The 72,089-nt window shown below is 43.3% G+C and overlaps 1 protein-coding gene across 1 annotated transcript; it reads left to right on the top strand.

The window, feature by feature from the left end:
• Positions 1 to 34,789: 34,789 nt before the first annotated feature.
• On the top strand, positions 34,790 to 61,731 carry LOC127417553 (uncharacterized). Its single transcript, XM_051657548.1, has 3 exons — positions 34,790 to 34,958; positions 51,678 to 51,799; positions 61,000 to 61,731. Exons 1-3 carry the CDS (start codon positions 34,790 to 34,792, stop codon positions 61,330 to 61,332), a joined length of 624 nt encoding a protein of 207 aa, XP_051513508.1. The 3' UTR covers positions 61,333 to 61,731.
• The last annotated feature ends 10,358 nt before the right edge of the window (positions 61,732 to 72,089 follow it).

The raw sequence follows: 72,089 nt of genomic DNA, 5'->3' as shown, positions 1-72,089 counted from the left end.
CTGAAATATGGCCATATAATACATACTAAACATTTGTTCACAAGACTTTTGAGAACTGGATCTTGCAGCCTAGAGTTTTTGCTACAAAAATGATGTGAAAATCATTCTGATCACTCATTCATAAAAAAAACAATATAGTCATTTAACTTTTGTAAGACACTTTTAGTGTTAGAAAGGCCATATGCGAGGAGGCGTGAATGATCATGAATATTGATGTGATTCACACCTGAGACAAAGACCCCTCCCCTGAGAGAGAATGAATGTGAGGAGACTTAATGATTGAATGTGTTGTTTGTCGCTTATTCACAAAATCAAGTTTAAGTTAAAAGAAGTACTCATAATAAATTTTCTTTACATAAAGACTTTACTTAAAAACTTTAGACCTACAATACCATTTAAAAGTTTTAGATCTGTAAGATTTTTTAATGTTTTTAAAAGAAGTCTCTTCTGCTCACCAAGGCTGCATTTATTTCATCCAAAATACAGCAAAAACCGTGATATTGTGAAATATTTTTACAATTTAAAAGAACATTTATATTTGAATATATTGTCAAATGCAATTTATTCCTGTGATCAAAGCTGAATTTTCAGCATCATTACTGCAGTCTTCAGTGTCACATGATCCCTCAGAAATCATTTTAATATGCTGATTTTCTAATATGGGCATATTTACAGCACATTTTACACATTTACATCCGAACAGATATTTGCAAGCACAAGCTTCGTTGATGATAATGAGGCAGCATAAACACTAGTTAAAATATAATCTAAACATTCATATTATTTTTATATCATATTACATATCATATGTATATCATACAGCATACAATTTAAATACCTGCTTTAGCTGAAACAACATTTAAATATAACTAAAACTTGCCTATTGGGACATATTTCAAATGTCAGTACTCTGAATCCTGACTGGCAAGTCTGGAAATAGTCCAACTAGTAAAATATGTACATGTTTATATAAAATAGCATGTCAACTAATGTAAGTAAAACTAAATGACATACTCATCCAAAATTGTATCCTCGGCTGGATCAAATCGCTCTTCAAAATGTAAACGTTCATCGTCGGATTCCCGCTCTTCTTCTGAGGAAAATGTGAACTCTTCGTCACTATCCAGGAACATCTGTAGAGCTTCCTCACCTGTGTAGCTTGCCATCTTCCAAACCTGCAGAAAAGTGAATGAACTTGATGTTTTTTAAGGCACTGTTGTGGGGGCGTTTACCATTTGCATAGATCGTCTCAGCACATTACCGTATGAATAGCGCGCTCTGCTGGTGGGTGTGATCACATTAGCGATAATGAGCTGTGCCAGGAGAAACTGTACATCGCTTTGTTTCATACAGATTACATTGCAGGAGAATATTTGTTTTAAATTTGAATTGTTTTATTTAAAAGTAGACATTTTAAGCTTTCTGTAGACATATGTTTCATGTTTGTCTGATAAGTATTCATGGAGTTTCAGTTCATTTTTGTGACGTGTTTCAGAAAGATGCTCACGGAGACGGCTGAAAGCGCACCCTGTTTATTTTCTTTATTTTACAAAAGCACAAGGTTTTGTTGTTATTGTGAGTGTACACAAATAAAAGTAGACCCTTTATAGTCTCTAATGATGTCTTACACTTATCTGTATGCCCAAAAATGTGTATTTTAAGTTGTTTCCGCTGTTATGAGGAAAAAATCCAGCAGGACGCGCCGACACATCCGTCGACCCCAGAGGGTTAAAGTCTGTTGTTTATCAAATGTACAGAATTAAATATTTTACTTGCATAATTAGTTCTTAATAGGCATACATGACACAAGTAATCTAAAGGGGATAGTAAGGGGGAAAGGTGGTTTTACAAGGGGGGAGGTTTTTGGTATTTCTTTCAAAAAGGAGGATGGCATCCCCTCGCATCCCCCCTCAACTCGAGCGCTGATTGCAGTACACTTGGAATATCTTGTCTCTCTCCTCAAATCTCCACTCACTCTCGTCTCTCTCCTATTTTCTAATCATTATGTGGCTTGTGTGACACTTACGTGAAACAGACTTTACTCGAATGTTTTGGATGAAAAGGATTTTAGCTGTTACAAAGAACAAACAATTCACGTTTGGTAGCCCCCGAAAGCAAAGCCTGATTGTCAAATTCTCTAAAGTAAGTAATGTTTTTCATTTTGCATGAGTAACTCACAGTGGTGAAGCATTGAACTACAAGGTGTAAATGCAATCCAACTAAAGAATATCCAGACAATCTCTAGATATGAAACACGTTAATGCAAGGTGTAAATGGGGCCTATGTCTCCATGGCGCAATCACTGCTCTGTTTGTTTGAGATCTCCGAACAGCCAGACGCAGCAACACTGGCTCAGCAAAAGGCAAGAGTTTGGAGCGGAACTATCTGTTTGTCTACCAATGGGGAACTGTTTAAAAACCGTCATTATTTTTGCAATTCCATTTGGTAACACTAGTGGCCAAAAAATGACACACTTCACCTTTAACCAGTAAAAAAAAAAGGTTTGCACAATTAAAAAGAACAATTTAAAGCCTTCTTTCCAGATAACTCTATTTTATAATTTTTCAATAATTTAACCCTCAAATGAATTTTCACCTTCACTATTGTGTTTCACAGCTTGACCTGAACCATTAAATTCACATAATATATCCATCAGACACAGAGTTTGTTCCACTTTAAGCCATTACAGCAATCAAGACTCGTTCCCATTAGAAAGGCTTTAGTATTTCCTCTTACGCTTAGTTTCCTTCAGTGACATTGGGCAGGTTGCTCCAGGTGTGCTAGTCAGTGGACCATACCAGGGCACTAGGGTATTCCGACCAGGAATGCTGCAGCCAGGTCACCCATTTGGAACTTATTAAAACTGTGAGGCGGGGCAAGCCCAGGTTCTGCAGGCCCCCCCAGGGCCCAACACTGTCTGAGCTCATTTGCAGAGTGTCCTTTCCCACAGACAGCCTTCTAATTCGCATTTGAATTTAGGTCACATTGATCTGGGCATGCGTCCAAAACTTGCACTCCCAACATAACCTCCTCACACAGGCAGGACTTTTATCTCCTCTCCTGCCCAGAAAGAGAGAGAGATAGAGAGAGAGAGAGAGAGAGAGAGAGAGAGAGAGAGAGAGCTGAGAAACTGCCTGCTGCGTTACGAGTGTGAGATCTATTGGTGAGTGTTCTTTCTCAAAATCAAGCAGAGAGGAAGCAAGGGTAAAGAAAATAGATGTCTAGATGGTTGGATGGCTATATAGAGATAGGGGGAAGAGTGTTCAAGAGGGCAGTAATGATGTGTGTTAAAGCAGCAGCAAACTGTAGAGGGCTTATAAAGAGAGAGAGGGAGGTCTCAATGAAGAGGTGCTCTCTGCACTAGTCCAGATGTTTAGCAGGTCCTTGGCTGAAAGCGTTATATATGGAGACATGTGTTATGCTATAAATCTGACTTTATACATAAAAATATAGCTAGCAACTTGTCATCTTTTGTTTCGAAACAAAAGGCAATATTAGTATAATTGCAGAATCTGACTTCTAGAAGCGGAATGCAATGTGTGTTTTTTTAAATTGTTTTAAGGGGCAATGGGGTCCTTATAGGTATGGTAAAACCTTGAAAAACCTACTTGGTCTTCACTTTTTTTTTTTTTTTTTTAAATCCCTAACTCAAAGTATTAAAATCTGGCAAGTAACATGCCCCGCACGGTTTGTGAAACAGACATGAATGATTGTTGAGCAGAGGTGTGCTACTAACTGGCAATGCAATTGGACTTACAATTTTAACCTGGTGCACTATAAAATGGGCAAAAAATAATCCAACATAGACCTACATTGAAGGAGAGACCAGAGCCATATGTGGGGACAAGAATATTATAGGGACTTTTGGCATTTTGGCGATGAGTTTCATGGAGATAAAGCTAAGAGCTCTTTAATTTACAATTATTTAAGAATTAAAATAATTTTTATTTTGATAAAACACATCACAGAAGTTTAAAGAAAAAAAATACTAAGTGTTACTTCTTAATAAATCCTACTGCTTCACATGCTCATGCAAACTATGGGGCCACAGTATTTACACTTAGTCACTTCATGTGTTTTTACTAGGGCTGTATATCTATTAAAATTTTAATCGAATTAATAGCATGAATAATTGTGCAGATTAATTAAATTAATCACAATTAATTGCATTTATCAATATTTGAGGAGATAGTCCATCAAATAGTTTTATTTATATGTAGCCAGTGGGCTGAAAATTGCCACACAGGACACAAAACTATTTTTGAGGGGTTTTATCTGATGGCTGTATAATTAATGATAAAAAAATAAATAAATAAATACAAATTTAAAACAAAAACAGCGGCCGATCGTATTGTGTTTAAAAAAAAAATACAATAAAGAGAATTCAAAAACTGAAATACGGTAGAGCCTAATGTCAAATGAAAATACAACAGGGCATTAGCCTACCCATATGCTTCAACACATACTGTACTTAACACATACTTAAACATGCTTAAGCACACAGTATTTTATGCATTTACGTTACTTAAATTAAAGTATGGAGTGCCGCAGAGATCAGTTTTAGGGCCTCTGCTTTTCTCTCTCTATATGCTCTCCCTGGGAGACATTATCAGAAACCATGGAATTAGTTTTCACTGTTATGCCGACGATACTAAACTTTCACCAATTAACAGAGTGTATAAATATCAAAAACTGGATGGCTAGAAATTTCCTTCCACTCAATTCCAAAAAAACAGAAGTACTAATCAGGGATGTGCTCTAAGCCGAATACTTTATTCGGAAAGGCACGAATAATGACTTCAAAATGAATTACAGATTTATCTGAAAAATATAAAAAATATTTGGATGACTGATTATCCAAAAAGCACAAGGATAAAGCGACACTTTAAATAAACATATTCAAAATTACAATGAATTTATGAATCTGTGCAGTCAATATTTCTAAAGTGTAATGAATGAAAATGCGCACATTGTGATTTCCGATCAGATGGGCGCAGTGTTAACTCTGTTTGCGGTCTCTGTTAATTGTGCGTGACTGGAGATTGTCAAGTGTAACATTAACTAAGATAGGACATCATATACACTTCCCACTTCTTGAAGTGTCTGTGTTAATGTATCACATGATTCACATGTGATTCTCATGTATTTACGTATAGCCTAAACCTGAGCGCAATGTTAAATTTCTGACCTGAAGTGATGATTTCACGTCAGAGCTCATCTTTCCACCTCTTAAAGTTGACTACATTTATATTCACATCAGCAATTAAGAAAATTAACTGGTTTAGACTTTATTCTGAAAAAAAGTTAAAATGCTCCAGAGCATTAATAATAGTGTCCTATCGTAAAAATTCCTGATGGACTTACATGACTTTCACCTGTTTGTATGCTATATTAATTTTATTGTCAGTTCTTTTGGTGTTTGAAGTTGTATTTATTATTCACTGCAAAATGCGTGCTTGACATTTCACATTTTGCTTGACACCTCTTGCCTCTTTTATGCATATATATTTATATATACATCAAGATGGGTTTGTTCCGCTGTGTGCGTCTGGCTGCCGCTCCACACTGGGATGATTATTTGTGTTACTTGTTTTCTGTTTCTTTTGTTATTTTTCACTTTGTTTTATTCTGCTATCAACTGGCTGCTGTTCTACGACAGCTATTGTGTTTTATGCTACTCCTCTGGTTTCTCGGATGCCACACTGCAACTTGGATCTACCTCCTCTGTTTCAGCTTGCCGTGATTTCTGTTGCCGCTGTGAACTCTCGGTTGCTGGCTTACTGCAACCTCTCTCCCTCCTCGATCCTCCATCTATCAGACTGACTGTGGGGTGAGCTAACACTCTCCTTATCAATCACTCTATTTGCTAGCTGTCAAGTCGGGTTGCTTTCCTCTCTGTAAGCTATTTATAGATGTTGTGATGGTTGAGGTTTTGGCTAACGTGGTTTTGCTAATGGCTGGCTTTCTCACGGTTATCGCTAGTACATCAAAAGCTTTAGCACACATCCTGCCTCTGGTTTCCCTCATTTTTGGATTAATATCCAACATGGAAACTGTGTATTTGTCATCTGATTTAAAGGATTTAAACGGGCATCTGTGTGTCGACCCTGCGACGAACGAGCACTGCCATTTGCTTGGTATCATCAGGCGGCCGCGGTATGTACATCGTATACCCCGATGGATTTTCAACATTCAACAGTCAGCACCTACTGAGATTCTGTGCATTTGGTCAATTAATAGAGCATTGAGTAAACCAAAGCTTTTACAAAGGGATCGCTGGACACCGCGATCACTTGTCAACATAAATAAGACAAACTTGACTTATACCTCTACAGGTAACCTTGGTGTATTGCAAAAACACTTTGCTCTCCTGAACTGTCGCTCCATCTCATCCCCTTATAATTATCTTAATTTATAGGCCACCTAAGCAGCAAATTGAATGTTTCTCTGAACTCAGTGAACTATTAACTTTAACTTGTGCTGTGTCATCTCAGGTCCTTTTGCTTGGTGACTTTAACATCCATGTTGATACTGCATGCTCTAACAGTACTCACTTAAAGTACTCAATTTTGATCTTCTTCAGAATGTCAATTTCCCAACACATGCTCATGGTCATACGCTTGATTTGGTCTGTACATCTGGTTTGAATAATGTTTCCATCTGTGGTCTGGCTATTCCTATCTCTGACCATAAACGTATTACTTTTGATTTTACATTATCCTGTCCAACAAAATGTATTGATACCACAACCATATAATATCATAACATCAATGCTGTCAATCCCAACTCTTTTTCTGACTCAATTACTTCCTCTGCTATTTCTGATGTCTTCAATTTCACCTGTCCATCTATGATATTGGATGAGTACCATTCTCTTATTGCTAATGCCTTAGATGAGTACACTCCTATTAGGACCAGATCTGTTCCCTCTTCCCACACCTCTCCTTGGTTTAATGCAGAGCTTCGTGCTCTAAAACCAAAAGGCTGACAACTTGAATGACTTTTTAGGAAGTCGGGCCTAACTGTACATTTTTTAGCATTCTCAGAACATGTTAGACATTATAAAACTGCCCTGAATGCAGCCCGCTCTACTTATTTCTCCAACATCATTAATAAAGCTAATAATAGGCCTAAAGTACTGTTTAACATGGTAAACAAACTAGTGCAAGCACCCAGCCACAGTATTTGCCAATCTGATGACACTTGCTGTTCCTTTTTGCACCACTTTCAGGGAAAGCTGGATGCTTTTTGTGAGACCTTTGGTGACAAACTGACAATTTCTACTTGTGAGCATGATCAGTCTATCCAACCCTTGACTAACTTTAACCCCTCCCTCATTAGTGATATAATACAGAAATCGTCATGGTTACTGGTGTAACCTCCGTTCCCTGATGGAGGGAACGAGACGTTGGTGTCGATGTAGTGACACTAGGGGTCACTCTTGGGAGCCCGAGACACCTCTGGTCTTTGATAAAAGGCCAATGAAAATTGGCGAGTGGTATTTGCATGCCACTCCCCCGAACATACGGGTATAAAAGGAGCTGGTATGCAACCACTCATTCAGGTTTTACGCTGAGGAGCCGATATAAGGTCCGGCTATTTCAGCGGGTAGTTCAGCGTTGTGGCAGGAGGGACCAACGTCTCGTTCCCTCCATCAGGGAACGGAGGTTACACCAGTAACCATGACGTTCCATATCTGTCACTCACTCGATGTTGGTGTCGATGTAGTGACACTAGGGGTCCCTATACAAAACGCCACAAGGCTGAACTGTGTTACGTGAACTGGCGGTGTGAGGTGGGCAGACTTGCTGTGTGCCTCATAGCCAGCGCACCAGGTCGACACGTAACCTCCCCCAACACAGTTATGAGTGTCGAACGGCCCTTTTTGGGGACAAGTCGATTACCCAGAGATAGAGACAGGCTTAACGCAGTCGTGGCCTCTTTCCCCTTCTCTTTCTCCACTCCCTAAAAAAGAAGGGGGATTATCTGACTGGGCCGCCAGGTCTAGTCAGGGGGTGTCCCTCCCAAGGGGAGGACACCGCGGAGACCACACCTCGCCCCAAGAGAGGGGGGAATATTTAAGTGGAAGAATACATCACATGGTCTTTCCAACCATGTGGAGAGCCTTCAAGGTAGATCCTGCCCAATGGGGGAGGAGTTACTACAACATGGAGACTGGGGCAGAGGGGCTCTGCCCAAGGAAGATGCAGTTTGCCAGTAGGGAAACGAACTAGCGGAAGATATAGATCGCATGGGGTTAGCCTTATAGGGAACCGCCACATGCGGAGCACCTACCCCAGAACAGGACTCTTAGTTAGCGCGTGTACTGGGCCGGCAGCGAGTCTCTCCGAAAACTCGACTGCCACAGGGCTCGGAGGAAGTCAACCAGGGAACAACTTTTGTGAACACTACTGGGAATTAACAGCGCACATCTTCAGCTCAAAAGGAGGTGGAAGGCGCTATGTGCAAGCGATACACCCGGCCAGCTATCCCGGGCTTATCCGCTTGTGTTGCGTGCCACTACCTGGGACGAAACCGCTTCCACCCGGAGGTTGTAGAACCTTGCAAAGGTGTTGGGTGTTGCCCAGCCCGCTGCTCTGCAAATGTCTGTTAGAGAGGCACCTCTGGCCAGGGCCCAAGAAGCCGCTACACCACGGGTAGAATGGGCTCGTAGCCCTATCGGGGGCGGCATGTTTTGGGCGAGATATGCCATAGTTATGGCGTCAAAGAGCCAGTGGGCGATCCTCTGCTTGGAGACAGCGCTTCCTTTCTGCTGTGCACCAAAGCAGACAAAGAGCTGCTCAGAGATTCTAAAGCTCTGCGTGCGATCCAAATAGATGCATAAAGCGTGCACCGGACACAGCAACGACAGGGCTGGGTCTGCCTCCTCCTGGGGCAGTGCTTGCAGGTTCACCACCTGGTCCCTAAAAGGAGTGGTGGGAACCTTGGGCACATAGCCCGGTCGGGGGTCTCAGGATCACGTGAGAATAGCCCGGACCGAACTCCAGGCATGTTGCGCTGACAGAGAACGCTTGCAGGTCACCTACCCTCTTGATGGAAGTGAGCGCAGTCAGGAGGGCAGTCTTCAAGGAGAGTGCCTTAAGCTCGGCTGACTGCAAGCTCAAAGGGGGCTCTCTGTAGACCCTGAAAAACGACAGAGGTCCGATGAGGGAACGAGGCACGGCCTGGAGGGATTCAGCCTCCTGGCACCTCTTAGGAACCTGATGATCAGATCATGCTTCCCTAAGGACTTACCGTCGACTGCGTCGTGGTGTGCTGCTATGGCAGCAACGTACACCTTCAAGGTGGAAGGGGACAGCCTCCCTTCCAACCTCTCTTGCAGGAAGGAAAGCACTGATCTGACTGCGCATCTCTGGGGTCTTCCCGAGGGGAAGAACACCACTAAGCGAACAGACGCCACTTAAAAGGCATACAGGCGCCTCATAGGGGGAGCCCTAGCCTGAGTGAACGCATCTACCATCGCAGGTGGGAGACAGCTTAGGTCTTCTGCGTCCCGTCCAGGGGCCAGACATGGAGATTCCAGAGGTCTGGGCGTGGGTGCCAGATGGTGCCCCTTCCCTGAGAAAGAAGGTTCTTCCTCAGGGGAATTTGCCCGGGGGGAGCTGTCACGAGGAGCGTGAGGTCCGAGCACCACGTCTGGGCGGGCCAGTAGGGTGCTTACCAGGACGACCTTCTCCTCATCCTCCTTGACCTTGCACAGGGTCTGTGCGAGCAGGCTCATTGGGGGAAAACGCATATTTGTGAATGCCAGGGGACCAGCTGTGTGCCAGCACGTCTATGCTGAGGAAGGCCTCGGTGAGGGCGTTCCAGAGCGGGCAGTGGGAGGATTCTTGGGAGGCGAACAGGTGCACCTGTGCCTGACCGAATCGACTCCAAATCAGCTGGACCACCTGATGTTGGAGTCTCCACTCTCCCTTGAGGGTAACCTGTTGTTACGGCGTGTCCGCCGAAGTGTTGAGGTTGCCCGGGATGTGAGTGGCTTGCAGCGACTTGGTGCTGCTAACTCCGTTGGAGGAGACGGCGGGCGAGTTGTGACATACAGCGGGAGCGCAGACCGCCTTGGCGGTTGACATATGCTACCGCTGCCGTGCTGTCTGTCCAAACTAGCACGTGCTTGCCCTGGATCAACGGCCAGAACCTCCGCAGGGCGAGCAGAATTGCCAGTAACTCGAGGCAGTTGATGTGCCAATGCAGCCGCGGACCCGTCCAGAGGCCGGCGGCTGCGTGCCCGTTGCCAACAGCACCCCAGCCCATTTTGGAGGCGTCTGTCGTGACCACGACGCGCCTGGAGACCAGTTCTAGGGGAACACCTGCTCGTAAAAACGAGAGGTCAGTCCAAGGGCTGAAAAGATGGTGACAGACCGACGTAATGGCCACACGGTGTGTCCCGTGGCGCCATGCCCATCTCGGGACTTGAGTCTGGAGCCAGTGCTGAAGCGGCCTCATATGCATCAACCCGAGCGGGGTGGCCACCGCCGAGGATGCCATATGCCCCAGGAGCCTCTGAAAAAGTTTCAGTGGAACCTCTGTTTTCTGTTTGAACGCCTTCAAACAAGCCAGCACCGACTGGGTGCGCTCGTTCGTAAGGTGCGCCGTCAAGGAGACTGAGTCCAACTCCAAACCGAGAAAAGAGATGCTCTGAACCGGGAGGAGCTTGCTCTTTTCTCAGCTGACCCGAAGCCCTAGTCGGCTGAGGTGTGAGAGCACCAGGTCCTTGTGTGCGCATAACACGTCTCGAGAGTGAGCTAAGATTAGCCAGTCGTCGAGATAGTTGAGAATGTGAATGCCCACCTCCCTTAACGGGGCAAGGGCAGCCTCTGCGATCTTCGTAAAGACGTGAGGAGACAGGGACAGGCCGAAAGGGAGGACTTTGTACTGATACGCCTGACCCTCGAACGCGAACTGCAGGAAGGGTCTGTGTCGAGGAAGGATACCGCCGCGAACCAATCTTGATGCCGGACGCTCACTAGAATGCGTCTTTGCGTCAGCATCTTGAACGGGAGTCTGTGTAAAGCCCGGTTCAGTACTCGCATGTCCAAGATTGGCCGCAACCCACCGCCTTTTTTCGGTACAATGAAGTAGGGGCTGTAAAACTCCTTCTTCATCTCGGCTGGAGGGACAGGTTCTATCGCGTCCTTCCGTAGGAGGGTAGCGATCTCCGCGCAAGGTAGCAGCGTTTCCGTCTTTCACCAAGGTGAAGTGGACACCGCTGGACCTGGGCGGATGCCCGGCAAAGTGAATCGCGCAGCCGAGTCAGACGGTCCGGACCAGCCCTCGTGACGGACTGGAAAGCGCAAGCCATGCATCCAAGTTCCGCGCAAGGGGGACCAAAGGGACAACGTCATCGGATGTACAGGCAGGTGGGGCCACGCAGCGGGGTGGAGCTTGAGGTGCCACACCACATCGTGGCCGTGCTGAGTCCGAGGACATCGAAGCACTTACCTGGCTCCTTGTGACCACCCCCGGAACAGCCTGGGACGGGGGAGGAAGAGGCCTGTCCTCGTGACCCGTGGATACTGTCACATCAGGGGCGGATTTGTGCCACAGCTGGGAGCTCAGAGCGGGAGACCGCCACTGGAGCGCCAACCTGCCAAATGGAGTGGTGGACAGTGGTCGTGATGCCAGCAGTACACACCGGATATGTGACACAGGGAACAAGGAAACCACTCTTGCTGAGCTCTTGAGTTCTGCAGCCACTTGGGCATGCAGCGCAATTAAATGCAAAAGGTAACAAAAAGATGAAGATCTGCTTACCAGCTCCAGAGCAGCGGGTTTCGTTGTCCCTGGGTCGCCCGTCTCAAGGGCGCTTTGAAGCCTTTCACGGGTTCTGGGCGGCCGCGAGACGGGTGGCGTCTGCTTCCTGCGGTGGGCTCCACGCCGGGGCCAGGCCGAAGGGGCAGGCTGCGGCGGAGCTGGTGCAGTCACCGCAGGGGGACGCCCTCGGTGATGAGTAGATGGGGTGTGGGATCTTGAGCCGCGCCGGGGCAGGATAAGCCGGCTAGCATCCATCTACTGCTCTACCATTGAGAACTGCTGGGAAAAGTCCTCGACGGTGTCGCCGAATAGGCCCGCCTGGGAAATGGGGGCAGCAAGGAATCGTGTCCTGTCGGCCTCACCCATCTCGACCAGGTTGAGCCAAAGGTGGCGCTCCTGGACCACTAGTGTGGCCATCGTCCGCCCGAGAGACCGCGCCGTGACCTCCGTCGCTCGCAGAGCGAGGTCAGTCGCCGAGTGCAGTTCCTGCATCAATCCCGGGGCGGAACTACCCTCGTGCAGTTCCTTTAGTGCCTTAGCGGACTTGCAGGAGAGCCATGGCATGCAGGGCGGAGGCGGCTTGTCCAGCGGCACCGTAGGCTTTGACCGTCAGAGACGACGTAAACCTACAGGCCTTGGACGGGGGCTTTGGGCACCCGTGCCAGGTGGCGGCGCTCTGCGGGCATAGGTGCACCGCGAGCGCCTTTATCCACCGGGGGATTGCCGAATAACCCTTGGCCGCCCCACCATCGAGCGTAGTGAGAGCGGGGAAGCTGAAAAGATCGGGACCGGGCAGTAAAAAGTGCCTCCCGCGACCTTGTCAGCTATTCATGCACTTCCGGGAAGAAAGCAACGGGGCGGGGCGTGGCTTTGAGCGGCGCTACGAGCCCAGGAACCAGTCACCGAGCCGCGAGGGTTCAGGGAAGAGTGGTGAAATCCACTCTAACCGACGCTCGCGGCTGCCCGGGAAAGCATGTCGTCATCTCCGCGTCAGCCTGTGAATGGGCGATCGACCCCGAAGGGAGGAGCCCAGCTGAGGCTTCCGACTGGACGAGCCCGCTCTCCGATGCTGCGCTCGAGAGCTCAGCATGATTTCAGATTTACTCAAGTTTAATTTGAGAAGGTTGGAGTTAAACCAGCCCTTCAATTCATTGACACAAGAGGATAACGAGGCAGTCTAGTGAATAGAATCTGGCTGGCAAGCTGTATATATTTGTATATCATATCAAATCTGAAATCAGACGCGTCTTTAAAAAGATGTTCCGTGTGAGCGCTCTTTTAGAGAAATATATACTCTTTTAGAGGGGAAAAATGCTCTTTCAGAAAATATACTCTCTAGTTTTTCTGCCGAAGTGCCCAGGGGCGTTCTCTGCAGTGCACCAGTGCAGAGGAGGGAGAAGCCGCTGAAATGCGCCGTCAGATCCAGCAGGTGAATGAACAGTAGTATTCAGCTCAGCGAGCATGACCGTTCGGCTCCGAAGAGAAAATCTGAATGAGTGGTTGCATACCAGCTCCTTTTATACCCGTATGTTCGGGGGAGTGGCATGCAAATACCGCTCGCCAATTTTCATTGGCCTTTTATCAAAGACCAGAGGTGTATCGACACCAACGTTGAGTGAGTGACAGATAGGGAACCAATTCCTCTTTGTGCCGGCTAGATCCTGCACCCACATCTCTTTTAAAACACTGTACGTCTGTTATTTCTGTTCCTATCTCACACCTTGTGAACATGTCTCTTATATCTGCCACTGTCCCAATATCACTTAAGACTGCTGCTGATACTCCTATTCTCAAAAAATCAAATCTGGATCCAGCAGACTTTTCAAATTATCATCCAATTTCTAATTTGCCATTTGTCTCTAAAATCATGGAAAAGGTTGTCGCCATTCAGCTGCAATCATTTCTAGCTCACAACAATCTGTTTGGTATATTTCAGTCTGGTTTCTGCTTACATCACAGTACTGAAACTGCTCTAGTAAAGGTTGTCAATGACCTTTTACTCTCTGGTGACTCGGGCAATCTCTCCATTCTCTTACTACTTGACCTCAGCTCAGCTTTTGACACTGTCTGTCAAAAACTACTACTTTCTCGCCTTTCAGAGATTGGTATCTCAGTGTTTGCTTTATCCTGGTTCTCTTCATATCTCATGGATAGGCAATACTATATCTCTATGCACAATTACAAATCCCCCACTCTCCCACTCAAACAAGGTGTTCCTCAGGGCTCAGTTCTTAGTCCTTTACTATTCATTATCTACACTATGCCTCTTGGACAAATTATTCGACGTCATGGTTTTAACTATCAATGCTACGCCGATGATATACAAATATATACAGCTTGCCAGCCAGATTCTATTCACTAGACTGCCTCGTTATCCTCTTGTGTCAATGAATTGAAGGGCTGGTTTAACTCCAACCTTCTCAAATTAAACTTGAGTAAATCTGAAATCATAATTATTGGACCATCAACACTAACAAAAAATCGAATTAATGTCCCTAGCTTTGACATTGATGGTACTCTAATTTTCCCATCTGCCACAGTCAAAAACTTAGGTATCATTCTTGACCCTTCATTGACCCTAGATGATTATATTTACAAACTCTCTAAAGCAGCATTTTTCCAACTACGTCGTATTGGCCAAATTCGTTCCTACGTTAGCCCAAAAGATGCTGAATTATTAGTCCATGCATTTATTACATCTCACCTTGACTACTGTAACACCCTTTTTCTGGACTACCGGCACACTCTATCTCCCGCTTGCAATATATTCAAAATTCTGCTGTGAGAGTGCTAACTTACACTAAACAATCTGCACATATTACTCCCATCCTATTTAACCTTCACTGGTTACCTGTCGCATCCCGTATTGCATACAAAATTCTACTGCTTACATTTAAGTCACTCCATGGTCTAGCTCCTTCTTACCTTTCTGATTTACTTTCTCCCTATACTCCTATTCGCTCACTCTGATTTTCTGTGTGCGATCTTCTTCTTGTTCCTAGATTCCTTCTTTTGTCAATGGGTGGCAGGTCTTTTTCTGTTGTGGCACCTAAGATATGGAACTCAATTCCCCTGGCATTCCGAACTACTACCTCCATCTCTGAATTCAAAAATCAGCTCAAAACCTATTTGTTCTCTCAATATTATCAGTTATAATGTGTATATGCATCATGTACTGCTCATTGCATTTGTATGCTTACTTGTACTGGATTGAAATGTCTAATTGTTTGTATGATCTGTTATCTGCTATATGCAACTGCATTTGCTTTCTGTTCCGGACTGGGCAACTTTCCACTGTCCATATGATTGTATATATGTTTGTTATGTTACTGTTCTTTATTGTGAAGCATCCTTGAGCTCTGGAAAGGTGCTATATAAATTAAACATATTATTATTATTATTATTATTATTATTATTATTATCAATGATTTTTACACAATTAGGTCAGGGACATGATTAATTTTGTGTGTCTTTTTGAAACACTTTATGTTTCATATAATTAATCACACAAAATTAACCTAGATTTAACCGATCATTTAGCAATCCAAACATTAAAAAGACCCAGTGTAAATTTCCTGAAAGACACATTTGAGGAGTACAGCAATCCAATCACTGAGACATACAAAAGAAACAACTCAGCCAAATGTACATACATCTGTTTGTTCAGGCCACATTCATAAACTTTACTTCCCCCAAATGGAACTTTGTCAGAATACAGAAGTTTGGGATCCCCACAATCCACAAATGAGTGAGCAATTATACAATGTATTCTCTATTGTCAGCTTTTATACACCCATTGTGGAGAGCATTCTGACTTCATCCATCTGTGTGTGGTATTGCAACGCTGACTCCCTAAACAAGAAAAAGCTGGAACGTACTGTCACCAAAGCATCAAAGATCGCCAGTACTGATCTCCCATCAGTGGAATCGCTGTACATTCAATGCACCAACACGCATGCTAATAAGATCATGAGGACCCATCTCATCCAGCACATATCTGGTTTCAACTGCTCCCTTCAGGCAGATGCCTGAGATCACTGACAACCAAAACACCCAGACTAAAGAACAGCTTCTTTCCAATGGCTGTCAGGCTGCTTAACAACCACTTTTGAGTACCAGAACACTCTTTACAAATTGTATGTTTCACATACATCCACATACTTCAGCACATCATGCATTTTCTAATCTATCAGATTTGACTGAATCCTCCCATGTTCCCCACCTATAATCTGTCTACACTGTATCACAGTTTGTTTATATTGTATTGTAAATTGTACTGTGTGTTTTTTTATTTTATTTTTTATACTATATTGTATGGTGTATATCGTGGGGTATATTGTACTGTTTAATGTATACACTGGTTCTTATATGTTGCATTTTACCTACAGCAATTTACACTGACCCAGCTGTGTAGCAATATAAGTTTCTAATCTAATCTAATCTTGTTGACATTACTGGAAAAATCAAATTGTCTTAGGTAAAAATTACTTGAAATATCAAGTTTTGGACTCATAATTCAAATATCTATGTTCCTTGAACATATTTATTTTTAAAAAATATATAAATTTAAGATTTTAAGTGTCAATAACTCAAATTATTAAGTACAAAATTGAGGCTATGGGGAATACCTATTATAAAATGTTTAATATATTGCTCAGAATCAGAATCAGCTTTATTGCCAAGTATGCTTACACATACAAGGAATTTGTCTTGGTGACAGGAGCTTCCAGAGTACAACAATACAAAAACAGCAACAAGACATAGATAATAATAATAATAATAAAAAAATTTGAATAGAAAATAGAGTATATATATATATACAGGTGCATCTCAATAAATTAGAATGTCGTGGAAAAGTTCATTTATTTCAGTAATACAACTCAAATTGTGAAACTCGTGTATTAAATAAATTCAGTGCACACAGATTGAAGTAGTTTAAGTCTTTTGTTCTTTTAATTGTGATGATTTTGGCTCACATTTAACAAAAACCCACCAATTCACTATCTCAAAAAATTAGAATACATCAGAAGACCAATAAAAAAAAAAACATTTTTAGTGAATTGTTGGCCTTCTGGAAAGTATGTTCATTTACTGTATATGTACTCAATACTTGGTAGGGGCTCCTTTTGCTTTAATTACTGCCTCAATTCGGCGTGGCATGGAGGTGATCAGTTTGTGGCACTGCTGAGGTGGTATGGAAGCCCAGGTTTCTTTGACAGTGGCCTTCAGCTCATCTGCATTTTTTGGTCTCTTGTTTCTCATTTTCCTCTTGACAATACCCCATAGATTCTCTATGGGGTTCAGGTCTGGTGAGTTTGCTGGCCAGTCAAGTACACCAACACCATGGTCATTTAACCAACTTTTGGTTCTTTCGGCAGTGTGGGCAGGTGCCAAATCCTGCTGGAAAATGAAATCAGCATCTTTAAAAAGCTGGTCAGCAGAAGGAAGCATGAAGTGCTCCAAAATTTCTTGGTAAACGGGTGCAGTGACTTTGGTTTTCAAAAAACACAATGGACCAACACCAGCAGATGACATTGCACCCCAAATCATCACAGACTGTGGAAACTTAACACTGGACTTCAAGCAACTTGAGCTATGAGCTTCTCCACCCTTCCTCCAGACTCTAGGACCTTGGTTTCCAAATGAAATACAAAACTTGCTCTCATCTGAAAAGAGGACTTTGGACCACTGGGCAACAGTCCAGTTCTTCTTCTCCTTAGCCCAGGTAAGACGCCTCTGACATTGTCTGTGGTTCAGAAGTGGCTTAACAAGAGGAATACGACAACTGTAGCCAAATTCCTTGACATGTCTGTGTGTGGTGGCTCTTGATGCCTTGACCCCAGCCTCAGTCCATTCCTTGTGAAGTTCACCCAAATTCTTGAATCGATTTTGCTTGACAATCATAAGGCTGCGGTTCTCTTGGTTGGTTGTGCATCTTTTTCTTCCACACTTTTTCCTTCCTCTCAACTTTCTGTTAACATGCTTGGATACAGCACTCTGTGAACAGCCAGCTTCTTTGGCAATGAATGTTTGTGGCTTACCCTCCTTGTGAAGGGTGTCAATGATTGTCTTCTGGACAACTGTCAGATCAGCAGTCTTCCCCATGATTGTGTAGCCTAGTGAACCAAACTGAGAGACCATTTTGAAGGCTCAGGAAACCTTTGCAGGTGTTTTGAGTTGATTAGCTGATTGGCATGTCACCATATTCTAATTTTTTGAGACAGTGAATTGGTGGGTTTTTGTTAAATGTGAGCCAAAATCATCACAATTAAAAGAACCAAAGACTTAAACTACTTCAGTCTCTGTGCATTGAATTTATTTAATACACGAGTTTCACAATTTGAGTTGAATTACTGAAATAAATGAACTTTTCCACGACATTCTAATTTATTGAGATGCACCTGTATATATATATATATATATATATACACACACACAAAGTTTTGAAACACGACTGAAATGTTTCTTATGATCTTAAAAATCTTTTGATCTGAAGGCGTATGTTTAAATGTTTGAAATTAGTTTTGTAGACAAAAATATAATTGTGCCAACATATTAATTTATTTCATTACAAAACTAAAATTTAATTAAATTTTTTTTTTTTTTTTAAATTGATGACTTGGACCAAATAATAAAGAAAAGCAGCCAATAAGTGCCCAACATAGATGGGAACTCCTTCAATACCGTTTAAAAATCATTCCAGGGTGATACCTTAAGAAGTTGGTTGAGAAAATGTCAAGAGTACATGTCTGCAAATTCTTGGCAAAGGGCGACTACTTTGAAGATGCTAAAATATAACACAGTTTTGATTTATTTTGGATTTTGTTTAGTCACAACATAATTCCCATAGTTCCATTTATGTTATTCCATAGTTTTGATGACTTCACTATTATTCTAAAATGTAAAAAAAAAAAATATATATATATGTGTGTGTGTGTGTGTGTATATATATATATATATATATATATATATAATAATAAAGAATAAGTGTTTCAAAACTTTTGACTGGTAGTGTGTGTATATATATATATATATATATATATATATATATATATATATATATATATATATATATCAGGGTTGGGAGATTACAAAATACATACTGTAAAATGTAATTTGTAATGTATTCCATTAGATTACTCAAGGTCAGTAACGTATTCTATATATTGGTAGATTTTTTCACTTGTTTTGACTATAAAATCTCTGCCAGTACAGTAAGACAAAATACACATGTTAAAAATACATTCTCTGAAAAACCTATGAATGTAACACATCATAAGAAAGTGTTTCACCACTGTTCAAACACTATTTGGATCGCATCATTTATATGTCCAAATGTTTTCCATCTGAAAGGACTAAATATTAAATGAAAAAAATGACAACAAAATGCAAAGTAATCTCTTCAATAATCAAAATACTTTTTGAATGTAACTGTATTCTAATTACCAATGATTTAAATTGTAACTGTAGTGGAATACAGTTACTTATATTTTGTATTTTAAATACGTAATCCTGTTACATGTATTCCGTTACTCCCCAACACTGCACATATATACATACACATACACACACACACACACACACACACAGACACACACATACATACATACACACATACACATACATAGTGCAAATATAAATACAAATCTGTTATATACAGTGCAACGGAATGTAATGGCAGAAGAGGTTGGATGTGTTGGATAAGTATAAAAAGACTAAACTGTGAATTGCACATAGTTATTGCTCAATGGGGCAATTTTAACTGTTCATGAGATGGCTAGCCTGAGGGAAAAAACTGTTCCTGTGCCTGATGGTTCTGGTGCTCAGAGCACTGAAGCGTCTGCCAGAAGGCAACAGTTCAAAAAGGTAGTGGGCAGGGTGAGTGGGGTCCAGAGTGATTTTTCCAGCCTTTTTCCTCACTCTGGAAGTGTGCAGTCCTTGAAGTGAGGGCAGGGGGAAACCAATAATCCTCTCAGCAGTCCGGACTGTCCTTTGTAGTCTTCTGATGTCTGATTTTGTAGCTGAAGCAAACCAGACAAACACTGAAGTGCAGAGGACAGACTCAATGACTGCTGAGTAGAACTGTATCAGCAGTGCCTGTGGCAGATTGAACTTCCTCAGCTGGCGAAGGAAGTACAACCTCTGCTGGGCTTTTTTCACAATGGAGTCAATGTGGGTCTCCCACTTCAGGTCCTGTGAGATGGTAGTGCCCAGGAACCTGAATGACTCCACTGCTGGCACAGTGCTATTTAGAATGGTGAGGGGGGTCAATGTTGAGGTGTTCCTCCTAAAATCCACAATTATCTCCACCGTTTTGAGCTTGTTCAGCTCCAGGTTGTTTTGACTGCACCAGACAGCCAGCTGTTTAATCTCCCTTCTGTATGCAGACTCATCGTCATCTCTGATGAGGCCGATGACAGTGGTGTCGTCTGCAAACTTCAGGAGATTGACAGAAGTGTCCTTGGCAATGCAGTCATTGGTGAAGAGGGAGAATAGTAGTGGGGAGAGCACACATCCCTGGGGGGCACCAGTGCTGATTGTACAGGTACTGGAAGTGAATTTCCCCTGTCTCACAAGCTGCTGCCTGTCCATCAGAAAGCTGGTAATCCACTGACAGATAGACATGGGAACAGAGAGTTAGTGTAATTGGTGTAAATTATGTTTCATTGGTCAAAGGGAGCTTTTGGTGGAATTTAAATAGTTGGTATTAAGATTTCATATATACTTAAGCTCTTTTGTTGTATTATTAAGTTGTTTTGTTGCAAATATTTGTGTGTGTAATGTCATCATTTGGGTGATCTGTGTCCCTTTTGGTCAAGGTTCTCTTTGTGCATGTGCAACTGAAGTACAGGCACATATGTATTACAGTGAAAAAATATTTGTTTATTTAATAATTGACCTAAAATCAGATATAATCTTCTTTATTTGAGCTGTGTTATTGTATAATCTAAATTTGAGTCAATTCAGCTAAAATTATTAAGGTGAAACAACATTTAAATAGCATATCTGAGTTGTCTACTTGCATCTAGTTACCTTAGCTTAAAGAGTACAGTTCATTCTATATGTTCCAAGTTAAGTGAACTTAATTGCACTACTTTTGAAGATGCTATTACTCAATTCAATTCAATTAAGGAAACAAGTTGAATCAATCAGTTGAGTAAAACCAACTTATTAGAGTTTTCAGTGTAGATGACACATAGATAGAGCAACCAAAAAACTTGAACACTAATTGACACATGAGCCAAAGAGATTGTTCAACAGAAACTCTCTTAAACTTCTAGAAACAAATGATCAATGAAATCACAGCAAAATCTAACTGGCCAGCATTAGCATTATTATAGGAGTGAACTCTGTTATAGCATACAGTGTGGGAATAGTAATTTAGAGTTGGTAAATATCCATTTTCAGAGACACATTTATGTGGCCTAGCGCAAATAAAATGTGCAAACCCAAACAAATAGCACAGATATCACACCACTTCCTGATGTATAAATTATTCACAGTGCAAAGGTGCCTATCCCCTTCAGAATGAAGGTGACAGTCTCAGGTATGGCTGCAGAGAAATTTGTGAATCTGGTTCTCCACTCCTTTCAGCAGAGCTCCCCCTGGATAAATCACTTCATAGACTGCTTGAAAGATTTGCTCCTTAGTATTATTATATTTCTTTTTTCTTTTTTTTTTTTTTTTTTTTTTTTGTTTGTTGCTTTTCACGTGAAATTTGTGGATACGGAGGAGGTTCTGACCTCAGCAGCGTGGATGTCTCGCATTCCTCAAGAACTCAATTAATCACAGCATTTAAAATAAATAAAATTAAGGGCATGGTGTAGCAGCGAAGAAGCAGCTGCATCCTTACAAGTGCTCCTGAGAGACCAAATTAAGTCACAGAAATGTATATCTAATACACCGGCCCACTAATGATGCCCGTTAAAGACTGGGTATGTAGGCACAGCTTAAAAATTACATGAGTCATTATGGCAAATTGAAACCAAGATTTATCTGCTGCCAGAGTAGCACATAATTTGTTTTACTTGGTATCACAGAAGCAATACAATTAAACATGAAAACAAAAAACACGAGAGCTGTGGATTGAGACACTAAGAAAAGATACAGTAGGACAGGCTGCCATATTCAGAGGAATCTGGGTGGCAGCAAGTCATTTAGAATGGACCGAGTGTTATGCAAGGTGTGTCAAACAATTACTGGAGTAGTACCTGGAAGGAGAAGAGGCAAAGTTGTTAATATTTGGAGAATTATTTAGTAATTTTATTGTCCCACAGATGTAGGACTGAAAACCAAATATACAAATGATGAACAGAGCAAATGTTTCCAGACCATTTATGGAAACTAAGCTGCAAAAACAGGTAATTGAGAAAAATGTATGGTTGTGATGATATTTACCCATAAACATCATACAACCATATCTATTGAGCAACTTAGCCAACCCAATCATGGTGAAGTAATGAGCCTAAAGTATGATATATATATATATCCATGTGATTATCTAATCAGCCAATCGTGTAGCAGCAGTGCAGTGCATAAAATCAAGCAGATACGGGTCAGGAGCTTCAGTTAATGTTCACATCAACCATCAGAATGGGGAAAAAATGTGATCTCAGTGATTTAGACCGTGGCATGATTGTTGGTGCCAGATAGGCTGGTTTGAGTATTTCTGTAACTGCTGATCTCCTGGGATTTTCATGCACAGTCTATAGAATTTACTCAGAATGGTGCCAAAAACATCCAGTGAGTGGCAGTTCTGTGGATGGAAATGCCTTGCTGATGAGAGAGGTCAACAGAGAATGGTCAGACTGGTTCGAACTGACAAAGTCTACGATAACTCAGATAATCGCTCTGTACAATTTTGGTGAGAAGAATATAATCTCAGAATGCTATTCTGAGATGTGGGTAGGTGCTGTTTTGGTGGCATGAGGGTGACCTAAAAAAAATTTTAGGCAGGTGTCACAAAGGAGAGAGAGAGAGAGAGAGAGTTACAGTGTTAGAACCCAAGTGCAGAGTTTAATGAAGACACAAATTGATTAACAAGTAACAATGTCAACAACGAAGATGAAGGTAATCTAAACACAGGCATGGAAAGCTAAGGGACTGGCTACTTTGAACTAAGACTAGTCAAAGGATACATACAGGGGTGATGACTAAACAGAACACCTGGGAACAAAGATGGGGAACAGATGGATGTGATGAGGGCAGTGCATCATGGGAATAGTATGGGGGCAAACTACAACAGAAGACAATAACAGTGTCAACATAAGTCCTTATGAACAGGGGGTGATGAAGGTGAAGTGGCAGGAGTGAAGACAATGACGACGTGACAGAACACCCCCCCCTCCCAAAAGGCAACTCCTGCTGCCCAAAGATGGATGAGGAGGGCAGGATGAAGCAGATGAAGAGGAAGGATCCAGGGGATGATTATGAGGCCACGGAGGAATTGGTGGACGATCAGGAAGTCATGGAGGAGCCTGCGGAAGATCAGGAGGCCATGGGAGGTTTGGGAGGTGGCTGCAGGAAGGAAATAGGATCCGGCGGTTTGGCTGCAGGAGGTGGAGACTTAGGGGGCAGAGCCATAGGTGGATCTGGAGGCGGAGCAGCAGGAGTAGGGATTTGAGATCCCGATGGCAGAGCTGGAGATGGATCCAGTGGTGGAAACAGGGGTGACTCTGGAAATGGATCCGGAGTGGGTGGAGCCATTGGAGGAGTCGTCTCAGGATGAAGAGCGGGCGGAGCTGCAGGAGTTTGAGAGTCAGGAGGTGGAGCTGCTGGAGGATCAAAGACTGGACACTCAGGAGGAGGAACCGGAATGGAATCGGGTGGAGCCTCAGGAGGATCGGGGATTTGAGACTCAGGAGGTGGAAACAGTGGCGGAGCGGGCTGAGCCATAGGAGGTGGAGTTTCAGGAGAGGATGGAGTCTCAGGAGGAGAAGCGTATGAAACCGCTGGAGGTGGAGTTTCTGGGGGTGAGGGCGGAGCCGTGGAAGACTCTGAGAGCGGAGCCGAGGGAGGCTCATGGGGCAAAGACATGGAAGGCTCGAAGAGAGCTGGAAGTGACTGGGAAGTGGCCTCCATGGCCAAGAGCACAGGCAATGACTGGGGAACGGCCTCCGTGGTCGTGAGTGCTAGCATCGACTGGGGAGCAGGAGTCCTCCTCCTCCTCCTCCAGACAGCTGGGAGCACTGTTGCGGGAACGGCCTCCATGGCCAAGGACGCTGGCACTGGGACGGTCGAGACTACTGCCGTTGGCACTGGGTCGTTAACCGTGGCAGGCATGGGCTCGTTAACCGTGACAGGCATGGGCCGTGACGGGGAAGTGACCTCCATGGTCATCGCCACTGACCGCTGAGGGGAAAATCGACCACCGGAGCTTGGAGAGGGTTAGCCCCCCCCATCCAAAATTTATTTAGGGAAAATGTTGGGAGAGGAGTCACCTTGTGGGACGTGGTGATGGGAATGACCTCCTCTGTCCAACGTGTTGGTAATGGATCGCAGCATGGCTCGCACATATTCCACGAAAGAAAGGTTCCCCACCTCTGGAAGAGCTGTACTCTGGTGGAAGTTTAGTCCCATACCGTAAATGGATTTGAGGTAGGAGTCAGCTATTGTGGTTGTAGCAGCAAGTTGATAAAACTGTTGAATATTCCAGAAGAGGAAGATCTTGCCTGAACAGCTCCATGTCTTAGTAGGTTCTTCTGCTGGGTTCAAATCAGAGAACTAGTCTTCTGTCGCGCAGTCACAAAAGAGAGAGAGTGTGTTACGGTGTTAGAACCCAAGTGCAGAGTTTAATGAAGACACAAAATGATAAACAAGTAACAATGTCAACTACGAAGATGAAGACAGTACTCTAAACACAGGCATGGAAAGCTAAGTGACTGGTTACTTCGAACTAAGACTAGTCAAAGGAGGGTAGGACATGAGGGCTTAAATACATACAGGGATGATGACTAAACAGAGAACACCTGGGAACAAAGATGGGGAACAGATGGATGTGCTGAGGGCAGTGCATCATGGGAATTGTAGTATGGGGGCAAACTACAACAGAAGACAATAACAGTGTCAACATAAAAGTCCTTATGAACAGAGGGGTGATGATGAAGGCGAAGTGGCAGGAGTGAAGACAATGACGATGTGACAGCAGGTGGTTTTAATGTTGTGGCTGATTGGTGTATATCTATCTATCTATCTATCTATATATATATATATACACGCACACTAGTGGCCAAAAGTTTGGAATAATGTAAATATTTTGCTCTTATGGAAAGAAATTGGTACTTTTATTCACCAAAGTGGCATTCAACTGATCACAATATATAGTCAGGACATTAATAATGTGAAAAATTACTACTACAATTTGAATGTTTTTTGTTTTTTTTTCAGAACTTTTTAAACTACTTCAAAGTGTTCTAATCAAAAAATCCTCCACGTGCAGCAATAACAGCTTTGCAGATCCTTGGCATTTTAGCTGTCAGTTTGTCCAGATACTCAGGTGACATTTCACCTCACGCTTCCTGTAGCACTTGCCACAGATGTGACTGTCTTGTCGGGCACTTCTCACACACCTTACAGTCTACCTGATCCTACAAATGCTCAGTGGGGTTAAGATCCATAACACTCTTTTCCAATTATCTGTTGTCCAGTGTTTGTGATTCTTTGCCCACTCTAAACTTTTCTTTTTGTTTTTTGTTTTTGTTTCAAAAGTGGCTTTTTCTTTGCAATTCTTCCCATAAGGCCTGCACCCCTGAGTCTTCTCTTTACTGTTGTACATGAAACTGGCGTTGAGCATGTAGAATTCAATGAAGCTGTCAGCTGAGGAAATATGAGGCATCTATTTCTCAAACTAGAGACTCTGATGTACTTATCCTTTTGTTTAGTTGTTCATCTAGCCTTCCACATATCTTTCTGTCCTTGTAAGAGCCAGTTGTCCTTTGTCTTTGAAGACTGTAGTGTATACCTTTGTATGAAATCTTCAGTTTTTTGGCAATTTCAAGCATTGTATAACCTTCATTCCTCAAAACAATGATTGACTGATGAGTTTCTAGAGAAAGCTGTTTCTTTTTTTGCTATTTTTGACCTAATATTGACCTTAAGACATGCCAGTCTGTTGCATGCTGTGGCAACTCAAAAACAAACACATGGACAATGTTAAGCTTCATTTAACAAACCAAATAGCTTTCAACTGTGTTTGATATAATGGCAAGTGATTTTCTAATACCAAATTAGTAATTTAGCATGATTACTCAAGGATAAGGTGTTGGAGTGATGGCTGCTGGAAATGGTGCCTGTCTAGATTTGATCAAAAATGACTTTCTTCAAATAGCGATGGTGCTGTTTTTTTTTTTTTTCTTTTCTTTTACATCAGTAATGTCCTGACTATACTTTGTGATCAGTTGAATGCCACTTTGGTGAATTAAAGTACCAATTTCCTTCCGAAAAAGCAAAATCTGTACATTATTCCAAACTTTTGGCTGCCAGTGTATATGCATCTATGTTTATATATAGAAATGTCCACAGAGTGGCACCAAAAGCAAGTTGTATTTTCAGTGGTAAATGATGTAATGCAGTTTATAGGAATGCAGATTTTATTAACTCTACCCCCTACCCTAAACCTCAACCCTGAACCTAACTGTCAGTGGAGTAAAAATGTCATTTTTGAGCGAAAATGCAACTTACGAATCATACTCCATTGTTTTTGTGAATTACGTCCCGATTTCCATGGGACTAGAATCTGTGTACCATAAGCGCTGGAGGGAAACGTGTTCACATATGAATTGATGCAAATGTCTCATTGTGGATGGTGCTTGTCAGTAACTCAACAGAATGGGGTTGAATTCAGGGTACATGAACTTTCAGAAGCATCATATTTTTTGCGGACACTGCTGGCAGGGCAATGTTTCTTTGAAGAATGTTTAGAAGCACATTTTAAAAATAAAACAAACTAGATAGATTTCTACACAGTGAAACTGCTATTACAGTTGATCCATTGTATTTGTATAGAAAGATAATTTATATACAGTATTTTTAAGTAATTGCCTGCTACATTTTGTACATTGAAAACAGATGTCCAAACAATGCAATGAAAATAAACTTAGAATCAAACCCATGTTCTTTTGCACATGCTGTCTGCAGTGGTTCATGCCAAAGCAAATGTGTCAAACATAAACATGTCAGGATCTGGTTCACAAATGAGAGGACCCAAACAGGTACATAAATGTAAATCAGGTCAGTTTATTGACAAACAGTGAAAGGACTGGTGATCAGGGAACCAGAACAGGCTGGATGGCAAGTCGAGCAGATCGCCCGGTGGGTCTGGGTAGGGTGAGGGGCAGAGGGTAAGCAGCAAGGCCCAGGGGAGAGGCAGGTGACTCCACAGCAGAGAGCAGATGGCCAGAAAACCAGAGGAGAGGAACAATGACTTCGGAGGTGAAGATCTGGGAGCTGTCTGGAAGCAATCAGAGGATACATTTTCTGTGAACAGACTGACAACTAAGGCTGACAAGGCAGAGAAAAAACAGCCTTAATCTGAAGGATGTTCAGATGGCTGGAAAGCTTGTAGGAGAACACAAGATGATCTGGCACAGGACTGAAAACACAAGGAGAATATATAGAAGAACAAACAAGGAGGGTAACGAGGGAGACAGGTGGAAATACTGAACTGAAAACAAGGCAAACAAGGGGGCGGGGTAAGAAATGAGACAGGGAACTGTTGGGAGAGCACATGGAACCTGAAAACTAACACAGGCACATGAGGGAACATAAATAGAAGACAAAAGAATGATCTCACCGGCAGATTAACCCAGAAAGGGGTGGGGCCGAGCTGTGAGTGTGCATGGCCGGCCCCCAATCGGGCTAATCAGCCGAGGAGAGGGATAAGGCCGAGCTGGATGCGGCAGTTCGGGAGAGAGAGAGCCACACGTAGCTGCCGTGTGTGTGTGTGTGTGTGTGTGTGTGTGTGTGTGTGTGTGTGTGTGTGTGTGTGTGTGTGTGTGTGTGTGTGTGTGTGTTTGTGTGTTTGTGTTTGTTTTCATTAAAATATTACTTTAATGCTTCGTCCGGTTCCCGCCTCTTCCTTGCCCATTTTACCTAGTTACACCGACAAAACAAGGAAAATACACAATTGCGTGCATCACAGTTGTTGTTAATTTGTAAAGTTAATTAAAGTGCTTTCATTTTAGGAATGTCAAAACTGCAATCTCTATTGGAGGATTAATCTCTTAAATTTGGCAGAGACATATCCCTAGAGTTAGTGCTTGAAGTGGGCAGATACTCAACGTTACGCAGTACCTGCACTTCCATAATTTGGTCTAGAGTACCAGCAGTTTTTCTTGCATACCACCACTTTTCAGAGTCTCCGGAATGATGTAATGTTTTATTTAATATATGTTAGTTGGTGATTTGACGTGACCCGCCAATCACTTTTATCTGGCCCTCAGCGATGAGTTTAACAACACTCAGCGGTGCGTGCAACAGCATCTGTGGTCGTCAGAAACAATCCGTGGTCTAGGTCCGGAGTGGCGCGAGCATGTTTAAGCTGGTCTGGGCATATTTCAGTTACACCAAAACATGAACCAATCATTTTTAAGTGAGCACATTTTATCATGTTTTATTCAATCAATAGTTTTTATGCAAATTGCTTAGCTGTTTGGTGCAGTCAGCGCATATACACAACCTTTTTAAACAAAAGATAAATCACTGACGAAAACTGAACATTCAAAGAAAATACACAGAAAAGTTTGCTTTTATTCTCAATTCTTCAAGTGTTAAACACGCGTGTCATCAGTTCAGGGTCTGTAGTGATCATTAAAAGTGAAAATGTGAAGTGTACACATGCATATATCCTGATGTGTTTCATTCTATATACAGATGTGTGTCAGCGTTCTCAATCCCGAACGTCATCAAATCAGTTTGTTCTCTGTTTACGAATGATTATTTGCACAAGTATCTGGCTTCTGCACAAATTCACAGTATGTGCAGTACAAGGAAAGGCTAATTTCCCCCTCACTGAATGGAAGGAAAAAAAAAAAAAATGTAGAACAGACATTGCTCTTTTTTAAGTTTACATTTATTTTATGTAGAAAGACAGTTCTACTTGAGATTGCCATTGTTTTCTTGTGTGGTTTGATATTGTCAAAGATACAGACTTAGGGGCTGTTTACACAACAACGTTTTCAACTAAAAACGGAAAACTTTTTATGCGTTTTGGCTGTTCGTTTACACGACAACGGCGTTTTGGGGCCTGAAAACACAAACTTTTGCAAACGGGTTTCAAAGTGCAAGTTTTCGCGTATTACGTGTAATATAAAAAATGATGGATTGATAGGCATCAATTTGAGATGTATAATTATCAATATGAATACTGGTGTCTGTGCAAATAACAATAATCAGCAATTTATTAATTTGGAGTGTTTTGTATGAAGTGTGAACATTTTACAGTAGGCAGAACCTGCAATTTGAAAATCTTGAAATTAATGTATGGATTCAGATGGGAAAAATGTATTTGTATTTTAAATGTTATTTATTTATTTACTTAATTTTATTTGATGTACCTTTACCCTGCAATTCATTCACCCACCGCTTATGTATATAGCCTATAGACAGAGATGTGATGCTATGTACAGTATTCAATGATATGCTTAGAATATGAAAACATGAGGCAGTGAAAATGCATGTTAGATCCAGTGTACACAAGACCTCACTCACCGTCAGAAGATATCCAAATATCAGAGTTCTGTCTGATATCCAAAACCAGTCAACATCAACAGTTGTTATGTTAACTTACTCGCCTACCAGCCCAAGAGTCAGCAGGGGGAATATAGAAGAAGGCAGGAGACGAAGTGATGGTAAAAATGAGAAAAGAGTTTATTGAATAATCTTGAGAGTTCAGTCTATAGGCACGCGTGCAAGTACTTCAAAACAATGCGTGAAACATTCAAAACTACCATGGCGGACTACAGGACTGTGTTTGTGCTGCTCAAGATTTTGAGTTTATTGATGCTTCTCCAGCAAAGTAATTGTAGTAATAAAGCAACCTCATCGTCCGTCCAGACAAAATTGCTCGATGCTTTCGCCATCTTCATTGTTTGTATTCACCGCTCTGTGGAAGAATGCTTATGTGTGCAGGCGCATAGTGTTTCTTTACAAAGTGACATCGCCAACTACTGGCCTGGCATGCACAATACAGCGTTTTTAGTCGTTTTCGCGGATCCGTGAGAACAGAGATAATTTTGACAACGTTGTCGTCTGTATGCGTCTTTTCAAAAACACAAAGGAAAAACGTTTCTGTTTTTAGTACATCGTTGTCGTGTATACGTACCCTTAAACAGATCTAAATGTACTTCTTCAGGTTTCATAAACAATAACCGTACATTGTTAAAAACTTAACATTGTTTTCAATTTGGAAGTAAATTTAATCAAAACCTATTTGTTATTTGAGGGTGTAAGATTATATTTGTTCTTCAGCCAGATTTTGAGAAAGAATTTATGACCAGATCTTAAAAAATAAAATAAATGTTACAGTAAAATCCCTTGACTATTTTAATGTAAATGAATATTGTCAACAGTGTTTTTTTCTTCATATTAATATTTTAGTTACAATAACAAAGAAATTAGTTGAAGAGCCCTGCCTGCTGTACAAATGTATTTATTTATTTTTAAATAAGCATACAGTATGTTGTGAACAAAAGCAAAGTCACAGAGTATCATTTACTTACTAAAATATCGAGTTTAATTAACTTTTTTACTTTCACTTCAAGCACTGCCTACCGGCCATACCCACTTCTATACTCGTTATATTGAGAATATCAGAGATGAGTAGTTACGATAATCAGAATGATCGAGAGGCTTATCCGTATGTAAGAGTCTGATTATCTCTGTCGCATTCACAGAACTCATGCCTACAGAGTCACAAATAGCAAGGAAGTCACTTTTTTTTTTCACCAATGTCTTTCAACATCATTAACTTTACAGGTGCATCTCAATAAATTAGAATGTCGTGGAAAAGTTCATTTATTTCAGTAATTCAACTCAAATTGTGAAACTCGTGTATTAAATAAATTCAATGCACACAGACTGAAGTAGTTTAAGTCTTTGGTTCTTTTAATTGTGATGATTTTGGCTCACATTTAACAAAAACCCACCAATTCACTATCTCAAAAAATTAGAATACATCATAAGACCAATAAAAAAAACATTTTTAGTGAATTGTTGGCCTTCTGGAAAGTATGTTCATTTACTGTATATGTACTCAATACTTGGTAGGGGCTCCTATTGCTTTAATTACTGCCTCAATTTGGCATGGCATGGAGGTGATCAGTTTGTGGCACTGCTGAGGTGGTATGGAAGCCCAGGTTTCTTTGACAGTGGCCTTCAGCTCATCTGCATTTTTTGGTCTCTTGTTTCTCATTTTCCTCTTGACAATACCCCATAGATTCTCTATGGGGTTCAGGTCTGGTGAGTTTGCTGGCCAGTCAAGCACACCAACACCATGGTCATTTAACCAACTTTTGGTGCTTTTGGCAGTGTGGGCAGGTGCCAAATCCTGCTGGAAAATGAAATCAGCATCTTTAAAAAGCTGGTCAGCAGAAGGAAGCATGAAGTGCTCCAAAATTTCTTGGTAAAGGGGTGCAGTGACTTTGGTTTTCAAAGAACACAATGGACCAACACCAGCAGATGACATTGCACCCCAAATCATCACAGACTGTGGAAACTTAACACTGGACTTCAAGCAACTTGGGCTATGAGCTTCTCCACCCTTCCTCCAGACTCTAGGACCTTGGTTTCCAAATGACATACAAAACTTGCTCTCATCTGAGAAGAGGACTTTGGAACACTGGGCAACAGTCCAGTTCTTCTTCTCCTTAGCCCAGGTAAGACGCCTCTGACATTGTCTGTGGTTCAGGAGTGGCTTAACAAGAGGAATATGACAACTGTAGCCAAATTCCTTGACATGTCTGTGTGTGGTGGCTCTTGATGCCTTGACCCCAGCCTCAATCCATTCCTTGTGAAGTTCACCCAAATTCTTGAATCGATTTTGCTTGACAATCATACGGCTGCGGTTCTCTCGGTTGGTTGTGCATCTTTTTCTTCCACACTTTTTCCTTCCACTCAACTTTCTGTTAACATGCTTGGATACAGCACTCTGTGAACAGCCAGCTTCTTTGGCAATGAATGTTTGTGGCTTACCCTCCTTGTGAAGGGTGTCAATGATTGTCTTCTGGACAACTGTCAGATCAGCAGTCTTCCCCATGATTGTGTAGCCTAGTGAACCAAACTGAGAGACCATTTTGAAGGCTCAGGAAACCTTTGCAGGTGTTTTGAGTTGATTAGCTGATTGGCATGTCACCATATTCTAATTTTTTGAGATAGTGAATTGGTGGGTTTTTGTTAAATGTGAGCCAAAATCATCACAATTAAAAGGACCAAAGACTTAAACTACTTCAGTCTGTGTGCATTGAATTTATTAAATACACGAGTTTCACAATTTGAGTTGAATTACTGAAATAAATGAACTTTTCCACGACATTCTAATTTATTGAGATGCACCTGTATTATGCCGGACACTCCTGTTGCAAAAACAATTCAGCATAATCATTTGTGGTGCATCTCCCCTGTGAAGGCATATACCCTCCTCCCCCTCTTCCTCCTCTTCTTTCTGCCTGGCAATTACTGCTGAGCCACAGATGCATATCTCAGTCTGCACAAACTAGATGCAGCAGATAATGTGATTACTCAGTCATTACATATTGGAGTGCATTCATTATGGGCAAAGACCAAAAATCTGGGCATTGTTAACAATGCCTGGGCAATGCACAAGATGTACTAGGTTGTGGAAAACATAATGTCCATTATTTCATGTCAGCAGTTCAAGACGATCGGCTTGAACCGTAGAGGAAATTTAAATGCATGCAATTAATTCATTATGCAAACTGAATTCTGATGGGCATCGTTAAAAACAGGAGAGAGATGTTTATTTTTTTAGATTAAATGGTAATGTGTGAATGCAAACATGAAGACAATGACAGCAAGTCCCATTGGTGGAGATGGGAGGATTGTGGGTAAACAGGTTACAATCACAGTAAATGGCTTTGGCAGCCACCTGCAGAATGTTCATTAAAGCGATTGAGGCTCTCTGAATCGTTTTAGGCTTAACATTAATATTGAAAAGTTGTTAACAGAGTCATGATAATAATCTAGGACATTATAATCCTATAATGGGGCTTAAAAGTGAAGAACACACTACAGCCAAATCACTCTACAGAGAATCCTGGCTCCCCAAGTCTGTCATAAAAAAAGCAGTTGATGAAACCTTGCCAAATTGTCTCATTTACATGAGATAAAAAAGTTGGTCAATCTATAAATCATTAAAGTAGAGTGTTATTTACGCACAAACTTCAAGCCTCTGTTTTTGGACAGAAATTATTTATTGTACAGTAATTATTGAGTGCGTAGTGCTGTATTTGTATATGCTGAAAGCGGGGCAGTGCTCTACAGAGTAAAGGAGAGCAGATGCTGATTATTTAAGCCCAACTGATACGATCTCCACATATTCAAATTGGAACGCCCGACTGTAAGGAGCAATTTCATTCAGCAATTTACTGGAATATGTTAATGTGCAAAGAAAGGGGGATTAATTCCTTAATGTATTTAGTCAAATGAAATGAAATAACATATATTTGAAAGTGTAATTTTTTAATGCACCTTATTATTTTCAATCTTGGTAATTGAAACTGCAATTCCGGCAACTTGTATTAAATTAATTTGTGGCAAAAGGCACCTTTCGTTTGCCAAGCCTGACTGAGTTCCTGCATGAAATTAATTTAATTATTCCTGTGGCCCAATATATTATTAATCATCTATATTGATTTCTGAACTCCCAAGCTTCTTGTGGATATGCAAATCCAGCCGTGGCAATATTGGGATGGGATCATTTGCATGGAAGCCCATTATTATTTTAGAAGCCAGTTTTAATGTGGACTCAAAACTCAGTGAGAGGAACAGTTCAGTAGGCCTAAGGTATGGGCTCCTTGCATACAGGCGCAGGACTGGGATGTATCAATTAGTAAAGATCAAACTCTCATCTGGGGAGAGAGGGGTGCTGCAATCTAATCAGACTGGCAGCTGTTTTAGTGATTTTCTCTGCAGAGCAGGCCTAGGTTGCAAAGCAATGAAATAGTAAGATCTGGTCATTTGGACTAACTCAAATAAGTCTTTGAAGTAAACTATAATTGAGATGTGATTAAATGTTATTGCACATTTAATTTATTGATCAGAAGAATCGTTGAGATGAAGGTTGCAATGTTATTTGCAAACCGCTCTGTGCCTCAAATTAGAAAAGGCCAAAAAAAAGAAGAAAAAAAAAGAAGTAAGGAACTCTTGCTGAAGCTCTCATTAGCCATGCCGTGTCACTCTACAGTGAGGCTTATCACTGAAATAAGCAACCGAAGATTCAGGGTGCACCTTGGCAAGGCTGTCAGTACCCCTTGAAGATTGAATAACGGACTACCCCAGGGATCCATACTTGTACCAGCACTGTTCAATATCTACACAAGTAATATTTCAACTACCACATCCTGAAAATGTATATATACATATGATATCGCCCTTGCATGATATTGCAAGGCCTCCAAATACTTGAAGCCTACTTCAGGTCATGAAGACTAAAGCCCAATGCCTCCAAAACCTCATTGTCGGCCTTCGACCTAAGCAACATCCAGGTAAGGAAGACCCTAAAATTTAACTTCGGTGGCATGCTGCTAACTCATGACCAGAATCTGCAGTATTTAGGGGTGACACTCGACCACACAATTAATTGTCACAAGCACCTTAAAGAAACTAAAAAGAAATTGAAAGCCAGGGTCAATGTCATCCAGAAGCTTGCTGGAACATCTTAGGGGTGTGATGCTTACAGACTCTGAGCATCAATGCTAGCCCTAGTCCTCTCTACAGCAGAATATTGTGCAATAATCCCCATACAAACCTCTTTGACACCAAGATCAATGCTGCGTGCCATATGGTACGCATCCATATCCACCATGAATCTGCCACCACCCGAGAATACATCAAGATCTTGGCAAACCCTGATCTGCCGATCCACCAGGATCTTGCAACAGCACTACACCCCCGACTGAAATCCAGAAAACCATTCTGGATCCAAGCCGTGACCTTAATAGCCGAAGAAAGTGAGATGCTAATGGCCGGTGGCTTGAAACATGGTCCTATGCCAGTTTCCATAATAAGAATCTGATCCTGGATTCAATGGAAGAAATACTTGGTTTTCCCTACCACGGCGATGATGGACCACAATAAACCGGCCCGACCATGCCATGGAAAATGTGCTTACCTCTTCCATAAAGTGGAAAATCAAGTATTCACCAAACAGTGACTGTGGTGAGGTGCAAACCATAAGCCACATCACAGATGACTGCCTTCTTCTGGACTTAATTCAAAATAGTGTAGCCGGTGGGTTATTGAGGATCAACACAGGATACAAAAATATATTTGGGGGTTTTTATTCTGACTGCTGTCTCAGAAATAGGACAGTGATTGATGGGGCCGTATTGTATATAAAAAATAAAAAATAAAAAAAAACAGAATAAAGAAAATACAGAAACTGATATATAGTACGAGATTAAAAAAATGAAAACGGATATGAAATACTGTAGAGGCTAATGTCAAGAAAATACAAACAGGGCATTAGCCTACCCATATGCTACAGCATACATCACCTTAATACATGCTTATTACATTCACAGCATTTTATGCATTTAACACATGCTTAAATCACTCAAAGCATTTTATGCATTTCTAACCAGGCTTTAAGGACATGTAAAACAGTCTCAACAACACCATTTATATTTTCACATATAACACGTATTACACTTATTCACTAAACTGGAAAACACTCTGGGCTTTAAATCATGAAATAAGATATGATTAATACTAAATTTACATACCCAGTTCTCACATATGCACAAAACGTGGTCAAACTCAACACATGCAACCCATATGCATCCCCCAAAAATGATCCACAATAAACACTCAACTCCAACATACATTTCCTCCAAACACACATCCAAGGAAATTCACATTTTGCATCTTGTGCAAAATTTGACATTTACCCAAAGAATTCTCAAATGATGAACAAAACATGGAGCTCTCTTGCACAATGTATGTTCTCACGTCTCTAACACAAGAGCTGTAGAGGGTGTGGTAAGGGACCGTCTGAAAAGTCCACACATTGTGCTAAAACCTGCTATTACTTTAGATGGTGTAATTACTATAGTAATTAATACTCAGACACTAATTTGGGCAAAGAGCACTAATGACTTGCTTAAGACTTGACGGTTAAAGTTGAGGACTTGGGACTTGACTTTGACTTGCCTGTCTTGACTTGGGACTTGACTTGGGACTTGCCTGTCTTGACTTAGGACTTTACTTGAGACTTCTATGCAAAGATTTGAGACTTACTTGTGACTTGCAAAACAATGACTTGGTCCCACCTCTGTCGATTACACTTCCTGTAGTGCCAAGCACTAGGAAGTTTAACTGAGCTTGAAATCATGATCATGCCTAGAGACTAGGAGTTATTTTTTTGGTCTGTTCTTACCCCAAAACAACTGGATCGCTTCAGAAGACATTGATTAAACCACTAGATTCGTATGGATTACTTTTATGCTGACTTTATGTGCATTTTGGAGCTTCAAAGTTCTGGCCACCATTCACTTGCATTGTTTGGACCTACAGAGCTGAGATATTTTTCAGAAAATCTTCATTAGCATTCAGCCGAAGAAAGAAAGTCGTACACATCTGGGATGGCATGTGGGTGAGTAAATGATGAGAGAATTTTACATTTTGGGAGGAACTATTCCTTTAACAAGTATACTAAGTTTAAAAAAAAAAAAAAAACTGGGGGCAAAATTTTTTGGTGTGGTGAAAATGTGGCCACAACAGTGGGACAATCATAACTTTTGAAAAATTAATAGAAATAATTTTCACACAAAAAACATTTAAATGTTTATTTCACTCTTTGTTTTTGTAGCCGGTGGGTTGTGAATAAACCACACGGGACACAACAATATATTTTTAGGGTTTTATTCTGATGACTGTTTTATCAACAATAAAAAACAAAAAAAACATGCTTGATTGGGCCATATTGTATTAAAAAATGAATAAGGGAAATACAAAAATTTAAATACAAAAATGGAATATGGAAATACAATACTGAAAAATGTAATATGGTACAATGAATTATGGTCCGATGAAAAACGGTAGAGAGTAATGTTAAATGAAAACACAAATAGGGCATTAGCCCACCCACATGCCTTAAAGTGCACCTATTATGGTTTTTAAATGTGCCTAATTTTGTTTTAAAGGTCTCATACAATATATTTACATGCATCCAAGGTAAAAAACACTTTAATTTGCTCATAATTTAGCACATTTTCTTTTTTTTTTCCAGTCCCAAAAACGACTCATTCAATGATCCGTTCTAAAGGATTCATTCTAAACTCCTCCTTTCAGAGAGCCTACTCTGCTCTGATTGGTCAGATGTCCCAGTCTGTTGTGATTGGTCTACCGCTTACAGCGCGTGTCGGAAAGGAAACGCCCACTACCATATCCGAGTTTCAGCTCCGTCTGCAAAAATGTCTGTTTTACCTTACAAATTTCAGCCCGAGTCCGTTAGTGATACATCGGAAGATCAACCTGATCCACCATCGCAAGCATGACAAAAACAAGATATTTCTCAGTGGTAAGTTTATATGTAGTTTGACAATAATGTGAGTTAGCCGGTTAGCAGAGGCTAACAGCTAACAGGCTAACAGCGTGCACTGGCTGTACATGTAAACAGACCAGAGGCAGGTTTTTTGTTACCAAATTATGTAGGTTAGTACAGGAAATAAGTCTGGATTTACCAACGACTCGTTTCAGGTGTTCAGAATCGGTTCTTTCTTTTGGGTGTCAATGACTCCATATTCCATGCACTTTGATTTTTGAAATTTTTACATTCACAAACAGCTATATAACACACTACATGAAAGGTAATATTTGAAAAACCATAACAGGTGCTCTTTAACACATACTTAATACATCCTTATATCATTCACAGCATTTAATGCATTTAACACATGCTTTAAATCACTCTGTGGCAAGGAGGAGGGCGGGGCTGGGCGGTGATGATGCACACCCGGCCCCTAATCAGGCTAATCAAGCCGACGAGAGGGATAAAGTTGGCCGGAGGTGACAGTTCGGGAGAGAGAGAGTTACGGGCAGCTGCCCTGCATGTGTGTATATGTCTTTTGTCTTTATGGTTTAATTTATCATTAAATTATTATTTATTGTCAAGCTGGTTCTCGCCTCCTCCTTTCCCTTTTACCCCGTGTTACACACTCAAAGCATTTTTTGCATTTAACACATGCTTAAATCACTCAAAACATTTTATGCATTTTTAACCACGCTTTAAGGACATGAAAAACAGCTTAAAACAGTAAAATTCTCACCACACATATAACACATATTAAGCCCTTTCACCAAACTGGAAAACACCTTGGGCTTCAAATCACAAAATTAGATATGACCAACTCCAAATCTACATACCCAATCCTCACATGCGTAAAACGAGGTCAAATTTCACACATGCAATCCACATGCATCCTCCAAATATGATCCACAACAAACTCCCAACCCCAACATACAACTCTTGTAAAACACACTTCCAATGCAATTCGTAAGCATTCCATGCAAAGTACAATACCCACCCAAGTACCCTAAACTGACAAACAAAACTGGGAGCTCCCCCGCACAATGCACGCTCCCATGCCTCCAACAAGTGAGAGAAAGCAGGCGCTGCTAGTCTCTGGTGTCACAAAACTCCAGTTCTTAAATGGGCCATGTCCAACTGACTAGAGTTATGTGGGTTATGACTAGAGTTAAACCCCATAATGACAAATCAAAAAACTGATTTTTGATAACTGTGCAAATTTATTAAAAAGAAAATCTGAATCAGCTTTATTGCCAGGTATGCTTACACATAAATTGAATTTGTCTTGGTGACAGGAGCTTACAGTGCACAACAATAAAATACAGCAACAAGAGTAAGATAATAATAAGAAATAAAAAAAAGAAAATAAAAAACATTTAATAGAAATAGAATAAGAATAATAATTGGATAGAAAATAAAGTATATATAGAACACACAATAAGACAATATATATATATATATACACACACACACACCCACACACACACACACATACATAGTGCAAATACAAATCTGTTATATACAGTGCAAGGGATGGCAGAAGATGTAGGATGTCTAAACTGTGACATAATTATTGTTCAATGGGGCAGTATTAACTGTTCATATGATGGATAGCCTAAGGGAAAAAAATTGTTCTTGTGCCTGACAGTTCTGGTGCTGAAAGCTCTGCAGTGTCAGCCAGATGGCAACAGTTCAAAAAGGTAGTGGGCAGGGTGAGTGGGGTCCAGAGTGGTTTTTCCAACCTTTTTCCTCACTCTGGAAGTGTACAGTTCTTGAAGGGAGGGCAGGGGGCACCCAATAATCCTCTCAGCAGTCTGAACTGTCCTTTGTAGTCTTCTGATATCTGATTTCATAGCTGCACCAAACCAGAGAGTTACTGAAGTGCAGAGGACAGACTCAATGACTGCTGAGTACAACTGTATCAGCAGTGCCTGTGGCAGGTTGAACTTCCTCAACTGGCGAAGGAAGTACAACCTCTGCTGGGCCTTTTTCACAATGGAGTCAATATGGGTCTCCAACTTCAGCTCCTGTGAGATGGTAGTGCCCAGGAACCTGAATGACTCCACTGCTGCCACAGTGCTGTTTAGAATGGTGAGGGGGGTCAGTATTGGGGTGTTCCTCCTAAAGTCCACAATCATCTCCACCGTTTTGAGCGTGTTCTTCTCCAGGTTGTTTTGACTGCATCAGACAGCCAGCTGTTCAACCTCCCTTCTGTATACAGACTCATTGTCATCTTGGAAGAGGCCGATGACAGTGGTGTCATCTGCAAACTTCAGGAGCTTGACAGAGGGGTCCTTGGTGATGCAGTCATTTGTTTACAGGGAGAAGAGTAGCAGGAAGAGCACACATCCCTGGGGGGCACCTGTGCTGATTGTACAGGTGCTGGAAGTGAATTTCCCTTGTCTCACTAGCTGCTGCCTGTCCATCAGAAAGCTGGTAATCCACTGACAGTTAGACGTGGGAACAGAGAGTTGGTGTAATTTAGTCTGGAGAATAGCTGGGATGATGGTGTTGAAAGCTGAACTGAAGTCCACAAAAAGGATCCTTGCATATGTCCTTGGTCTGTCCAGATGTTGCAGGATATGATGCAATCCCATGTTGACTGTATCCTCCACAGACCTGTTTGCTCAATAAGCAAACTGAAGGGGATCTAGAAAGGGTCCAGTGATATCCTTTAGGTGGGCCAACACCAGTCTCTCAAATGATTTCATGACCACAGACATCAGGGTGATGGGTCTGTAGTCATTAATCCTGTGATTTTGGGTTTCTTTGGGACAGGAATGATGATTGAGCGTTTGAAGCAGCATTGGACTTCACACTGCTCCAGTGATCTAATGAAGATCAGTGTGAAGAAGGGGGCCAGCTGGTTAGCACAGGATCTAAGACAAGCGGGTGAAATGCCATCTGGGCCTTAATTGACATAAGTATTCAGACCCTTAACTCAGTACTTAGTTGAAGCACCTTTGGAAGCAATTACAGCCTCAAGTCTTTTTGGGTATGATGCGACAAGCTTTGCACACCTGGATTTGGGGATTTTCTGCCATTCTTCTCTGCAGGTCCTCTCAACCTCTGTCAGGCTGGATGGGGACCATCAGCGGACAGCCATTTTCAGGTCTCTCCAGAGATGTTTGATTGGGTTCATGTCCGGGCTCTGGCTGGGCCACTCAAGGACATTCACAGAGTTGTCCCTAAGCTGCTCTTGCATTGTCTTGGCTGTGTGCTTAGTGTAATTGTCCTGTTGGAAGGTGAACCTTCGGCCCATTCTGAGGTCCTGAGCACTCTGGACCAGGTTTTCATTAAGGATATCTCTGTATTTTGCTGCATTCAACTTTCCTACAACCCTGACCAGTCCCTTGCGCTAAAAAAACACCCCCACAGCATGATGCTACCACCACCATGCTTCACCATTGGGATGGTATTGTGCAGGTGATGAGTGGTGCCTGGTTTCCTTCAGACATGACACTTGGAATTAAGGCCAAACAGTTCAATCTTCGTTTCATTAGACCAGAGAATCTAGTTTCTCCCAGTCTGGGAGTCCTTTAGGCGCTTTTTTGCAAATTCCATGTGGGCTTTCATGTGTCTTGCACTGAGGAGAGGCTTCCATCTGGCCACTTTGCCATAAAGCCCAGATCATTGGAGTGTTGTAGTAATGGTTGTTCTTCTGCAAGTTTCTCCCATCTCCACACATGACCTCTGGAGCTCAACCAGAGTGACCATCGGGTTCTTGGTCACCTCTGTTACCAAGGCCCTTCTCCCGCGATTGCTCAGTTTGGCTGAGCTGCCAGCTCTAGGAAGAGTTCTGGTTGTTCCAAACTTCTTCCTTTAAAGAATTATGGAGGCCAATATGATCTTGGGAACCTTCAATGCAGCCTAAATGTTTTTGTAGCCTTCCCCAGATCTGTGCCTTGACACAATCCTTTCTCCGAGCTCTGCAGGCAGTTCCTTTGACCTCTTTGTTTGGTTTTTGCTCGGATATGCATTTTCAGCTGTGAGACCTTATATAGACAGGTGTGTGCCTTTTCAAATAATGTCCAATCAATTGAATTTGCCACAGGTAGGCTCATCTACAAGTGTACAAACATCTCAAAGATGATCCAGAGAAATGGGATGCACCTGAGCAAAATTTCAAATGTCATAGCAAAGGGTCTGAAAACTTATGTCAGTGTGATATTTCAGTTGTTTCTTTTTGATAAATTTGAAAGTTAAAAATCTGTTTTTTGCTTTGTCAAAATGGGGTATGGAGTGTAGATTGATGTAGAAAAAATTCAAGCATTTTAGCATAAGTCTGCAACATAACTAAATGTGAAAAAAAAATGAAGGGGTCTGAATACTTTCTGAATGCACTGTATATATAGTATATAGTATGGTTACACGGTAGACTGGTGCTACAGTAGTATTGCGATACTAAAGCTTCAAAATACTGCCGTTGCCAAAGTATTTTTTAAATGGTAGTGCCGTCCATACGGTAGTACTGGAATTTATGTTGTATGTACGGTACTAAAGATTATTTTCGCTAAAACATACATTTGAATCAGACCTATGTCTGCAATAACATTAAAAATATAGTCTTTTCGAATGGCGTCCCCTTCACGAAGTACCCTTTAAAAGTGCAAAATGCTGTTTAGAATTGGCCCCTTATATGGTATTGTTTATTTTTCAATGAGTGGTTTTCCCATGCTTCAAACACACACGTCTGAATCCCAGTGTATAATTTGGCAGTCATGTCTCGTAATGGACAATATTGATTTAAGTAAGACTTTGGAGAGTGAGAAGCTTTTTACATAACACAATTCATGTAGCGAGATTTGGAATTTTTTGAGGTTTTGCTTGATGAGATAACTCATCTGCTGTGTATGTTGACAAAGATTTCAAGCCAAAGGGGGAAACACCATCAACCTTATTTAAACACCTTCGGACACATCCCACTGCCTCTGCAGAATACACACGGGTTAGTGCCACTTAATTTAACCTAAATACTTAATCTTAACATTTTCAGATTTACCGTTTCTATGGAAAATCAAACATTGCACTTGTTTAATTTTTTTTTCCAATACAAATGCATTGTGGTGGTAACTCCGCAAAGTTCGATCTTATGATTAGATTAAGTCCCTGAGCCGTGCGATCAAACCGGTGTGTGTGTGTGTGTGTAATCTGCACTCACGCTGCTGTTTACCAGGAGAGAGGGCTGAAGCAGTTGTTATAATAAAACAGCTGCTCAAAACAGTCTTTTCAACATTACAATATCTTTAATTTTATGTTACCAACATTCAGATAATCACAGAAATAATCAAATAAAAGTTTAAAGCCGTTGCCGTTTGAACTGGCTGTTTTGATGTGGCGAAGATTATTTATTTTATGTTTTTACATCAAACTAAGAATGTTTTAGGTAATAAGTTAGTCCATTTGAGCCTTCTCAAATGGCCTATTTATTTATTTATTTTTTTATTCCTAAAACAGTCATTTCCAGCACATCTCAAATTCTGTATTGTGTTTAATAGAATTCTGGAAATGACGTTGATGAAAATGCAATTTATTTACGTTTTGAAATAAAATGGCCGACTCCTTTGTCTTGCTGAGGCTAATTTCATAGCTAACATTCCCTATCTGTCACTCACTCGACGTTGTGTCGAATGAAAATTGGTGAGTGGTATTTGCATGCCACTCCCCCGGACATACGGGTATAAAAGAGCTGGTATGCAACCACTCATTCAGATTTTCTCTTCAGAGCCGAACGGTCATGCTCACTGAGCTGAATTCGCACGACTGTTCATTCACCTCTGCTGGATCTGATGGCGCATTTCAGCGGCTTCTCCCCCCTCTGCACTGGTGCACTGCAGAGAATGCCCCTGGACGCTTCGGCAGAAATAAAAGAGTATATTTCTCTAAAAGAGTATATTTCTCTAAAAGAGCAGCACACACGGAACGTCTTTTTAAAGATGCCTTTGTGTGTTATTCCTGGTTGCGCTCGTTATCTCTCACCTTCTGACGGTCACGATCACTGTCTTTCGTGTCTGGGCACTGCTCACGCGGAGACAGCGTTCATGGATGGGTCATGTACTCATTGCGAGAACATGTCCATGGCAACGATGCGGTTGCGGCTTACCTTCGTAAGAAAGCAAGCCACCCCAGAGTCTCCCTGCCTCGGTCCTTCTACCCATGGGTATGAGGCCAGCGCGGCTAGCACAGGGGGCGATTTGAGGACCCCAATGGGACCATCTCCACCGGGTATCCCCCCACGGACCTCCCATTCTCCAGCACTTTCGTCTGCCCCAATCAGGCTTCCGGATGAGTCCGCCGGCTCGTCTCACGGCGAGTTCGACCTCTTATTCGGAGCCCGCGAAAGTGATGTGCTCTCAAGCGCAGCATCGGAGAGCGGGCTCGTCAAGTCGGACGCAGAAGCCTCAGCTGGGCTCCTCCGCTGCTCAAAACCACACCCCGCCCCTATTCCTTTCTTCCCGGAAGTGCATGAAGAGCTGACAAGGTTGTGGGAGGCACTTTTTACTGCCTGGTCCCGATCTTTCAGCTTCCCCGCCCTCACTACCCTCAATGGTGGGGCGGCCAAGGGCTATTCGGCAATCCCTCCGGTGGATAAAGGCGCTCGCAGTGCACCTATGCCCGCAGAGCGCCACCACCTGGCGCAGGTGCCCAAAGCTCCCGTCCAAGGCCTGTAGGTTTATGTAGTCTCTGACGGCCAAGGCCTATGGTGTCGCTGGACAAGCCGCCTCCGCCCTGCACACCATGGCTCTCCTGCAAGTCTGCCAAGGTGCTAAAGGAACTGCACGAGGATAGTTCCGCCCCGGGATTGATGCAGGAGCTGCGCTCGGTGACCGACCTCACTCTCCGGGCAACGAAGGTCATGACGCGGTCTTTCAGGCAGGTGATGTCCATCTTGGTGGTCCAGGAGCACCACCTTTGGCTCAACCTGGTCGAGATGGGAGAGGCCGACAAGGCACAGTTCCTTGCTGCCCCCATTTCCCAAGTTGGCCAGTCCGGTGACACCGAGGACTTTGCCCAGCAGTTCTCATCGGTGAAGCAGCAGACAGAGGTTATCCGGCACATCCTGCCCCGGTGCGGCTCAAGATCCCGCACCCCGTCTGCTCGTCGCCAAGGGCGTCCCCCTGCGGTGACTGCACCAGCTCTGCCGCAACCTGCCCCTGCAGCCTGGCCCCAGTGTGGAGCCCACCGCAGGAAGCAGACGCCACCCATCTCGCGGCTGCCAAGAATCCACGAAAGGCTTCGAAGCGCCCCTGAGACGAGCGACCCAGGGATGACAAAACCTGCTGCTCTGGAGCTGGTAAGCAGACCACTCCATCCCCCGGTCGAGGGCTGGGCATTGCGCTGCATGCCCACATGGCTGCAGTACCCAAGAGTTCAGCAAGAGCGGTTTCCTTGTTCCCTGGGTCACATATCCGGTGTGCATGGCCATCATCACGACCACCGTCTACCACTCTATTTGGCAGGTTTGGTGCTCCAGCGGCGATCTCTCCACCCCTGATCGCCCAGCTGTGTCACAAATCCACCCCCGATGTGACAGTCTAAATGGGTCACGAGGACAGGCCTCTTCCTCCCCCGTCCCAGACTGTTACTGGGGTGGTCACAAGGAGCCAGTTAAGTACTTCGATGTCCCTGAACTCAGCACAGCCACGACACGGTGTGGCACCTCAGGCTTTGCCCTGCTGCGAGGCCCCACCCGCCGGTATGTCTGACGAGATTGTCCCTTCAGCCGAGATGAAGAAGGGGTTTTACAGTCCCTACTTCATTATACCGAAAAAAGGTGGTGGGTTGCGGCCAATCTTGGACCTGCGAGTACTGAACCGGGCTTTACACAGACTCCCATCCTAGATGCTGATACACTCTAGCGAGCGTCCGGCATCAAGATTGGTTCGCGGCGGTAGACCTGAAGGATGCGTACTTCCATGTCTCGATTCTACCTCGACACACACCCTTCCTGCGTTCTGCATTCAAGGGTCGGCGTATCAGTACAAGGTCCTCCCTTTCAGTCTGTCCTTGTTCCCTCGTGTCTTCACGAAAGTCGCAGAGGCAGACCTTGCCCCGCTAAGGGAAGTGGGCATTCGCATCCTCAACTATCCCGCTGGTTGGCTAATCCTAGCTCACTCTCGGGATGTGTTGTGTGCACACAGGGACCCGCACCTCAGCCGACTTGGGCTTCGGGTCAACTGGGAAAAGAGCAAGCTCCTCCCAGTTCAGAGCATCTCTTTTCTCGGTTTGGAGTTGGACTCAGTCTCGTTGACGGCGCGCCTCACGAACGAGCACGCACAGTCGGTGCTGACCTGTTTGAAGGCATTCAAACAGAAAACAGCGGTTCCACTGAAATTTTTTCAGAGACTCCTGGGGCATATGGCATCCTCAGTGGTGGCCACTCTGCTCGGGTTGATGCATATGAGACTGCTTCAGCACTGGCTTCAGACTCGAGACAGCCCCCCCTGGCGAATTCCCCTGAGGAAGGACCTTCTTTCTCAGGGACAGGGCACCATCTGGCACCCATGACCAGACCTCTGGAATTTCCATGTCTGGCCCCTGGATGGGATGCGGAAGACCTAAGCACCCGCGGTGGTAGACACGATCACTCAGGCTAGGGCCCCATCTGCGAGGCGCCTGTATGCCTTGAAGTGCCGTCTGCTTGCTAAGTTGTGTTCTTCCCGACGGGAAGACCCCCAGCGATGCGCAGTCGGATCGGTGCTTTCCTTCCTGCAGGAGAGGTGGGAAGGGCGGCTGTCCCCTTCCACTTTGAAGGTGTATGTAACCACTATAGCGGCACACCACGACACAGTGGATGGTAAGTCCTTGGGGAAGCATGACCTGATCATCAGGTTCCTGAGAGGCACCAGGAGGCTGGATCCCTCCAGACCGTGCCTCGTTCCCTCATGGGACCTCTCTGTAGTTTTTCAGGGTCTACAGAGAGCCCCCTTTGAGCCTTTTCAGTCAGCTGAGCTTAAGGCACTCTCCTGCCTTCCTGACTGTGCTCACTTCCATCAAGAGGGTAGGAGACCTGCAAGTGTTCTCTGTCAGTGAATCGTGCCTGGAGTTTGGTCCGGGCTACTCTCACGTGATCTTGAGACCCCAACCGGGCTATGTGCCTAGGTTCCCACGACCCCTTTTAGGGACCAGGTGGTGAACCTGCGAGTGCTGCCCCAGGAGGAGGAAGACCCAGCCCTGTCATTGCTGTGTCCGGTGCGTGCATCTATTTGGATCGCATGCAGAGCTTTAGGATCTCTGAGCAGCTCTTTGTCTGCTTTGGTGCACAGCGGAAAGGAAGCGCTGTCCCAAAGCAGAGGATCGCCCACTGGCTCACTGACGCCATACCTATGGCATATCACATCCAGGACGTGTCGCCCCCGGTAGGGCTATGAGCCCATTCTACCAGGGGTGTAGCAGCCTTCTGGGCCCTGGCCAGGAGTGCCTCTCTAACAGACATTTGCAGAGCAGCGAGCTGGGCAACACCCAACACCTTTGTGAGGTTCTACAACCTCCGGGTGGAACCGGTTTCGTCCCGGGTAGTGGCACGCAATACAAGCGGATAAGCCCAGGATAGCCGGCCAGGTGTATCGCTTGCACATAGCACCTTTAACCTCCTCTGAGCTGAATACGTGCACCATTAACTCCCAGTAGTGTTCACAAACTATGTTCCCTGGTTGACTTCCTCCGAGCCCTGTGGCAGTCGAGTTTTCGGAGAGACTCGCTGCCGGCCGATTACACGTGCTAACTAAAAGCCCTGTTCTGGGGTAGGTGCTCCGCATGTGGCAGTTCCCTGCAGGAAACCCCATGCGATGTATATCTTCTGCTGATTCCTTTCCCTTTTGGTAAACTGTGTCTTCCTTGGGCAGAGGCCCCTCTGCCACGGTCTCCATGTTTGTAGTAACTCCTCCCCTGTTGGGTAGGACCTACCATGAGACTTCCCCACATGACATACTTCCGACATAGCTCGGCAAGACCATGTAACGTATTTTCCACTTAAATATCCCCCCTCTCTCTGGATGAGGTGTGGTCTCCACAGTGTCCTCCCCTTGGGAGGGACACCCCCGACTAGACTTGGTCGGCCCAGTCGGATATTCCCCCTTTTTTTAGGGAGTGGAAAAAAAGAAGGGGAAAAGAGGCCACGACCGGGCTAGCCTGTCTCTATCTTTTGGGTAGTTGACTTGTCCCCAAAGGGCCGTTCGACACTCATAACTATGTTGGGGGAGGTTACGTGTCGGCCTGGTGCGCTGGCTACGAGGCACACAGTTGTCTGCCCGTCACACTCTGCCAGTTCACGTAACACAGTTCAGCCAGTTGTGGCGTTTTGTATAGGGACCCCTAGTGTCACTACATCGACACAACGTCGAGTGAGTGACAGATAGGGAATGTCATGGTTACTTGTGTAACATCCGTTCCCTGATGGAGGGAATGAGACACGGTGTCCCTCCTGCCACAACGCTGAACTACCTGCAGAAATGTCCGGGACCTTGTTTCAGCTCCTCAGCATAAAACCTGAATGAGTGGTTGCATACCAGCTCCTTTTATACCCATATGTCCGGGGGAGTGGCATGCAAATACCACTCGCCAATTTTCATTGGCCTTTTATCAAAGACCAGAGGTGTCTCAGGCTTCCAAGAGTGACCCCTAGTGTCACAACATCAACACAACGTCTCGTTCCCTCCATCAGGGAACGGAGGTTACACAAGTAACCATGACGTTTTATGTATGCTAAATACACAAAATTAAATAATATTGTAGCCAAGTTGAAACATTTCATGTAATTTAACTCTATTCATAAATTGGACATGGTCCCTTTGAGAACCGGAGTTTTGCGACACTGGAGTTTTGCGACACCTGCTTTCTGGCACCCATGTTGGAGATGTTAGAGCATGTGTTGAGCTCCCGGTTTTGTTCATCTGTTTATAATTCTTTGGGATGCAAATGGATTGCATATGTGGAGTCTGATAATGTTTTCTGCACATGTGAGAACTGGCCTCTACCGTATTTTCTTTGAACCATATTTCCAAAATTTCAATTTTTGTGTTTAATTGCCGTTTTTTTTTTTTTTTTTTTTTTATATACAATGCATCGACTGCAGTTTTTTTCTTTTTTTTCTCTTTTTTCAAACCTGGAACTGACACTGTTTTTTTTTTTTTTTTAGTTATTTATTTTACTGCGTTGAACTGAGATAATTTGAACACTTCAAAATGTCACAGTCTGATGATGATAGTCCAGTATCAGATGGGAGAATGTGAGAGTTTATTGAAGAAGTAGACAGGGTGTTACATGCTCGAACTCAGAACACAGAGGACCAGTTAGACCTCATACTCTCCCTCTTAAAGGGTGCAGCCTTAGAGGAGGTCATATTAGGGGATGGGAAATGAACCAAATTGCCCACAAGCTTATTTCAGGTACACAAAGAGGTCAACTCTTTGTGTACCTGAAAGAAGCTTGTCGAGAAAAGTGCAGTGGTCTCAGTTATTGCAAACATTCTATAGCCGTAAACAAATGGAAGGCGAAGATGTTCGTACTTACTCTCATGCTTGTCTCAAATTCTGAGTTCTGTCCTGAAGCAATCATCAAATGCAATATCAAATGTGATTTTGGCAATCTGAGATCAATTCATTGAGGGGATTAGGGACACAGGCCTTAGAAGGGAGCTTCGTAAGCTTGTGAGAGACAAGCCACAGTCAACACTAATTGAAGTGCGAGATGAAGCCCTTATGTGGTCTCTAGAAGATCCTAAATCTCATGTCACAAAATTAGTCAGCAACAGAAGTGTTGTGTCTGAGATAGCAGAAGCTCAGTGCACTGGCGTTGGTGTACCTGAGAAAAAACCCACCACCACTTGATGAAGTTTTAAAAACTGTAGCAGAACAAGGAAAAGTTACAGGGGAGCTTACACAAGCTGTCGAGAAACTCTCTTTGCAGTGCAGTAAATCAGAACCTTTGGCTCATTGTAAACCAAGATGCCGCCAAGGTTTACAGATGATGGCCAGCCAATGTGCTTCTGGTGTAATGATGTAAGACACATAGCTAAGAGTGTGTGAAGAAAAACAAACAGACTGTCACAGAGAATGCTAAATCATCAGTGCGAGGGCAGTCCATAGGCTCAGCCAGTATCGATACTTGCTGTGACAGACTACTCCAGCATGCTGTGGAAAAGTGTCCTGTCGCTAATCTAAAGATTTGTGAAGTAATGGACTCTTGTTTACTTGATACAGGAAGCCAAATCAGTACTATTTATGAGTTACTTCAGAGAACACCTGCCTGGGGAGGATGAAGGTATGCTGTCCACTAGGGGTATGCAGTGAAGCCATTATCTGTATTTGTATCTATATCTGTTCATATGATAAATTATCTGTTTCTGTCTCTGTATTCAGAGAGAACCAGGTGTGGGCAGGGCTTAAACCGGAAGTGTGTCAAAACGAAATGAAATGCCCATTTTTAAGTTTTATGCTTACATTTATAGTTTCTATTAATAAAATATGCCCTGTATATGCCTTTTCATAATAATAGCCTAATAATAATAATAATAATAATTATTATTATTATTATTATTATTATTATTATTATTATTATTATTATTATTATTATTTTAAAAATATTATTTTATTCTTTTTTTTCATTTGTCTTACCAGATGAATTTGAATTTGTAGGCTACATGAACTTTGCAATATGTTGAGGTTTCTCCTGGTATTCAGATATTAATATATGCATGAAACAGAATTTTAGTTTGTATGTGCATGTATAACAACATTATTCTGGTGGCAAGAGGTGTCGAGCACACATTTTGCAGTGAATAATAAATTCAAATTCAAACATTAAAAGAAATTAAAATAAAATCAGTATAGCCTACAAATAGGTGAAGTCCATCAGGTCTATCAGGAATTTTTAAGATAGGACACCATTATTTAGTTAAATAATAATAATAATAATAATAATAATAATAATAATAATAATAATAATGTTACATTTATATAGCACCTCACCAGAATTCAAGAACACCAAACATTTTCAAATTTAGCACAGTCTAAAGAAGAAGAAGAAAAAGACAGAGCATGTTTCAGTTTTTCGTTTTACATAAGGAGGACATCTATCTATTCCTAATAGATGAATACTGTATGGAGCATTTAAACCTTTATGGAGCATTTTATCTTTTTTATTTTTTATTTTTTATTTTTGAATAAAGTCTTAACCAGTTAATTACTTTAATCACTTTAGTAGATATAAATGTGGTCAACTTTAAAAAATGGAAAGACAAGCTCTGATGTTAAAAGACTTCAGGTCAGGAATTTAACATTGCACTCAGATTTAGGCTATAAATAAATACATGGGGATCACGTGTGAATCATGTGATACATTAACATAGACATTTCAAGAAGTGGAAAGTGTACATGATGTCATATGTTAGTTAATATTACACTTGACAAGCTCCAGAGGCAAACAATTTACAGAGACCGCAAACGGAGTTGAGAACGCAGCCATCCGATCTGATATTACAATGTGTACTTTTTCATTAATAAGGTTTACACTTTAGAAATATTGGCTGCACAGATTCTTAAATTTGTTGTAATTTTGGATATGTTTATTTAAAATGACGCCTTATCCTTGTGGTTTTTGGATATTCAGTAATTTATATTATTCTGATGAAGTCATTATTCATGCCTTTCCGAATAAGCTTCTGCCCACAGCAGGCTGGCTGAAGATTACAGATGTCAACGGTTTAGACATACTTTACCTGCAGTAGGTTATCTTGAGTTGGAGGTTGAAACCATTGGTTTTACTCTACCAGAGTGTAGTTTTCTAGTAGTCAGAGACTCACAAAACTCTTCTGCTGTACCAACCCTCATTGACATGAACATCATTAGCAGATATAGACAACTGGTTCATTCAGAGTTTGATACTACCCTAGGTGGAGAGTTGCAGTCTGATTGGAGGGAGGCATTTTAACAGATGCAGAGTAACAGCAGTCTAGAGAAGAGAAGCGTAGTCCGAGTAGCTGGAAAAGACATGGAACACATACCTGCCACATCAATTACAATGGTAATGGTCAAGGTAGCAAAGAGTATGTTAAATGATGGTTCAAGGGACTTCCTGTTAGAACCAGCGAACACACCCTTACCTGGTGGACTGATTGTTGTTCCCTCATTTGTGTCTTCAGAAAAACTGTTGTTTACTGTACAGGTTGTGAACCTCTCCCCAGAAGATATCTGGTCACAGGCCAGAACCAGACATGGTACCCTGTCTTGTGTCAAGAGTGTGAAGTCCAGTGAGATGTGTGAGGTGAGATTTCATAGAATTTCTGCTGATATTGAGGAGATCAGTGTAAACACAAAAGACGGTCAGTAATTGGAGGACAGTTTCAAAGAGTTTCTCAACAAGCTACACATTGGTGGTACTCCTGAAGAGCAGGCAGAGCTGAGTGATTTGTTGATGAAGTACAATGATGTTTTTGCTCTCGAGGATGAAGACCTCGGTTTTACTGGCAAAGTGCAACATGAGATTAATGTGGTGGATAATGTACAGGTGGCCCAACCTTATAGGCGTATCCCACACACTCAGTAAAGGGAAGTCAGAGAACATATCACCAAGCTCCTTAAGAAAGGAGTGATCCAAGAAGGCACTAGTGCTTATGCTTCACCTATCATGCTAGATAGGAAAACTGATGGCAGTCTCAGGTTTTTTGTCGATTACATTTAGATGAACTCAAAGACCATGTGAGACACGTTTCCTCTGCCTAGGACAGATGAAAGCTTTGATGCACTACAAGGAGCAAAGTTCTTTTCTTCCACTGATTTAGCTAGTGGATATATTCAGGTTGCTGTCCAAGATCGAGACAGGCATAAGACTGGATTTACGACTCCATTTGGGATCTTTGAGTATTCTCGGATGCCCTTTAGGGTTTGCAATTGACTTTTGACATTTCAAAGTCTTATGCAGGCTTCCATGGGTGATCTCATTTTTCAGATCATGCTAGTGTAACTTGATGACATACTAGTGTAATCGCCCACTTTCACTGAGCACTTGCAGAGACTGGAAGTAGTCTTTTAACATACTAAAAGAAACAGGTCTCAAATTTAAACCTGAAAAGTTTCATTTCTTGCAGCAAGAAGTTACTTTCTTTGGTCATAAGATCTCAGCTCGAGGTATTGGTACTAATCCAGGTAAAGTTGAGTGGTCAAACAATGGAAAATTCCCAGTACAGTTATGGAATTACGCTCATTATTAGGGTTCTGTAGTTACTACAGAAAGTTCATTGAGGGTTTTTCTAGAATTGCCAGCCCCCTCCATGATTTAGTGAACCTGTGTATCAAGCAGTTAGTTACCACAAAGAGACAGTTTAGTGCTTCATGGTCATCAGAGTGCCAATCAACGTTTGAGCTGCTGAAGGAGAAGCTTACTTCTGCTCCTGTGTTAGTGTATGCCGATGTAAATTTTCCTTTCACATTGGAGGCCTGTCTGATACCAGCAGCAGGGTAACAACCATCAGATAACAACCCTCTGTGCCATATAAAAACAGCCAAGCTTGGTGCAATTGAAAATAGTTGGATAGCTCAATTTGCCATCTTTGATTTTGAGGTGAAATACTGCCCAGTAAGGTATAATGCAGCTGCTTATGCCCTCTCTGGGCAGCCATAAGCAGGGGAGCCTGCCACTCCTGATGATGCAGAATATGATGACTATATTGCCATCTGCAATATAATAAACAAATGTTGGGCCTCATGTATTCAGATAGAAGACAAAGGCAGACCTAACAGTCATAAAGCCTGACTGAGGCTCACACACAAAGTCATAAATCTTACTGTTAAAAACCGCGCCAAAATCCAAAACAGACAACAAATCCCATGAAGACTTGCTCACTAAAGGATCGAACTCTTAACTCCTATTGGATGAGGCACACAACAGACATGATGTCATCAGGAGTAGAAATACCTCTGAGATCCATCTGGGCATTGCTTCCAGCAACTTTGCTTGCCATGTGTAGACGCAGCTCATCGCTGCTCCCAGGTGTAGCCTCGTGGCACAAGGAAGTAACGTCTGACTTGAAACTGTGGCCATACAATCTCCATCTTGCTGGATGAGTTGAGATTACTCTGTGTTCCACCGAACACTCTAACGGATCCGAAGGAGACTGCCGAGCAATCCGCATCTTCATCCGTTTGCCTGCACAAGTGAAGAAAGAAGATTTCTCTTCCCTCTTCAACCAATCGACATAGCTGATTTCTCCACCAGCCCACCGAGAATCAGCAGCCGTACCGCCCGCCGACAGAGCGAGGAAACGGCCTCCCGTCATCACCCGAGCCTCGAGGAAAGGAGTTGGAGTCAAACGACGGATGAATACACATTCTACCTGCGTCCTCATGCGATTCAAGTAAGAGGTTTACATTTGGGCAGAGATAGAATATTATAGTGTGTTATTCTTGTGTTTCAAGGTTATTGCTTGGACAGGTTACGGACCACCGAGTCCGCTCATTGCTGCTAATAATACATAAGGTATTACTGTAACATACTGTTATCATGAATGAGATATTTGCTGTGTTGTAGTCCAATCACGTTGGACCATTGTGTATTTCCGCCATTGCGGGTGAGACCGGCATGCTGAGTTTATCAATTAAAGAATCAAAGACCGCGGGACAGTTTACAAGCTGTTCACCACATCTCTGAGTGATAAACTAACAGCTGCTTTCTCTCCCACGATCGCGAAACTGGCTTTGGTGCCGCCACTTTATTCTCTCTCTCTTGTACTAACCACACACACACCCGACTCCTCACAAACATTCACGCACACACTTTTGGCTAGTAGATAACTTAGTGATAAAGCTCAGCTTTGTTCCTAAATTATCGTACAAGCGGGACACGCAGTAAACTGGAAGACACCATTAACCACATTCTCGGCCATATTCTCTGGCCGGAAATGAAAGTCACGTCCGCCATTTTGTGCGCATCACTCCTTACACACACACACCCATTCACACAAACACACACACACATACACATACACATATCTTCCTCTCATGTGTTATAGGCTTATTTTGGTTACCATATCTAATCATGTCACTGTTTAGTTTGTAGTTGTAAGTCGTAAGTTTATTGACTGCTTTGTATTGATTATTAATTGATATTACTGCATCAATAAACTTTGTTATTTTTCAAAGAGAAGCGTTTTGGTTTGTTTTGCATACACCTGTGTCAAAGGCTGGCAGGGCATGTCAGTGCTCATATTCAAGCCTTTATTGTTTCCTTTTGAATGTCGATTTTCCTAAGAGAACAGTCTAATATTGAGACTGTTATACTGTCTGGTTATTAGTCCCTGATTCCAGGGTGGTGCCCCGGTGATATTAATCCTTATTAATATTCTATTGATTTTGATAATTGATAATTATCTTAAATGATTGTTAAATTTGAAGGATCAATAAGCTAGTGTTAATTCTAATCAATGTTCCATTGATTTTAATAATTAATGATTATCTTTGATAATAATTAATATTCTATTGAATTTGATGGTTATTTTTGATTGTTGATGTGAAGGATTAAAAGAGCTAACTTTGATTCAAATCAATGTTCTATTGATTTTAATAATTGATAATTATCTTTGATAATTATTAATTATTGCTAATAACCAAACCCGCTCCTTAACGTAGCACACTACATTTACAGGTGTGAGGCTTTAATGAGTTAGATTCTATTATTTAATTTAAATATTAATTAATAATTAATAAGGAATAATTCTTTCCGATAGTAAAACTGATCTAAACAACCAGTAGCACCTACACAAAGGAACATCCTTAGAGTCTGACTTAGTGATGGCTGGTGAAATGTGTTGTAGGGTTAGACAGACTTGTGCTTTAGAGTGTGGAGTAGAGGAAGGAAGTAACCCTCACGGAAGTATGCCTAATCTGCTGGGTTATACAACTGCTGAACTGAAGGATTTTCAAATAAAAGATCCCACTCTCAGTTCTTTCAGAACCTTTTGAGAATGTAAACAAAAGTCCACCACTCATGAGAGATCTGGCCTATCAAAGTCTGTATTGTCACTGATAAAGCAGTGGAAGTGTGTTAGAGAGTTGGATGGCTTGCTTTATCGCATTGTGAATGACCAACATCGTGGTGAATTTCGACAGCTGCTCTTACCCTCATGTCTTAAAGAACAGGTCCTTGAAAGTGTTCATGACAGTTTGGGACATCAGGGCTTTGAGCGCACACTAAATCTGTTGAGATAGCGATGCTTCTAGGTTGGCATGTATAATGATGTGTATTGATGGATCAAAAAGTGTCAAAGGTGCATCTTAATCAAGATGCAACAGCCAAGAATACATCCTCCTATGAAGCCATTTCTGGCTTCAAGGCCTCTTGAAGTAGTGGCAGTAGATTTTACTGTGCATCAACCTGCCTCTGATGGCCATGAGTATGTGTTAATTGTGACTGATGTTTTCACAAAGCTCACACAGGTGTTTCCAACCAAGGATCAGAGGGCTGATACCACTGCCAAGATCCTTCTAAAAGAGTGGTTTATGAAATATGGTGTGCTTGAATGATTGCATTCTGCACAGGGCAGAAATTTTGAAAGTGATGTGATTGCTGAGCTGTGTAAAATGTATGGTGTAAATAAAACCCACACAACATCCTATAAATTTAACAGAACACTCCATGATCTATTACATACCCTTCCTCCTGAAAAGAAAAAGTGTTGGTCAGAACACCTTCCTGAGTTGGTTTGTGCTTATAATGTAACACCACATGCAACCACTGGATACTCACCACATTACTTGCTGTTTGGAGTCATCCCGCATCTTCCAGTAGATGCACTGCTAGGTCAAGAGAAAACTGTGGACAAAAAACATGATTGTTTATTTATTCACAAAAACAGATTAAAAAAAGCTCTTGTAAAACCAGGGAATATGCCAAACACAAGGCTGCTGAGAGACTTGTCCCTTTAAACGACAAGGTCTATTGCCCTGTGATTGATGTTGGTCAGCAGGTATACAAAATGGGGCATTGAATGCAAATAATCGGGTGAGGTGTGTGCATGGGGATATTTACGATTATCCTGCAGTGATTGTCACGATTCTATTTTGGGGTCAAAAGAATAACATTGAGGCTGTGGTTAGTTCTCACCTCACCCATCCACTAATTTTGGGTACTAATTGACCGGCTTTTCCCGAATTGTTAAAGGGGTTGTGTGTGAATGGGTCCTGTAATACAGTGGTACGGTTTGGGGTGTGCAATGCGCTGACGGGGGAGGTGGAGCCAGGGCCGTCTATGTCAGCTCCGCGTCAGGATGAGTAAGGCAGGGGGAAGCCTCGGCTTCCTCAGCCCTTAGGGGAATTTCCACTGGGGATTTCCCTCTGGACAGACGCGTGACAAGATTCTTAAGCACGTGTTTGACCAAGTGAAAGTAATTGATGGTCAACCCCTTCAGCCGCGCGTTGTACTCACATATCCGTATTTCTCAATTATAAACGATTGGTTGTATTGAGTGAAACAAGACGCTTAGACAAAAGAAGATACAACCCAGTTGTTAGTACCAAGGAGCCGTCGAGAAATGTTGTTCCAGGCGGCTCATCATAGTCCGATGGCAGGTCGCTTGGGACAGGGGAAAACACTAAGCCGTCTCATGGCCCATGTCAGCTGGTGAATCCGCTGGCCACTGCAAAAGTGGCCAGGCATTGCTTTGTGTTGGTTCTGGTGGACTATGCAACGTGATATCCGGAAACAGTGCCCCTGCACAATATCTCAGCACATAGTGTTGCAGAGGCACTCTTCATTATCTCCTGAGTGGGAATTCCGAAAGAAATCCTCACTGACCAGGGCACTATTTTCATGTCACGTACACTACGCAATCTGTGTGAATTATTGGGTATTAAATCTATTCAAATAAGCGTGTACCATTCACAAATGGACGGCTTGGTCGAACAATTAAATAAGACCTTAAAAAATATGATTCGTAAGTTTGTGCACAAAGATGCTCAGAATTGGGATAAGTGGCTTGAACACCTGTTATTTGCAGTGCGAGAGGTCCCGCAAGCCTCCACAGGTTTTATCAGTTCAAATTGTTATATGAGCGTAAGCCCCGTGGTGTCTTAGACGTCATGAAGGAAAATTGGGAGGAGGGACCTTTACAAAGCAAAAATGAAATTCAATACCCGGCTGTATAACAAGGGAGCTCGGCTATGGGAATTTGCACCAGGAAATAAATGTAGGGCTTTACTGGTTGTTTAGATCAGTGTTACTATCAGAAATAATTAATAATTATTTCTTTAGTTATTAATTAATATTTAAATTAATTAATTGAATCTAACTCATTAAAACCTCATATGGGGCTCCAGTAAATGTAGTGTGCTATGTTTAGGAGCAAGTTTGGTTATTAGCAATAATTCATAATTATCAAATATAATTATTAATTATTAAAATCAATAGAACATTGATGAGAATCAATGTTAGCTTTTTTTTAATCCTTTAAATCAACAATTATCAAAGATAATCGTTAATTGTTAACATCGATGAAACATTAATTAAAATTAACACTAGCTTATTGATCATTCAAATTCAACAATCATCAAAGATAATTATCAATTATCAAAAATCAGTAGAATATTAATAAGGATTAACATTGACGGGGCACCACCCTGGAATCAGGGACTAATAACCAGATAGTAAAACAGTCTCAATATTAGATTGTTTTCTTAGGAAAATCGACATCCGAAGAATATCGATTTTCGGGAAAAAAACAATGAATGAAGGTTTGAATCCGAGCACTGACATCCCGTCAGCATGACACAGGCGTATGCAAAACAAACTTCTCTTTGTAATATAAACAAAGTTTTTTTATGCAGTAATATCAATTAATAATGAATACAATGCAGTCGATAAACTTCCGACTTACAACTACAAACTAAACAGTGATATGATTAGATATGGAAATAAAAATAATCGTATAACACATAAGGTGTGTGTGTGTGTGTGTGTGTGTGTGTGTGTGTGTGTGTGTGTATGGTTAGTACGAGAGAGAGAGAGAGAGAGAATTAAGTGACGGCCCTAAAGCCGATTTCGCGATAGTGGGAGAGAAAGCAGCTGTTAGTTTATCACTCAGAGACGCGGTGGACGGCTCGTAAAAGTCCCGCGTTCTTTGACTCTTTAATGGATAACTCAGTTTGCCGGTTTCACCCGCGATGGCGAAAATGCACAACAGTCCAATTTGGTTAGACCACACTACAACAAAACAAATTTGTGATAATTAATACCCTGAGTATTAATAATGGCGGTCCGTAAGCTGTACAAGCAAAAACCTTGAAACACAAGAATAACACACTATAATATTCTATCTCTGCCCAAACGTAAACCTCTTACTTGAATCGCATGAGGACACAGGTAGAATGTGTTTTCCTCTGTCCTTTAACTCCGACCCGGTTCCTTGAGGCACGGGTGATGACGGGAGGCTGTTTCCTCGCTCTGTCCGCGGGCACTGCTGTTGATTCTCGGCGGGCTGGCGGAGAACTCAGAAATGTTGACTTGATTGAAGATGGAAGAGAAATCTTTAATCTCTTCACTTCTGCAGGCAAACGGATGAAGATGTGGATTGCTCAGCGGTCTCCTTCGGATCCGTTAGAGTGTTCGGTTGAACACAGAGTAATCTCAACTTGTCCAGCGAGATGGAGATTGTATGGCCACAGTTTCAAGTCGGACGTTACTTCCTTGTGCCACGAGGTTGCACCTGAGAGCAGCGATGAGCTGTGTCTACACACTGCATACAAAGTTGCTGGAAGCAAATCCTGGAAGCATTTCAGAGGTATTTCAACTCCTGATGATGTCATGTTTGAGGGATGTTCTGTTGTGTGCCTCATCCAATAGGAGTTGAGAGTTCGATCCTTTAGTGAGCAAGGTTTCATGGGATTTGTAGTCTGTTTTGGACTCTCTTTGTTTGATTTTGGTGCGATTTTTATCAGTATAATTTACGACTTGGAATGTGGGGGCATGAGTTAGGTTTTTACGACTGTGTTAGGCCTGCCTTTGTCTTCTATCTGAATACATGAGGCCCAACATAAAGTACTTGTATTACTGCCCACATCGAGCTCAAAATTACTCACAAATTGGCAAGGGACCTTTGTGGTCACACGGCGAGTTGGGGAAGTCGATTATGAGGTAGTGTGTTCGGATAGAGGTGGGGCTCATCAAATTTACCACCTCAACCTACTAAACCCATGGAGAGAGGCGGTCCCTGTATCCTTTGCAATGGTAGTTCCGGAGAGGGAGGAGCTTGGCCTGGAGGTGAGACACTGGATTTGACAAAGGGATATTGGCAGATCCCCTTAACGCCGATGTCCCGTGAGAAAACGGCCTACTCCACACTGTTTGGATTACACCAATTCGTGACCCCTCCATTTGGTTTGTTTGGGGCCCCGGCTACATTTCAGCATCTTTTGGACCGAGTCCTCAGACCACACTCTGTGTATGCCGCTGCTTATTTGGATGATATCATTATTTACAGTAATTATTGGCAATGGCATATGCAGCATCTGAGGGCGGTTCTAAGGTCGCTGCGATGAGCAGGGCTCACAGCAAACCCGAAGAAGTGTGCAATTGGGCTTGTGGAGGTACGGTATCTGGGGTTCCACTTGGGTCACAGTCAGGTGTGACCCCAGCTTGATAAAACCACAGTGATCATGACCTGCCCAAGACCAAAAAGGAGATGAGACAGTTTCTGGGGCTTGCCAGCTACTATCAAACGTTTGTGCCTAATTTTTCCGACATCACCAGCCCACTGACTGATCTCACTAAAAAGGGAGCCCCAGACCCAGTCCCAGTCCCAGTCCAGTCCAGTCCAGTCCAGTAGACAGAGCCATGCCAACAAGCTTTCACGCAGGTAAAAGCCACACTTTGTGGTGGGCCGCTTCTGCATTCCCCTGATTTGAATGAATGTTACATTTATATAGCGCTTTTCTGACACTACACTCAAAGTGCTTTACACAGTGAACTCTCCTCAACCACCACCAGTGTGCAGCATCCACCTGGATGATGCAACAGCAGCCATAGTGCACCAGTACACACAAGCTATTGGTGGAGAGGAGAGAGATAGAGCCAATTAATGGATGGGGATTATTAGGAAGCCATCATTGATAAGGGCCAATGGGGGGAATTTGGCCAGGACACTGGGGGTACACCCCTACTCTTTTCAAGACATGTCCTGGGACTTTTATTGACCACAGAGAGTCAGAATCTCAGTTTAACATCTCATCTGAAGTACTGTGCTTTTTTCAGTATAGTGTCCCCATCACTATACTGGGGCATTAGGACCTACACAGTCTGCAGGGTGAGCACCCCCTGCTGGACTCTCTGATACCTCTTCCAACAGCAACCTTAGTTTTCCCAGGAGGTCTCCCATCCAGGTACTGACCAGGCTCAGCCCTGCTTAGCTTCAGTAGGCAACCAGTCTTGAGCTACAGGGTGATATGGCTGCTGATTTTTCTCTCCCTTTTGTTTTACAGACGGATGCATCGGACAGGGGGTTGGGTGCTGTTCTGTCCCAAGTGGTGGAGGGGGAGGAGCACCATAGAGAAGGAGAGTCTGGCCATCAAGTGGGCAGTCCTCACTCTCCGCTACTATTTGTTGGGACGAGCATTCACCCTCTGTTCGGACCACACCCGCTCCAATGGCTCCACCGCATGAAGGATGTCAATGCCCAGATCACCCGTTGGTATCTGGCACTCCAGCCATTTAATTTCGAAGTGGTCCACAGACTGGGGGCACAGATGGCTGTCACGGAAGTCCTCTCCAGAAAAGGGGTGGAGAGGGCAGTCTGGAAGGTTCTCCTGGCTTGATTCGGGCGGTAGGGGTATGTGGAGGTGAGGGCGTGGTCAAGCGCCCGTCTGGGGAGAGGGAGAGTGTTAAGACATCCACCTCAGATGAATTGTGACTAATGAGAGTTGGGGGAGATAAAAGACAGCCCAGTCCACCAAAAGGAGACAGCCCGGCTGAGAAGCTGTTTGTGTGTATGAATTGAAGCTTCACCATTGCGCTTTAAGCGAACGTGTTTATTTTCTGTTAATAAAAAGTGACATTCCTGAGTTGGAATCCCTGTGTCCCATTTCCTCCTTTTGACCCAAATACAAACTTCTGCTACAATAATGTAATTACATTACCAGTTGTCTTTAGCATAGATGTCTCGTGTTGGAGACGAGAGAGCATGCATTGTGTAGGAGAGCTCCCGGTTTTGTTAATCAGTTGATAATTCTTTGGGGTGCATTTGGATTGCATGTGTGGAGTTTTCTGCACATATGAGAAATTACCTTTACCATATTTCGTTGAACCATATTTCATTTTTGTATTTCATGTTTGGTTGTTTTTTTGTTGTTGTTTTATTTTTAAATACAATACATCGACTGCTGTTTTTTTTTTTTGAAACAGCCATCAGAATAAAACCCCAAAAATATATTTTTGTATCCTGTGTGTTTATTTACAACCCATCGGCTACAATATTTTCACACGTTTTGCATAATTAGTCAAATTTCAGCTTGAATGGAAATGATGCCCAATAAAAATATTCTGCTCACAAGAGACATTTAGCCTGACTTTTTTTATTTTGTTTTGTTTTCTTTTGTTTTCATCAAACATCACTTATCTCATATTTAATCTCAAGCATGTTTTTTATTTATTTATTTATTTATTTATTTATTTATTTATTTATTTATTTATTGGTTACACTAACTTTTGAAAAAAGTTTATCAGGGCAAAATTGTTTGGTGTGGTGGAAATTTCTCCACAACAGTGGGACAATCCTAATTTTTGAAAAAATGATAGAAATAATTTTGTTTTACCCAATTAACATTGAAATGGTTTATGCTTATTTCACTCTTTGTTTTAATTATCATAGTTTTAAAAATGTTAGAATTTATATTTTTACGATGGATTTTCTTAGTTCAATATTGAAATTCTGAGTCTGGGATAAGGCTAAAACAGTAAAATGTGTACATGAAAGGCATTTTTTTAAGTAATCAGTGATGAATACATTGTAAAATGTTTCCAAGTCAGAATGAATGTTACCTTCATATAGCAAAAAGACAAAACTTAAAATCTGTAAGTTTTAATAAAAATGAACACATAGGACATGAAAGTGCCCAAAGTTGAAGAAACACCCTAAAACAATGTAGACTTCTTTTTCTCCATAACGTACTGTAGGTTAACATGAAAAACACACACACTCAAACAAAGGAAGTTACATCTTCTCAGGGGAGCCACAGGCCCTCACACAGGAAGTCCTAGGACAAGATCGCTCATGTAAGAGGAAATTATGTCACTATTATCAGTGAACACAACTCCTGGCAGAAGAAGAAAGAGTGATAAGGACTGGAATATCAAACAGACAACATTAAAGAACAGGCATAGATTACTTTCCTTTTCTGAAACACTGTAAATGTGTAAAAATTAAATTGTCTCTGCACATCTCATCTTGTAAAAGGGCCAAAAACACTTATCTATAACATCAAGTCTATATGTATACATATATATATATATATATATATATATATATATATATATATATATATATATGTATATGTATATATATAGTGGCCCCAAAAAGCATTTGGACACTTTAGCTGAACTTAAAAATGCATGAATTCCTTTGCATTTGAGAACAAATCATCAAATCAATTTGCATTTATTGGAAAGAAAGATAACATAAGCACACTTTTCAAGCAAAACAATTAACAAAAAGAAGCATGTTATATTTAAAATTATTAAACAACAGATAAATGGTTTAAAATTAAGAAAAAATACTGTATATATTTTTGGACACTTGATAATGGCTTCACTGCAGATTAAAAGTTCAGGTGTTTTAGTGTTTAGTTTGCTATCCTTTAATTCGCAGAACTTTTTGACAATGTCTGGGCTTAGAATCAACATGTTTCTGTAAAAGCTGTTGTGAAAGTTTCCTTCAGGTTTCAGCCACCAAAACATCCAGTTCATCCACACTAGAACATCAATGATCTGAAATCTCCATTGCATCCCACAGGTGCTCTATAGGGTTTAGGTAAGGGCTCTAGGAGGGCCAGAATTTCTCTGTACACTTCAGAGTTCAGGATTCCACCAATGAACACAAACTCACTGACAGCACTGTAAGAGAAACAGCCCCAGACACTGATGTTTCCACCTCTGTGCTTTACAGTACACTTAGTGCAGTGTGGCTGGAATTCTTCTCTCACCTTCTGACGGTCACGATCACTGTCTTTTGTGTCTGGGCACTGCTCACGCGGAGACAGCGTTCGTGGATGGGTCATGTACTCATTGCGAGAACATGTCCATGGCAACGATGCGGTCACGGCTTACCTTCATGAGAAAGCAAGCCACCCCAGAGGCTACCCGCCTCGGTCCTTCTACCCACGGGTATGAGGCCAGCGCGGCTAGCACTGGGGGTGATTTGGGGACCCCACTGGGACCGCCTCCGCCGGGTATCCCCCCGCGGAACCTCCCATTCCCCAGCACGCTCGTCTGCCCCGATCGGGCTTCCAGATGAGTCAGCTGGCTCGTCTCATGGCGAGTTCGACCTCTTATTCGGAGCCCGCGAAAGTGATGTGCTCTCGAGCGCAGCATTGGAGAGCGGGCTCGTCCAGTCAGACGTGGAAGCCTCAGCTGGGCTCCTCCCTTTGGGTGCAGTCAGTCAGTTACAAGCTGACACGGAGATAACAACATGCTTTCCTGGGCAGCCGTGAGCGTCGGGCTAAAGTCGAACCCTCCACTCTCCCCTGAACCCTTGCGGATCGATGATTGGTTCCTGGGCTCGCGGCGCTGCTCAAAGCCACGCCCCACCCCCATTCCTTTCTTCCCGGAAGTGTATGAAGAGCTGACAAGGTCGTGGGAGGCACTTTTTACTGCCCGGTCCCGATCTTTCAGCTTACCCACCCTCACTACCCTCGATGGTGGGTCGGCCAAGGGCTATTCGGCAATCCACCCAGTGGATAAAGGCGCTCGCAGTGCACCTATGCCCGCAGAGTGCCACCACCTGGCACGGGCGCCCAAAGTTCTGTCCAAGGCCTGTAGGTTTACGTCGTCTCTGACGGCCAAGCCCTACGGTGCCACTGGACAAGCCGCCTCCACCCTGCACGCCATGGCTCTCCTGCAAGTCCGCCAAGGTGCTAAAGGAACTGCACGAGGGCAGTTCCGCCCCGGAATTGATGCAGGAGCTGCGCTCGGTGACCGACCTCGCTCTCCGGGTGACGAAGGTCACGGCGCGGTCTCTCGGGTGGGCAATGTCCACCTTGGTGGTCCAGGAGCGCCACCTTTGGCTCAACCTGGTCGAGATGGGAGAGGTCGACAAGGCACAGTTCCTTGCTGCCACCATTTCCCAAGTTGGCCAGTCCGGTGACACCGAGGACTTTGCCCAGCAGTTCTCAGTGGTGAAGCAGCAGATGGAGGTTATCCGGCACATCCTGACCCGGTGTGGCTCAAGATCCCGCACCCCGTCTGCTCGTCGCTAAGGGCTGTGGCCCGGTCCCTGCATGGAGCCCACCGCAGGAAGCAGACGCCACCTGTCTCCCGGCCTCCAAGAACCCGCGATAGGCTTCGAAGCACCCCTGAGACGGGCGACCCATGGACGAAGAAACCCTCTGCGCTGGAGCTGGTAAGCAGACCACTCCATCCCCTGGTCAAGGGCCGGGAGGAGAATCTTTAGTTACCTTTGCATTTAATTGTGCTGCATGCCCAAGTGGCTGCAGTATCCAAGAGTTCAGCAAGAGCAGTTTCCTTGTTCCCTGGGTCACGTATCCGGTGTGCATGGCCGTCATCACGACCACTGTCCACCACACTATTTGGCAGGTTTGGCGCTCCAGCGGTGGTCTCCCCACCCCTGAGCACCCAGCTGTGGCACAAATCCACCCCCAATGTGACAGTCTCCACGGGTCACGAGGACAGGCCTCTTCCTCCCCTGTCCCAGGCTGTTCCGGGGGTGGTCACAAGGAGCCAGGTAAGTACTTCAATCTCCCTGAACTCAACACGGCCACGACATGGTGTGGCACCTCGAGCTCCGCCCCGCCGCGAGGCCCCACCTGCCGGTACATCCGACGACGTTGTCCCTTTGGTCCCCCTCGCGCGGAACTTGGATGCGTGGCTTGCACTTTCCAGTCCATCGCGATGGCTGGTCCGGAACGTCCGACTCGGCTATGCAATTCAGTTCGCCAGGCGTCCGTCCAGGTTCAGCGGTATCCACTTCACCTTGGTGAAGGACGAAAACTCTGCTACCTTGCGCGCGGAGATCGCCACCCTCCTATGGAAGGGTGCGATAGAACCTGTCCCTCCGGCCGAGATGAAGAAGGGGTTTTACAGCCCCTACTTCATTGTACCGAATAAAGGCGGTGGGTTGCGGCCAATCTTGGACCTGCAAGTACTGAGCCGGGCTTTACACAGACTCCTTTTCAAGATGCTGATGCAAAAACGCATTTTGGTGAGTGTCCGGCATCAAGATTGGTTTGCGGCGGTAGACCTGAAGGATGTGTACTTTCATGTCTCCATTCTAGCTCGACACAGACCCTTCCTGCAGTTTGCATTCGAGGGTCAGGCGTATCAGTACAAGGTCCTCCCTTTCGGCCTGTCCTTGTCCCCTCGCATCTTCACGAAGGTCGCAGAGGCAGCTCTTGCCCCGTTAAGGGAAGTGGGCATTCGCATTCTCAACTATCTCGACGATTGTTGTGTGCACACAGGGACTTGGTGCTCTTGCACCTCAGCCGATTAGGGCTTCGGGTCAACTGGGAAAAGAGCATCTCTTTTTTCGGTTTGGAGTTGGACTCAGTCTCATTGACAGCGTGCCTCATGAACGAGTGTGCACAGTCGATGCTGACCTGTTTGAAGGCGTTCAAACAGAAAACAGTGGTTCCACTGAAACTCTTTCAGAGGCTCCTGGGGCATATGGCATCCTCATCGGTGGCCACCCCACTCGGGTTGATGCATATGAGACCATTCAGCACTGCCTTCAAACTCGAGTCCCGAGATGGGCATGGCGCCACAGGACACATCGCGTGGCCATCACGCCAGTCTGTTACCGTCTCTTCAGCCCTTGGACCGACCTCTCATTTCTATGGGCAGGTGTTCCCCTAAAGCAGGTCTCCAGGCACGTCGTGGTCATGACAGATGCCTCCAAAACGGTCTGGGGCGCTGTTTGCAACAGGCACGCAGCCGCCGGCTTACAGACGGGCCCGCAGCTGCGTTGGCACATCAACTGCCTCGAGTTGTTGGCAATTCTGCTCGCCCTGCGGAGGTTCTGGCCATTGATTCAGGGCAATCACGTGTTAGTTCGGACAGACAACACGGCAATGGTAGCATATGTCATCCGCCAAGGCGGTCTGCGCTCTCATTGTCACGGCAGGTTACCCTCAGGGGAGAGTGGAAACTCCACCCTCAGGTGGTCCAGCTGATTTGGAGTCGATTCGGACAGGCACAGGTAGACCTGTTAGCCTCCCAAGAATCCTCCCATTTCCCGCTCAGGTACGCCCTGACCGAGGCACCTCTTGGCATAGACGCACTGGCGCACAGCTGGCCCCCTTGCCTGTACAAATATGCATTTCCCCCAGTGAGCCTACTTGCACAGACTCTGTGCAAATTCAGGGAGGATGAGGAGCATGTCATCCTGGTAGCACCCTTCTGGCCCACCCAGACGTGATTCTCGGACCTCACGCTCCTCGCGACAGCCCCCCGGCACCATCTGGCACCCGCGACCAGACCTCTGGAATCTCCATGTCTGGCCCCTGGACAGGACGCGGAAGACCTAAGCGGTCTACCACCTGTGGTGGTAGACAGGATCACTCAGGCTAGGGCCCCCTCTACGGGGTGCCTGTATGCCTTTAAGTGGCATCTGTTTGCTAAGTGGTGTTCTTCCCGACGGGAAGACCCCCAGAGATGCACAGTCAGATCAGTGGTTTCCTTCCTGCTGGAGAGGTTGGAAGGGTGGCTGTCCCCTTCCACCTTGAAGGTGTACGTTGCTGCTATAGCAGCACACCACGACACAGTGGACGGTAAGTCCTTAGGGAAGCACGACCTGATCATCAGGTTCCTGAGAGGCGCCAGGAGGCTGAACCCCTCCAGACCGTGCCTCATTCCCTCATGGGACCTCTCTGTAGTTCTTCAGGGTCTACAGAAGCCCCCTTTGAGCCTTTTCAGTCAGCTGAGCTTAAGGCACTCTCCTCGAAGACTGCCCTCCTGACTGCGCTCACTTCCATCAAGAGGGTAGGAGACCTGCAAGCATTCTCTGTCAGCGAAACGTGCCTGGAGTTCGGTCCGGGCTACTCTCACATGATCTTGAGACATCAACTGCCTCGGGCTATCTGCCCAAGGTTCCCACAACCCCTTTTAAGGACCAGGTGGTGAAACTGCGAGCGCTGCCCCAGGAGGAGGCAGATCCAGTCCTGTCATTGCTGTACGCATCTATTTGGATCGCACGCAGAGCCTTAGGATCTCTGAGAAGCTCTTTGTCTGCTTTGGTGCACAGCGGAAAGGAAGTGCTGTCTCCAAGCAGAGGATCGCCCACTGGCTCATTGACACCATAGCTATGGCATATCACACCCAGGACGTGCCGCCCCCGGTAGGGCTACGAGCCCATTCTACCAGGGGTGTAGCGGTCTCCTGGGCCCTGGCCAGGGGTGCCTCTCTAACAGACATTTGCAAAGCAGCGGGCTGGGCAACACCCAACACCTTTGCAAGGTTCTACAACCTCTGGGTGGAACCTGTTTCATCCCAGGTAGTGGCACGCAATACAAGCGGATAAGCCCGGGATAGCCAGCCGGGTGTATTGCTTGCACATAACGCCTTTCACCTCCTCTGAGCTGAAGACATGCACCATTAATTCCCAGTATTGTTCACAAACTATGTTCCCTGGTTGACATCCTCTGAGTCCTGCGGCAGTCGAGTTTTCAGAGAGACTCGCTGCCGGCCCAGCACACGTGCTAACTGAAAGCCCTGTTCTGGGGTAGGTGCTCCGCATGTGGCAGTTCCCTGTAAGGTAACCCTATGCGATGTATATCTTCCGCTAATTCGTTTCCCTGTTGGCAAACTGCATCTTCCTTGGGCAGAGCCCCCTCTGCCACAGTCTCCATGTTTGTAGTAACTCCTCCCCCGTTGGGTAGGATCTACCATGAGACTTCTCCACATGGTCGGCAAGACCATGTGACATATTTTCCACTTAAATATCCCCCCCTCTCTTTGGGCGACGCAGTCGGATAATCCCCCTTGTTTTTTAGGGAGTGGAAAAAAAGAAGGAGAAAAGAGGCCACGACTGGGTTAGCCTATTTCTATCTTTTGGGTAGTCAACTTGTCCCCAAAGGGCTGTTCGACACTCATAACTATGTTGGGGGAGGTCACGTGTCAGCCTGGTGCGCTGGCTATGAGGCACACATTTGTCTGCCCGTCACACACCGCCAGTTCACATAACACAGTTCAGCCAGTTGCGGCGTTTTGTATAGGGACCCCTAGTGTCACTACATCGACACAACGTTGAGTGAGTGACAGATAGGGAACGTCATGGTTACTTGCATAACCTCTGTTCCCTGATGGAGGGAAGGAGACGTTGTGTCCCTCCTGCTGCAACGCTGAACTACCCGCTGAAATGGCCGGACCTTGTCTCAGCTCCTCAGCATAAAACCTGAATTAGTGGTTGCATACTAGCTCCTTTTATACCCGGATATCTGGGGGAGTGGCATGCAAATACCACTCGCCAATTTTCATTGGCCTTTTATCAAAGACCAGAGGTGTCTCGGGCTCCCAAGAGTGACCCCTAGTGTCACTACATCGACAAAACATCTCGTTCCCTCCATCAGGGAATGGAGGTTATGCAAGTAACCATGACGTTTTATAATTTAAAATGTAACAAGCTTCTTTTTGTTAAATGTTCTGCTTGAAAAGTGTGCATATGTTATCTTTCTTTACAATAAATGCAAATTGGTTTGGTGTTTTGTTCTCAAATGCAAAGGAGTGCAAGCATTTTTAAGTTTAGCTTAAGCATCCAAATACTTTTTAGGGCCACTGTATATAAGGCCACGTCCTACTCAGTCTTTATCGCGCACACGCTAGGTATCTCTTTTGCGGTCTCACTTTGACACTGGCTCAGACGACAGTAGTTGCACATTTACAGGTGATGCGAATAGATATGGAAGCTTGCAAGTAACTCTCGCACCCCTGGATCATGACATACGAGTGAGGTCTTCTTTCTCCATACAGTAAATCTGCTCCAATGTTTATATGCCCGGGGCATGCGTTGCGCTTAATGAAGCATGCAGTGCTCCACACAATCAGTTTCAGTGCGAGGATTCACAGTTGAGTCAAGCGTGTACCTCCTGAAAATTTACATATACCAATTTAAGCAACAGAAAGTGGGGTAAAAGGATTAGTGAAGTTTTGCCTATTGTACAAAGGTGCCTGGATTTGTTCCTGGCAGGCATCAGATGCCCTAACCCCTCCCCCACCTTAACTGGAGCCTATAAGCCTGAGTCACCTGCCAAGAACAACTCGGCACACCTTCTTCTATTGCATGAAGTTTCAAGAAGTAAAAAAAAAAAAAAACGACACTGCATTAATTGCGTACATTTCTTTTTATGTGTTAAACCAAAACTATTAATCGCAGAAATTAACTTCATTTAATAATTAGACTTAAATTATCTTCCCATCTTCCTCTTTATATAAGGAATTGTGCTTTCTGTGGATATTTAATAGTATTTTGAGAAAAGCATTTAGAAACCTAGAACACAGCTCAGACACACACACACACACACACACACACACACACACACACACACACACACATTAAAATAGCTACTGGCATTCTCTCACAAGAACAAAGAATGTTATTTGATAAACAGAGTCAACTGAACGAGTTTGCTGGTGATATTGCCGATGTTAAAACCTAATTGCTGAGCTTACTCAAGTGGTTTCTGGGCGATTACTGCCATAAGTAATTTAACTTTCCTAATTCCATTTTCTTGTGTGTCTCCTGCTGTGTTCTGTTACAAGAGAAAGGTGCATGAAAAAAATCACATAAACTCAGTTCATCATTTCCCATAAATCAACAGTAAAACATCAACTGGTCAAGTTTCATAGAGATGCTGAAAATGCCAAAGCCCAATGCCAGAAATTTCACTGAACATTAAGTGGAAAATGCTTCAGTAATGGACAGCATTGGATATTTACTGAAATCTTCCCTAGGCAAAAAAATTTAAAAGTGATTCTAGACAGCATTATTTATCTTATGAGTCAATCAGAGTAGAGAGAATGGAAAGTTCTGTGCTGCAAGGTTGTTGAAATATTTTGTAGCACTCTCTATGTAAGCCTGTATACATTATGCATTATGAAGGTATTCTTGAAAAGATAAAGTTCATCACAAAAACTGAATATTCTGTCATCATTTACTCACCCTCATTTCGTTAAAACCAGTATGACTTTCTTTCTGACATGGATAATTATTAAATTCAAATTATTATTAGTGGTGCTTGCATTAGCAAAGCATCACTATTATTATCTCACATACTTAATATTATTCTTCCGGACAAAACGTTGGCGCCTAACTCGCACTGTTCGTTGTACAACCTTCAGTAAGTGTCAAATCGACCGGCTTATTGAGGAGAGGTGTGCTATGACTTTTCTAAACGATCGTATGATGTATCCCTGGGGGTGCAAAAAATTGCCCCCCAAAATCCCTTTGACTTAACATTGGCAAGAAATTTGTCAGATCACATCTCCGGATCAGAAAGTCATAGAGACTTCAGGGTTGGCTTGTTTTACTTGGGTTAGCAAGCAGTCTTTGAGTATCCCCTTGGAAACTACTTAGCCATTAGAGCACCCTAGCAACCCAACCCCATTGACTTCCATTCAAAAATATTTAGAGGGATATCTCCGGATCTGAATGTCATAGACTTCATTGTTGGCTCATATGACTCTGGCCAGCAAGCAGCCTTGTTAGTATCACCCTAGTAACTTCCTAGCAAGCAAATGAACTCACCCTAGCAAATGAGCTCACCCTAGCAACCACACCTTAGCAACCAAGTAGGAAAAAAACATATGTCTGCACTAGAACATCGTAGAGACTTCCGGATTGGCTCATTTGACTCAAGCTAGCAAGTAGACTTTTGAGTGTCACCCTGGTAACTGCCTAGCAACCAAATGAGCTCACCCTAGCAACCGAGTAGTAAAACACATATATCTGCACAAGAACATCATAGAGACACATGGGTTGGCTCGTTTGACTCAGCCTAGCAAGGAGCCTTGTTAGAATCACTTTGACAACTGCCTAGCAACCAGATGGGGTCACCCTAGCAACTAACTAGCAAAACACATCTCTGCACCAGAACAGCACAAAGACTTGGGATTGAGCTCATTTTACTCGGGATAGAAAGCAACCTTTTTTATTATTACATTGGCAACTGCTTAGCAACCAGATGGAACACCCTAGCAACCATAGAACAACACCCATATCTCTGCACCTGAACATCCTACAGTCATGGGGGTGGCCTCTTTCAACTTGGGGCAGTTGGTGGGACATTGTGGTGATGAATTTTGCCACGGCAAGCTCACATTTTCTTCAGGAAATGTACCGATCTAGTTAATT

The sequence above is a fragment of the Myxocyprinus asiaticus genome, chromosome 27 (genome assembly GCF_019703515.2).
Source record: "Myxocyprinus asiaticus isolate MX2 ecotype Aquarium Trade chromosome 27, UBuf_Myxa_2, whole genome shotgun sequence".
NCBI lineage: Eukaryota > Metazoa > Chordata > Actinopteri > Cypriniformes > Catostomidae > Myxocyprinus > Myxocyprinus asiaticus.
This window is presented reverse-complemented; position numbering and strand designations above follow the sequence as displayed.

Coding starts and splice junctions, on each gene's coding strand:
- LOC127417553 (XM_051657548.1), top strand. CDS start 34,790: ATGGTACGCATCCATATCCACCATGAATCTGCCACCACCCGAGAATAC. Junction 34,959..51,677: donor GACCTTAATAGCCGAAGAAA/GTGAGATGCTAA, acceptor TTGTGTCTTCAG/AAAAACTGTTGTTTACTGTA. Junction 51,800..60,999: donor AGTCCAGTGAGATGTGTGAG/GTGAGATTTCAT, acceptor TTTGTTTTACAG/ACGGATGCATCGGACAGGGG.